This window comes from Mustela nigripes, chromosome 1 (genome assembly GCF_022355385.1).
Source record: "Mustela nigripes isolate SB6536 chromosome 1, MUSNIG.SB6536, whole genome shotgun sequence".
NCBI lineage: Eukaryota > Metazoa > Chordata > Mammalia > Carnivora > Mustelidae > Mustela > Mustela nigripes.
In genome coordinates this window covers 95,335,531-95,405,079 of record NC_081557.1, presented here as the reverse complement: position 1 = coordinate 95,405,079, position 69,549 = coordinate 95,335,531, and the positions used below count along the sequence as shown (strand labels likewise).

General features: G+C 53.2%; 2 protein-coding genes across 3 annotated transcripts in view; one reads left to right on the top strand and one right to left on the bottom strand.

Moving 5' to 3' along the window:
- The window catches only part of ANKK1 (ankyrin repeat and kinase domain containing 1), a 14,708-nt gene extending 5,598 nt beyond the window's left edge, over positions 1–9,110 (top strand). The window contains 19 exon segments of the mRNA XM_059405535.1: positions 400–551; positions 787–901; positions 1,220–1,259; positions 1,262–1,321; positions 2,011–2,091; positions 2,716–2,751; positions 3,714–3,741; positions 3,743–3,802; positions 3,804–4,008; positions 4,010–4,235; positions 4,238–4,351; positions 4,354–4,472; positions 4,474–4,546; positions 4,549–4,626; positions 4,629–4,669; positions 4,671–4,734; positions 4,737–4,785; positions 4,787–4,946; positions 9,012–9,110. Coding sequence (XP_059261518.1) covers positions 400–551; positions 787–901; positions 1,220–1,259; positions 1,262–1,321; positions 2,011–2,091; positions 2,716–2,751; positions 3,714–3,741; positions 3,743–3,802; positions 3,804–4,008; positions 4,010–4,235; positions 4,238–4,351; positions 4,354–4,472; positions 4,474–4,546; positions 4,549–4,626; positions 4,629–4,669; positions 4,671–4,734; positions 4,737–4,785; positions 4,787–4,946; positions 9,012–9,110 — 1,800 coding nt within the window.
- Positions 9,111–11,374: 2,264 nt separating this feature from the next.
- DRD2 (dopamine receptor D2) lies at positions 11,375–67,077 on the bottom strand. Of its 2 annotated transcripts, XM_059392786.1 has the most exons (8): positions 66,947–67,077; positions 20,652–20,958; positions 19,580–19,689; positions 18,408–18,544; positions 17,111–17,301; positions 16,148–16,234; positions 14,258–14,585; positions 11,375–12,587 (listed from the first exon to the last, which is right to left on the bottom strand). In XM_059392786.1, exons 2-8 carry the CDS (start codon positions 20,934–20,936, stop codon positions 12,394–12,396), a joined length of 1,332 nt encoding a protein of 443 aa, XP_059248769.1. In that variant the 5' UTR covers positions 20,937–20,958; positions 66,947–67,077; the 3' UTR covers positions 11,375–12,393. The 2 variants fall into 2 exon arrangements, with proteins under 2 accessions (XP_059248769.1, XP_059248772.1); XM_059392789.1 differs by lacking the exon at positions 16,148–16,234.
- Positions 67,078–69,549: the final 2,472 nt, after the last annotated feature.

Sequence of the window (69,549 nt, the reverse complement as noted above, 5' to 3'; positions counted from 1 at the left end):
CTCTGTCAAATAAATAAATAAAATCTTAAAAAAAAAAAAAAAAGATGGCAACTTTATCCACACCCCTCTGGCTAATGACAACACCTGTTAAGTACTTACTGTGTGCCTGGCTCTGTTCTAGACGCTTTTTGCTTATCCCCCATTTCATGCTTATACCAGCACTATGAGCTAAGTGTTCTTGTTATTTCCAGTTTATAGATGGGGAAGGTGAGGGTCTGAGGAGATCAGTAACATGTCTGAGATCATGCCGAGGTCACATGTGGCAGAGCTGGGAGAGGCCTTGGCCCTTAACCACACCACTGCCCTGGAAAAGGGAGGCTGCGGGACAGGGAGGGATCAAGGCAGGTTTTTGGAGGCAAGACTCTTGCTCCCTTACCCCTGCTGGTGGCTTCCTCCCAGATTTCGGACTTTGGCCTGTCCAAGTGGATGGAACAGTCCATCCAGATGCAGTACACGGAGGGGTCAGCGCTGCGGGGCACCATCAGCTACAGCCCCCCTGAGATGTCCCTGGAAGGTAACAAGGCCGTAGGACCTAAGTACGATGTGTGCAGGTGAGAGGCGGCTGGGCTCCATGCCACATTTCCGGGGTTGGGGGAGCTGGTTATCAGCACCCGGCCTGACACCCCCGGTCCCAAGGGCATGACGGGACAGGGAGGAGGAAGGACGAAGGGGCACTCTGGCTGGAGAGGCTTTTGCCCAGGAGGGTGTGGCCCATGGGGCCTCCTGGGTGGAGTGACCATGGGTATCTGAGAAGGTGACTCAGGGGGCGCTCTGTCCTGTCTGCAGCTTTGGGATCCTCATCTGGGAATCCTACGGCGCATCAGGCCAGACAAGAACCTGGGGAGCAGAGCCTCACTCAGAAGAAACCGTATTCAGGCAGGAGATGGTGTGGCAGCCTCGGGTGGGGTCCCGGAAGGCACTGAGAGAGGCTAAGGGCTTGCAGGGGCGGGATAAGAGGCGGCTTTGGGTTGGGAAGCGGCATATGCTTTAAGGATTCCCATGCCCCCTCCTTCTTCCCTCCTCTGCTGGAATCTCAGTCTGTAACCTAGCTGTTTATTCATGGTGCATTTATGTTGCCCCTGCTGTGTGCACCCCTGTGGGAAATCCCCAGAGCCACCCACCACCCTGCCCAGCCCGCTGCTCTGGCCCTGGCGCCCTGAAAGCACACAGCCTGGGCCTCCCCCTTCAGCATGGTGACCGTTGTCATCTCTCCCCACAGCCTGTCTCAGACGAGTGGCCAGGTGGGGCCCAGAAGACAATAAACTGAGGAGATGCTGGATGCTGTGGGATTGGGACCCCAAGAAGAGGCTCTGCTCCCCAGGTTCTTGTCTGGCCTGATGCGCCGTAGGAGCTTGGGAACTGGCTGCGGCTGGAGTGCATTCGAGCAAGGGCCGAGGTTCGAGGGGGCAGGAGAGGTGGTGGCTGAAACCTGGGCCACTCCTGAGGGCTCTGTGTGGCCCTGGGGCATGGTCCGCATCTTGGTGCTGGAGGAGGGCAGCGGGGGAGGGGGCAGCTGAAGGCTGCCGCCCATCTCTCTGGGTCACCGTGCACCCTCGTGGGAGGTCAAGGAGAAGACCCAAACCGGCAGGGTCTGGGCCCGGCTCTCCTGCTTCTGAGTCCTCCGGTTAGCCGGGCTCTGTCCGGGGCCACAGCACCCTCATTTGTGAAATGTTCCCAGACTGCGAGATCACGGGCATGGATGGACCTCTTTAGCGACTGTGGAGACACACACCTGTGTGACTGTGAGCCCTCAGAGATCACCCACCTAGTCCTGTCCCCTCATTCATGGGAAAGGACTGACCCTCAGAGGGCCAGGGACCTGCTAAATGTGGGCTTGCTGAGCCACAGCCGGGATCCAGCTGTCCCAGGGTGCATGTGTGGGTAGATGTGAATCCAGGAATGGATTTTGGGGTGGGGGGGAACACAGGGACCGTTAGAGTATCTAAAATGGGGAACAAACTGGTGGCCAGCCTTTTGCTTCCTTCTCTGTCTTTCTCCTTCATGGAGCAGACATCACAGTTGAGACAGACATACTGCTGCCCCTGTTCCAGGGTCCTATGGCAGACCCCGAGAGCAAGGCTGTCCAGGACGGTGCCCTGCCAGCTGTCTCCCCCAGCCTGGGGAGGTGCATGTGTGTGTATGTGGGTGGGGGGTGGTCATCTCCCATAAGGGTAAGACCTCCGGGGGGGGGGAGGCGGGGGGACCACAATCATGATGCATGGGCTTGTCCTTCTCAAGGTCCCCTGGCTGAGAGAGCAGATGGGGACTGAGAGCCAGCTCGGCCCACACTGCTGGCCGTGCCAGGCAGCCCACTTGGGGACAGCCGTTCCTAACTTGCACAGTGGTGGCTGTGGCTCAGAGTCCCTGAGAAGGACTCATCAGAGTCCTGCCTGCAGGCTTTCATGCCGGCATCGGTGTCCCCAGCGTCCTCGCTCCCTAACACCGGAACCAGCCGTGGGGTAGCAGGGACTCCTAGCCGAATCACGGGGCCAGCCACCCTGTACTCCACAGGGTCCAAGGGCAGTCAAGGCCCCAGACCACCTCTTCTTGCAGGCTCTCCGCTGCTCAGGACTTTCCTGCAGACCCAGCTGTCGGCAGGAATGGCACGGGAGGGGCTTCCCAGGACAGGTGCTGGAGAGAGGAGTGGAGGGCAGAGACCAGAACTGCCTCACTGGTCTAATCTGCCCCATGGTCTTCTGATTCCCTTTGCGCAAGTCAGTGTTGAGGTCAGCCAAGAGCTAACAGACAGGGGTGAGTCCACAGAGCCACGGCTGGAACTGGAGAATTCCCAGGGAGGAGAAAGTGGACTCAAGCTGCACCCTTTCCACCTCTCCCCTGCCCACCACCTTTGACCCAACCCTCTGCCTTGCTCATCCCAAGTCAGAAGTTGGTATGTCCCTTTCCAGACACTGGCTCCAGGTTCCAGAAATGCACATGCCTTCAGGGGTCAGGCTCTGCTTCCCTCCAGGCTTGTGTTTTCTAGAAGGCCTGACTCCTGTCCTGGCTTTCGGGTGGGGTGGGGTGGGGTGGGGGACGGTCGCAGGCATTGGCATGCAAGCCTGGCTGCATTGTTGAATGACCTGGGGGATGAAAGCTGCCTCATGCCTGGGCCACCTAGAGTCCACCTAGAGTGATTAAATCAGAATCTTGGGGGCGGGGTTGGGGGGTTGGGGTTGGGGCAGTAATTGGCCTGGGCAGGGATATTTGTTGTTGTTGTTTGTTTGTTTGTTTTGGAAATTGTTGCTTTTGGTCCAGATACACTTTTGGTAGAGCAGGAGGAAGCCTTAGCAGCCAAAGCTCAGATCATAGAGCCTGTTTTCAGCTGGCATTGACTTTGTGCCAAGCACGCCCCTGAAAGCTCTTGGCTACCCAGGCTGTTCTTGCAACGGTGGCACGATGTGAGCATTGTTGGTGGCCCCTTTATGGATCAGGATCTGGAGGCTCAGGGAGGGCAGGGAATTGGCTAAGGTCCGGCGGTGCGAAGCATGGGTTTGCTCCCGGGCCTTCTTCTGCCCCCTCTGCACGGGGTGGGCTGCCAGAGTCTGACCTCCAGGACATGGGAGGCTGTGAAGGGATCTGTGATAGCAGGAGAGGCTCCCCCCACTCCCAGAGTCTCTGTTCCTGGTTGGCACTTGCAGGAGGCAGGGGGCTGGACGAGATGACCTGCGGCCAGGCCAGAGGTCCTCCTTCCAACCCCATCTTCCCCAAAACAGACTCTGGAGACTACTTGAAGCGCGTCCTGGGACGAGGAGCAGCATGGCTGTGAGAACAGTCACTCCCCTCACTTCCCGGTGGTGAGGGGCACAGGTGAGGCTGCTGCTAGCTCATGAGGTCCACATGGACGGCCCGAGCACCTGCGGCTACACGCTCCTCCTCATCGCCACGCAGGACCAGCAGCCCAACCTCTGTGCCCTGCTCCTGCAGCACGGGGCGGACGCCAAGCTGGCAGAGGAGGACAGCTGGGTGCCGCTGCCCTTTGTAGCCCAGAGCAGTGGTGACAGCTCTGCCCTCCCACCCCCCGGACCACGGGGGCCCATGTGGGTGCCCAGGAGCACGAGGGTGGACCCTGCCCCACCTGGCCACACAGAACACCTCTGAGAATGTGGCACGGCTTCTGGCCTCCCGTCAAGCTGACCCCAACCTGCGTGAGGCCGAGGGCAGGACCCCTCTGCACGTGGCTGCCTACTTCGGCCACGCCAGCCTGGTCAAGCTGCCGAGGGGCCAGGGGGCCGAGCTGGAGCCCAGCAGAGAAACCTGAGGATGCCTCTGCTCCTGGCGGTGGAGCGAGGCGAAGTGAGGGCCATCCGGCACCTGCTGCAAAGTGGGGCAGCTCCTGATGCCCTTGACCGGAGCAGACAGCAGCCACCAGGGGTAAGTGCCTGGCCTGGGAGGTGCTGCTCAGGGACGGGACCGGCTTCGAGCTACTAGGGCGGCAGGGCTGGACCCCCCTGCACCTCGCGGCCTACAAGGGCCCCCTTGGAGGTTGTCCACCTACTGGTAGAGAGGCAGGCGAACGTGGGAGCTCCCAGAGGCATGAAGGGGACACCCTGCACCTAGCTGCCCACCACGGGGAGGAGCTGGTGGCGTGGGCGCTGCTGTGGTGTGACGCTGACCCCAGTGCGGCCAAGTGGGGAGCTGGACACCTCTCCACCTGGCCATCCAGAGGGGTCGTCTTCCTGAGCATCCTCAGCCTCCTGGAGCACCACGCAGATACCCCTGCCCGCAGCAAGGTGGGCTGATGCCAGCCCACCTGAAAGCCCTCAAGGGCACATGGCCATCCCCAAAGGGCTGCTCTCGCTGGTGCCTGGCTGGGCATCCGGGACAGGGCGAGCTGTGCACCCCCACAGCTGGCCCTCCGGAGCCAAAAGCAGAGCACAGTCACCCTCCTGGTGGGCAAGGAGCCCTCCTCACTGGCCCTTCTGGGTGATGGTGAGCCAGGAGCCCAGGCAGAAAGCCAGACAACGGGGGGGGGGGGCTTCCTGGGGGGGAGGGGGCCTGGGAAAGTGACTCTGGGCTGCTGGCAGGGCCCCTTCCCTGTCCTTGCCACCTGCCCCTTGGACCTTGAGTGGAAGCCGAAATGTGATCTCCCCCTGGAGGGAGGGGGAAACCGGTGGTGAGGTGGGAGCTGGGTGGGAGCCAGGGGCTCCCACTTCCTCCTCCTGTACTGGGACCCAAGCCCTCCTCCTCCCCAAGACTCCTGCCACCTGTCATTCACCCCTGAGCTCACAGGGAACCACAGAGAAGAGGGACATACACCCTCCCTCTTGGTCCCTGTGTGACTTGGTCCCCATCTCAAGCCAGGCCTGACCAGCCAGGCTTTTCAAAAGGGGCAGGAGCTCACTTTTGGGAGGAAATTTCTGCCACTGTTGAAAGCCCCAGCCAGCCCACTATTGCCACAGAGACCACACCTTCTGGTTGCCCTGGCTCCGGTGACTGGGTCTCCCATGTGGTTTCGGCAGGAGAAGGAAGGCTGTGCTCCAGCCGCCCACGAGTGCTCCGTGGGGTGCTCCATCCTCCCTTCCCCACCCCTTCACTGTGCCTCGGTACAGGGCTAAGTTTTCAACCCTGAGGTCTGGATCGGAGTCTTCCCTTTGGAGATGGGCTGACCTCTGGGGCCAGTAGTGTTACTGTGGGATGTGGTGTGTGTGCAAGTTCACGCAGCAGGAGGAGGCAGGGGCATCTGTGGGGAGTGAGGGGCTGAGGAGGGTGAGGGATGGCTTCCTGGGGCCCAGTGTGGAGCCCCAGGACAGGGATGTCCCTCCAGACAGCTGTTGCTCCGGGCGCTCTTCCCTGGGGCCACTCCCTGGTCCCCGGCTGCCAGCCTGGCCGTCCTCCCGGCTGTGGGGCAGGCTGGGGGCAAGGCTGGGCTGTACACACTGACCAGCTTCTGCTTCCGCCCTGGCTCTGCCGGGAATGGCTGACCTCGGGTCAGGGTGGAAGGTTCGAGTGGGGGCAGGATGGGTGCCCTAAAATCCCACCCCGCACCTCTCCACCTCTCTGCACTGCTGGAGCAGCCCCTCCGACTCTTTGATTGTCAGAGAAAAGGAACCTTCTGCCCCAGCTACTGTCCCGTTCCCCCCCCAGCCACGTGGTGGGCCCACCTCCACATGTGGTCCTGCTGGGCTGGACTAGGGCCTCCTGTCCGCATGGGGTGAGAGGTGGAGCCGAGAATCTCCCTGGGTTGAGCAGGCTGATGTCTCATAGCTTCTCCCTGCTTCCTTCCTTAGCACCACCATGACGGCAATCACTGGCCAGCAGCCCCAGGGAGCCCAGGTTTTCCTCTCCTGCCTGGATGAGCAGGGACTCCTGAGGACCTCTGCAGGTGACACTCAGCAGAATGTTCCATCCTCCTACTCCGCTGGCCGCCCAGTCCATTCTCCATGTTCTTCCTGGGCCTGGGCTTCCTTGCCAGAGCAAGACTCGTAGCTGAAAGTCCCCCTGGGAGTTCTGTCTTCCCTAGAACGTGTTAGAGCAGGAAGGGGGAAGGGGAGAGGGCTCCGTGCCATCCGTGATCCTTGCACGCTGGCTCCCAGTATAGGATTCTTCCGCACGAGCCAGAGGGCGGGTGTGGGGCTATGTGTACAAAGCCGAGTGGGCTCAGATCAATCCATGGGGACGGCCAGGAGTGAGGCACCAGGGGACAGTGGTGTCTGGGCTATCCTCTTGGAAATTTGAGGAAATTTGAGGAAGGACCTTGCAGAAAGGATCTAGGAAAGATAAACGATTCTTGTGTGCCTGTTGTCCTATAATGGGGCCAGAACTACCCATGGGAATCATTTCAGCCCACTAACCTGATGATCCCAGGGACCAGGCTGAGATTCCCAGACCGCTGCTTTCTCTACCCGCTTCTTCCAAGAGGTAGCGGAGGGCTTCAGGCCAGCTCTGGCCAACAGCCCTAGCATCGCCTACCGGCACCTTCTTCTCCCTTTTCAAACCAACCCGAGCCAGACACAGACACACAGCGTCTACCCTGAATCCCACTGCAACACTGCCCCCTTCTAGAGATTTCCAAGGCATGTTCAAAATTGGATTTCATTGAGGCCCTTGTAGTTCCCAAGGTGAGGGTCTCCAGTTCAATTTCAAACCCTGTTTAGGGGAGTTTGGGGAGATTGAAAATAGGAACTCCCTCGTTTCCTTCTGGGCATCTCTACTTGGAGACCCTACAGGCCCCTTAAACTCAAAAGGTCCCACCTGAACATTCCCTCCCCCTCCACAAGTCTGTCCATTATCCTCTCTCCCTCACTGTAGTTGAAAGATACCTGAACTGCTCACCCAGTTGTCATTCTAGACCAGTGTTGTCCTGGGAAGGTGGAAGCCTGCTCTGTCCGTGGCTGTTCCAGAGGATAGCCGCCGGCCCCATGTGTTACTGAGCACCTGACGTGGCCAGTGTGGCTTAATAAGCTTAAGTAGCCACATGCACTGGTAGACCACACGGTCTCTAAGCTCCCTGACCTGTCCTCATCTCATCAGCTCCCAGGCGCAGCAGGTCTGACAGGAAGGGCTTTCTGGAAGATGCATGCGTGGAAGGAGGACAAGGACACAGCAGGTGGCAGGCAGGGCCTGGACTAGATGAGGGGCCGGGGCCAGGGACCCCAGAGGCCAGGGAATGTGGACGAGCAAGTAGGCTGGGGGTGCAGGCAGCTGGAGAGCTGATGGCGCGGGGAGACCCTGATGTCCATCCTGGTTCCAGAGCTTGGACCTCGGACTCAATGGAAGGGGCAGTGGGGAACTGCTGTCACTTTGTGAGCAGAGTAAAATCCGAATGAACTGTGCGCTCCCAAGACCCTCCAGCTGGGCGCAGGGTGAGGAAGGGATGCTCTAGTGAGGGAAGACCCTACTCTCATGTGACCACACAGTGTCTGCGGCTGGGGCCACTCGGGAAAACCCGCATGCGCCTGCCCGAACTCTGTGCCAAGTCGCCTGCCCCACCCACCCCCAAGCGGTACCAGCCTCTCCCCTGGCACCAGCCCACCTCCCTCTCTCTGGCCTCTTGCACATGCCCAGGTCTCAGGAAGGAGTCGGGCCACAGCATGGGCTCAGAGCTGCCAGGCCTCCAAGCAGAAGGAAAAAGCCTCTCCAGCTGCCTTCTCCATCAGGCTTCTCCCCAGCAGCACTCAACCTGCTGCCTTTGCCAGGTCGCAGAGCTTGGATGGCACAGAGGGACCAGGTACCCTCTTGTCCCTGCGCCACCAGGCCCCCCAAAGCCAGGGTGGAAACCGTCCCTTCCAGAGATGCTCTGGTCTCCTGGTGCCACTGCCCCCACCCGGCTTCTCCAGAAGCAGAGTGAGGGGCATCTGGTTGGCAGGAGGGTACGCCCAGACTCTGATCTGCCACTAAAACCCCTCTAGAAATGACTCCCCTCTCTGCACACCCGTCCCCCAACTCATTTGCTCTGCAGCCCAAATGGCTGTCAGGCTATTCACAGGTACTCGAGGGACCCAAAAGTCTGGTCCCAGATGTTTTCTCTTTCTGTCTCCCCACCTTGGTAGACATGCGCTCAGCACGCTAGCCTCCTCCAGCCGTGCTCAGCGCTGGTCAGGAGACAGAATGCACAGTGCAAGATGGAGATTTGGAGCCCTGGGCTCAGGGGCCAGCCTGCCGTCCAGGCAGTCGGCCTCCCCGTGAGAGAAGCTTCTTCTGTAACAGGGGACCCTGTGGACGGATGCCAGGGGTACGCAGAGGGCAGTATCACGGGGGCAAGGCATAGGATGGGAGCTAATGGCCACAGATGCTTGTGTCCTGGGGCCTGGGAGGGCGATGAGGTAGGGGGACACAAGGCTGGGTCACGCAGTCTGTGGGACAGGGATGGGGTGGGAAGGGATCCCGGATAGGTGGACACGCTGCTCCCCAAGGCTGGCCAGTCCTCAGTGTCACTCCTTGCAGATGACTGACCGTCCCTGTTCTGAGACCCCTGGGGAAGTAGGACAGGCAGTCACTTCTTTCAGGGGCCTCCTGCCCCACCATTCAGGCTGTCCTCTGTGCCACCAGCCTCTTGCCCTCACCAATTCCAGACCAAGGCGTGCCACGTCATTGTCGTCACCTACGTGACCAGTGTCCCAACCCCCAGCCAGGGCTCTGCTATGGAGAATGTGCAGTTTGTGCAGCTGTAGTGAGATTGTTGGATTAGCGCCCTCCGGGCGGGGAGCTCTGCAAATACCATGGTCACGTCCCCCGTTCCTGTTTCACCACTAGCACCTTGCTCAGGGCCCGGAGCACAATGGTTGCCCCAGAAATTGCCACCGAGGACCCCAGCGGTGGGTGGAGGGAGGAAATGCAGTGTCTCCTGCATCACCCGCCTGCCCAGTGCCCAGGACGTCTCCCTGGCTGGTGGCCCGCGGGGACTCCTCCAGAAGGAGGCACTAGGAGAAGAGCAAGGGCCTGAAGCCTTGAAGACTTGCAGTCACTCAGCGACATGCACGAGGACATGTGCCAAGTGCCAGCTGTGCCTGACCCCGCGCTGGGGGACGGTGGGGAGGGAGATGGCTGTTAGACGCCACAGGCCATAAAGGCAGATCATTTACCAATTAAAAGTCATTCTTGGGAGAAAGATGGGCTTCAGGGCAGAAGCACGGGGAAGGCGGGGAGCAAAACAGGGCCCTCGTCAGGTGGCCTCGTGGGAGAGAGTGGAGCCTGGGCTGCCCCCTCCCCCCGCAGAGTTCCCGGGGGGGCCCCCCACCTATCCCTCTGCCCCTGAAGAGTTGAGGGGGGAGGGGGTGGAGCCGGCCCTCCCCCGGCCCCCTCTAGCTGTCACTCTGCTGTCTGGCAGAAAGCCTTGAGGCTTCGTGACAGCTGTGGGCAACCTTCCCCTGCCCCGCCTCCCGCCCCTGCCTGCCCTCTTCCCCTCTCCTCCCCTCAGCACCTTCCCAAAGTCAGCACCTTCCCAAACTGCTCCAGGCCTGCCTCCCCCCCAACCCCGTCTCTGCCTGTCTGCCTGCCATCAGCCCGCCCTCTTCTTTCCTTCCTCCATCCTTCCTCGCTCCCGGCCTCCCTCCTTCCTTCTTGCCTCCATCTTTCCTTCCTTCCCTCCCTCCTTCCTCTATTCTTCCATCTTCTCTCTCCTTAGTATGTCTTCCAACCCCGCAGCTGAGAAACCCGTGTGACCTCGTAAGATTTCCGATGATGAGATGAGCGTTTTAGCTTCCGTCCAAGGCGAGATATTCCGTAGGCTGAGTGTGTGGTGTGTGTCTGTGTGCAGAGCTGGGTGTGTGTTGGCTATGGGGTGTGCATCAGCAGCCGAGAAGTCCTTGGGGTTTCTCGCCCCCCAAGGGTCTGCTGCCTTCCGCAGGAGGCAGCCGCTGGGTTGTACGGATGCCTCCTGAGCTGGACCAGGGGCCTGCCTTGCCCAGCCTCCAGGATCTGGGTGCTCCCGGGGACAGGGGCCTCTCCCGGGGCTTAGCACTATGTGCAGGTTCAGGGAGAAGATCAAAGTCCATAATTAAGTGTTCAGGGCAAGTTAAGTGCTCCAAACTTTGGTGCTAAAAATATTGTATTTAGCATGCAAATTATGCCCTGACAGCTCCCCAGAGCCCGAGCCCGTGGGTGCCGGCACCTTGTTTGTCATCAGCGCTCTTATTCTCAAGGTACTGAGAATATTCCTCCTTCGCCGGGTTGACTTATATTTCATTTTTTAAAGCCAAATTTCTGTTTTCAGGGCAGTGCCAGTTTGTGGCTCTGGAAAGCGTGGAGATAGGACTGTGATGGAGGCCGAGGGAAGGGAGGACCCCGCCCCGGGCTATGTCGCCCCGGGCTCCCGTGCCCCCGCAGCCTGCTCCAGAGGAAGGGGGTCCTGCTGTGTGACCAAAGTCAGGGCAAGGGGCAAACACAGACACAGCCGGCACCGGGGAGTCTACCTTTCCTGTGGAGCCCTCACTGCGCTGCTGGGCCACAGAGGCTAAGGAAGAAAGGAGGACGGGAGGAGGCGGTGCGCAGGGACCACCTGTTTTCCCCACCACAGGGATCAGGGGAGCCCTGGGGACACTGCGGGATTCCCATGGGGAACGTTCTCCGCTCCTGTGTTGGTTGGCAGTTGAGGTTTGGGACCACCCGGGGGGTTGGGCTGGTTCCTGTCCGCTCAGGAGGCGAGGACAGGGCGAGGGGGGAACGCAGGCACTCACATCTTCTCCTTGGTCCGCCTTGGAGCAGCTCCTTTCTTCCTTTCCCCTAGTGTTCAGCCTGGTGGCCGTGGTCAGGGTCACCCTTTTCCGGAGGGGGCTGCAGAAGGCCTCCCCGACTCTGACCCCAGCCCAGACACGGGTTGGGTGTCTCTTCGGTACACCTGCCGTGGAGGACGAAGGCAGGCGGGGGGCCTCGCGTGTGACTCTTGTCAGAGTTTTATTCGTTTGGAGCATGTGTAGTGATGTTACAGAGTCTGGGCCCAGGGGCTCCCCAAGCTGCAGCCTCCCCTCCTCCCTCAGGGCAGGGCCAGCCCAGGCCAAGTGGCGCTCCGCAGTCCCCTTGCCACGGGCTTCTCTAAGGTAGAGATAGCGGAAGGGAAAGGCAACGGGAGAGAAAAGAGGGAAAGGAGAGGTGGTTTGTGGCAGAGTGTGGCAGGAGGCAGCCCCCTGGGGACTCCAGCACCCCAGCCCAGATGTGGTCCCAAGCCCACCTTCCCTGCCTGCTTGCAGGCCAGCCCCAAAGTTGCTACAAGAAGGGACAAACCGAGTCTGTCAGGAGGTGGCAAAGTGGGCTTGGGGGAGGTCCCCCTCCCCACACACGTTCCTGGGGGCCCTCCATGACCCGGGTTCCTGCCCTTAGCAGGTACAGAAACCATGTGGGTGCTGGAGCGGGCTGGGGCAGGGCGGGCCCCACGCTGGGGAAACGGACGCTCCTGTGGGGCAGGACAGGGAGCGAGCAAAGATTTTTGGCTTGGGCTCCTCTGGGGTTCACCCTGTGGTCTGGTATTTACATGGGGCTCCCAGGACTACAGTTGCCTGGGGCCTTGGCAGGAGCTCTGGCTTCCCGGGCATGGCCTGTGGAGTGGGATCATCCCTCCCCACGGCCCACCCCAGCATCGGCCTGTGAAGACCGAGCCAGACCCAACAGAAAGCATGGTCTCTGAGCCGTGCCTCTGGCCCTGGCAACCCAGGACCCCAGAGAAAGGTCAGAGAAGGCGGCTGCGTCTTTGGTGCCAAGGAGAGGGGGCCTCGAGGTGGGAGGGGGGCTCTGTGAGCTGCCCCCGAGCCAGGGGTCCAGCCCGCAGGCCGGCACAGTGCCTGGCTCCCAAGCACTACCCCAGCAGAGTGTGGGCGTGCGGGCACAGAGGGGCGTGGAGCCAAGCAAAGAGAAGGCCCAGTCCGCCCGGCCCCGCCCACCCTGCCCGCAGCTCCCCGGAAGTGCGAGCCGGCCGGTCAGGCAGAGAGGCGGGAAGCAGGCTGCCGTGCAGGTGGCCGCAGGTCAGCAGTGCAGGATCTTCATGAAGGCCTTGCGGAACTCGACGTTGAAGGTGGTGTAGATGATGGGGTTCACGGCGCTGTTGACATAGCCCAGCCATGTGAAGGCGCTGTAGAGGACAGGCGGGATGTTGCAGTCACAGTGGATGTTCAGGATGTGGGTGATGAAGAAGGGCAGCCAGCAGATGATGAACACGCCTAGGGGAGAGCGCGGTGGTCAGGCTGGCCTCCAGGCCCGGGGGAGGTTGGGCAGGGCAGGCCTGCGCTCCGTGGGCATCCAGATTGGGAGCTGCAGGCCCAGGGCCCAGGAGCACTGCAGGAGGAGTCCCAGTCTCAGATTCTAGGGCTGTCACAGACACCCGTTGCCAGTGAAGGTAACTTTACTTCCCTCAGTCTTACCTTCCTCATCTGTCAAATGGGTATAATAAGACCTGCCCCACAGGGAAGGAGAATGGCTTGAAAACAAATCCACCAGGTTGACATTCAGACCAAGCTAACATTCAGACCCAAATCAGTAGAAATGGAAAGATCTACTCTACTTTCTGGTCATCTCTGAGAACAAGCCTTCCTCAGCAGTTGGAAGTGGAGCATTTGGTCATTGCTGTGGGGGACGAACAGTTTGAGCCCGAGGGACAAAAGGGAGAGTTAGATCCCTATATTGCTCAGGTTCTGTGTCCCTGTGGAGTAGACACAGGGAGCTAAGGCTCCAGAGGCTCTGTAAGGTATGCAAGGCTGCCTCACTCACAAGTGACGAAGCCGAGACCTAACTCCAGTCCGTTGAGGTCCCCCAATGGCCAGTTTCTTGCTGTGCCTTCCCCCAGCCCTTGGGGGACACCTCTTGCTACTTCCTGCTTGGGGACACTCTGACCCAGATTGAGCTCCCACCTGTTGGCTTTGTCTGACTCTGGACGTGCTGCTCAGTGTGGCAGTACTGTGAGCACACCATGTCCCATAGGAACCCAGCACGGCAGCGAGACCCCTCCAACTCCGACCTTCCTCTGTCACCCCCAGCCAGGTGATCAAGAGTCAATCCCTTAATGAATGCACACATTCACAAAAGCTGGGGAGGTAACACCTGTCCCACTCGTGTCACAGGACTGTCAAGGTCCAAGGGGAAGGTGAATGTGGAAAGGTGTCCCGTGCTGCCCTGGGTGCCGCAGGGAAAAGGCTGAGTCACAGCAGCCCCTCCTACCCCCAACCACTACATCAGTCCAGCCTTGTTTTTGACTCTGATTTTCTAGGAGACCTTTATTCAAGAGCCTTGCCTGGCTGACAGCCACATCCTCATTCAGATGGGCCTCGCCCCTCACCCAGGTCCCCTTTCTCTGTTCACAGCTCTGGTCTTGGGTGAGCTGAAGTGAACTGAATTTCCCAATTCCTCAACAAGAACAACATTCCCAGAACCGTACTGCTAACCCCTAACCCGTGTGCCCTGCTTTGCACTTTACAAAATGTTTCCACCTTTGTCTACCTTGTGACCATCACCACAACCCTGAGAGGTTATCTCTTGCTGAGGGGACTCCAGAGAGAAAAAGGACGTGTCTAGGATCTGGAGATTCTGGGGGTCACTATGGTAGACTGGTCAAGCTCACAGACTCTGAAATCAGACTCCCTGAGTTCAAATCATAGGTCTTCCCTGGTCACATCATACACCTACTCCAAACCTCAGTTTTCCCGTCTATAAAATGAGTGTAATTTTAGAATCTACTTAACAGGGTATGTCATTGGGTGTGGCCTGCACCCGAGCAAGGGCCAGTCCCATGATCCGCCAGCCATGGTCAGGAAGGGGGGATGCCATGGAATGGAAGCCACCGTGATGGCTCCTTTCCTCAGTAATGGCTGGACAGAGCTGGGCTGGCCTGACTCACCAAGAACAATGGCGAGCATCTGGGTGGCTTTTTTCTCCTTCTGCTGGGACAGCTTCCTGCGGCTCATGGTCTTGAGAGAGGTCCGGGTTTTGCCATTGGGCATGGACTGGATCTCAAAGATCTTGGCAATCTTGGGGTGGTCTTTGGCATGCCCATTCTTCTCTGGTTTGACGGGACTGTTGGCAGTGCTGTGGAGGCCGTGGTGGGACGGGTCGGGGAGGGTCAGCTGGTGGTGGCTGGGCGGTATGGGACTGTACCGGGTCCTCTCAGGGGGGCTGGTGCTGGACAGCATCTCCATCTCCAGCTCCTGGGCTCGGCGGGCAGCCTCCTGCGCAGAGGTAGAGAGCTCCGGGTAACGGCAGGCCAGTTCTCAGGCGTTCGGCACCCAGACTCACCGGGACCCCCTCGCCCTTCCCTATACTCCTTTAGACTCCTGCCAACACCCCAGGGTCACTCTGCTGGAAAGGCAATGAACACAATCACTGGGAGGCAGGAAGGGTCTGGGTATAGGACCCAGGACCCACAGCAGTCCCTGCCTCTAGGGTCATGCCCAGCCCCTGTCCCACAGCAATCTTTAAGGAACCTTAATAACCCCACAACCATGTGTGGGAGCCTACTACCCCAGCAATTCTCTCTTACTGACTGAGCCCCATGCACTGAGTGCCATGTGCCAGGCACTGAGCTGGCTACCGGGACTCCGCTCCTGCTTGACACTCAGTGCCTGCCTCCGGGAGCCCGCGTTCTAAGTGCAGAGAGGGCCGCCTGTTCTCACTGCCAGGGTGGCCCGAGGCACCTGCACTGACACTCACACGTGGGTTCCACATGTTCCTTTTAGATGGACCTGGATACCAAAGGGCTCACCCCTGGGTCCCCCGCATCTTTCCTGCCGGGCTGACCTGGAGGCCCTGCTGGGGGTCCACTCATGGCTTTCCAGGCTCTTCCCTGCCTTGGGGTCTCAGTCTGAACTTCTGAAGTGTCGCCTGGCCCTGCACCTGGGTGGTTTATCTGTGCTGCTGTCCCAGGCCCGGTCCTGAGTCCCTGTTGGGCACCCATCCCATCCAGTGACTCCCTGGCGTCCCGTCCTTGCCATGCAGGTGAATGGTGGGGGCCCTGCCTCCCAAAGACACCTTCCCTGGACTTCGTGTGGGCCCTGTGCGGGTTCCACGGCCCAGCTGGGGAGGGGACACCTGCTGCTTGGACCCTGGTGCCACAGTCATCACTGGACAGAGCCCGGGGTCTGCTCTGCGTCTCTAGGCTCCACGCACAGGCTGCACTTCCCCACCAGCCCTGAGCCTGTTCTGCTCCGTCCGCTCCCCCTTCCACTCCCATGCTCAGCCTCCAGCCCCAGAACCTGCCCATAGGAATGCAGTACAGGCAGGTGGGAAGAATGGCAGAACGGCGGCGTGTGGATTCTGGGGTCTCATAGGCCTGGGCTCAAATATGCACGATCTCACTACCTAAAAGCTTTGCCTTGGGTGAGTTACCTTCCCTCTGCGAGCCTCTGTTTCCTCTTCTGTAAAATTAAAATCAGTAAGCCGAATAAGACCTAACTCTCAGGGTCGCTGTGAGGATTTGATGAGCTACTAGGAACACGGTGGGTGTTCAATGAATGGTAAGAGCCATGCTTCTTATTTTTATTATGTTATGGCTAAGTCCTCCCTCCCGACCGTCTTGGGCTGGGGGTGCCTATTTGTGCCTGCAAGAACCCAGCCGTCTCGCTGCATGCCTGCCTGGGAGGTGTGCGTGGGGAGTCTGGCCCCCGCGGAAGCAACGTTGGGGAGCCTGGGAGGTGCTCCTTTGACCAGCTGGTAAGATCTCCGAGAATCTTGGCAGGTGGGTTTCCCTCGGGGCGGAAAGACTTGGCTCTGGGTCCCTGACCTGAGCACTTACCACTCTCCGCCTGTTCACTGGGAAACTGCCATTGGACTTCATGATAACGGTGCAGAGTTTCATGTCCTCGGGGTGGGTGTAGTTGCCCTGTGGAGTGAGCCAGTACACTGGTCATGATAGGCAGGGGCTGGGGACAGACACCCAGTGTGGGCTAGTCAGGCTGGAAACAGGGGCTCCCAGAAAGGCAGAGTTGGAGGGTAGAGGCCTGAGAAGGTAAGACTGAAGGCTGGTACTACAAGGAAAGATGATGGGCAGGATGAGGGACAAACAGGCCCTGGTTTTGTGGGCACATGCTAGGCGTAGTCATAATCCTTCACAGTGAATCCTCAAAACCACGCTGAGAGGTTGGCATTATGATTCCCATTTAACAGATGAGAAAACTGAGGCTCAGAGAAGTTAAGCAACTTGCCCAAGGTCACTCAGCAAAAAGGTGGGAGTGCCAGGCCTTGAAACTGATACGTCTAACCCCAAACTCTGGCTCCTTTGATGCCCTCACACTGCCTTCCTCAGGGAGGGCCGAGCAGAGGGGAGAAATCAAGAGATGTAAGGGGTGGGAACGAATGAAAAAAAAGGGGGAGGGGAGGAGGGGGAAAAAGCTGGGAAGGAGGAGGGAGGCGTGCATGGAGGGGCGGACAGGGACCATGGAAGGTAAAGGAGAGGGAGGGAAGCACAGATCGCGGACAGGGAGAGAGGGGCCAGAGTGAGGAAAGGACAAGTGATGGGAAAAGAAGAAGAGCCAAGGAAGGTACATTCAGACCCAGATCTCCAAGCAAAGACTTCTCCCAGGCAGCTCCTGGAGGTCACCACCTGTGGACTCAGCCCTACCCAGGTGCTGGGAAACCCTCCAGCCTAGACCACAGTCTGTCGTGGTGTCCCTGTGTCCCCGGCCCCCAGCTGAGCATGGGCCAGCCCCGTGGGTGATGGTGGGGGGTGGGCCCTGGAGGGGAGGGGGTGTCTGAGGACCTTGAGCGGGGCCTTCAGGTTGGCCCTGAAAGCCCGGCTGCTCCGCTTCGTGTTGACCCGCTTGCGACGCCTGCGGAGGACGACGTAGATCTTGATGTAGACCAGCAGCGTGACGATGAAGGGCACATAGAAGGACACGACAGAGGAGTACACCACGAACGCGGGGTTGGCGATTATGCACTCGTTCTGGTCTGGGGGGAGGAGAGCGGAGGAGGGGGTGTCAGCAGCTCCGGGGGCCACAGCGCTGCCGCCAGAGACCTTTCTGTCCTCTGTGGGACAGAGCGCAGCAAGGGGACAGAGAGTACGCCGGGGCATCTGCAGGCGCCTGGAAATGCTGGATGGACACCAGCACGTGGTGTAGACCAAAGACTGAAAAACAACCTTGAGCAAAAAAGCTAAGCTGCTTCCAAGCTTTTCCATTAATGCTCCCTCCTTAGTTCATTATTCCTTTCGCCATCCGTGAACACCCACGTGGAGCAGGAGTGTTGGGAAAAAATAACAGAAGGAAATTCTTTTAAAAGAGTAATCCCTTCTTTGCGCCCTTCCCGTCTACTTGGGGGAGGTCTGCCACCTAGGACAGGGAAACTTGGTCCTGTGTGCTGAACCTGCCTGGGCTCCAGCGTGCTTCCAAGTTCCCTTCCTGTCCGTCCTCTGACTCAGGGCCTTTCCAGATTGAGCTGAGCATATCAAGCCCTAGTCCAGCTTCTTGGAATTCCCACAAGACTTGGATGGCAAGGCTTCCCTGTATCCTGCCCCCTGACGGTCTGCAGAGGTGCTCCACACCCCCGGGGCCTCCCCCATGAGAGAAAGCATTACATCGAGCCGGGCTGGCAGGCAGGCCCAGGACCTGCTTGGCATCAGAGGTAGGGACAGGCGCGCCACACTAGCTGCTGCTGGTTCCTACCTTCCCTGTCCCAGGTGCCTCAGGCTATACGGGGCTTGGCCAGCCCCAGGGCTGCAGCCTCCTTACACGGATACCATCGCTGAGGGTGGGGGAGCCCAGGGCTCACCCCCAGTGCATGCACACACACATACATGCATACACACATAGTTTGTGCAGCTGTCTGACTTGCTTCAACTTAATAAAGCTGAAAATGACCAGACCCCCCACCCCACCCAACCCCATCCTGCCCTGAGCTACTGCTTCTCCCTGGCCCATCCAGGTACAGTTCAGAGCCAGGCTTGGCCCGGGAGACCCAGCCTGGCCTCCGTCCTGTGTCTGCACCAGGGGTTCAGCTCCCTGGCAGTCCTGAGCTGGAGGCCAGCGGAGCCCCAGACAGACCGAGGCGAGCCTCACCTGTGTTGTTGAGTCCAAAGAGCAGCGGGCAGGAGATGGTAAAGGACAGGACCCAGACGATGGCAATCATGACGGTGACGCGGCGTTTGGAGCTGTAGCGAGTGTTGTAGAGCATGGGCATGGCCACGGCCGTGTACCTGCGAGGGTGTGGGCCAGGGGACCCTGAGTCTGGGCTGCAGGCCCGGGGACCCCTTGTTCCACAGCAGGTACACACCAGAGATGCCCTGCACCTTGGGGACTGAGAGTTGTCACCTCCATGAAGCCTACCCAGATGTAGATACCCTACATCACTCCTTTCTCCTGACCCTGCCCACACAGCCTTTGGAGCCTCATGGCTGACCAGCTACCGTTTACTCCTGGGCCCTCTTATCTATTACTCCAGTCTCCCAGCTTGGATTGTAGGGTGTGTGTCTGAGGGGCCAGGCTCTGGGTCTTTGCACCTCTGAAACCACACCTGGGCTGGGCTCCCAGAAGGTGGAAGTGTTTGCTGATGGATTGGGAGCCAGGCGCCTCAGAGCAAGAGTGAAGCCCCATTGGGTAGAAGAGAAGCACAGTAGTAATTGTTTATGGTCCCTCATACTCCTCTACCCAGCATCTCTCGAAGGGTAGCTCATCCCATGTTCCAAGAACCCCACGAGGGGAGTAGAGCCAGGGCCTCAGGGAGCCTGCGTGGCCTGTGTGTGCAAATCAGTGAAAGGTTCCAAGGCTATGGTTTGGCAAGCTGAGCATGGCCTGGGCCCCCTCAGGCCGGTGCTGGATGTGAAATTCACCCAGACGCTGCAGCCCCGCCCGGACAGGTGTCATCATCCTTGATTTCTGGACAAAGCAGGGCTGTGAGGACTTGCACACTCTGCCCAAGGTCATGTCCGTAGGAAGTGACAGAACTAGGGCTGCAGCCAGAACTAAGAGCTTTCTTGTCTTTAGCAGTTGCTGTTTGGGTATCCTTGGTAGCCTCACTGTCTGTTGGACGGCCTGTACTCCCCTAGCCAGACACACGGGCCCCTGCACATGTGTGCGCGTACACATGTGCACACACACACACAGCATGCACAAACATACAGGCCCGCAGGCAAAGCCGTGCAGCCTCACAGGCAGAGCCTGACCCTGCAGGAGAGCTGGGGAAGCCCAACATGTGACCGGCCTGGGTCCCCCTCCCCGCTGGCTGGGCTCACCTGTCGATGCTGATAGCACACAGGTTCAGGATGCTTGCCGTGCACATCATGACGTCCAGAGTGACAAAGATGTCACAGTGAATCCTGCTGAATTTCCACTCGCCCACCACCTGGGGACAAAGCACCAGAAGGGGTGGGCAGCAGACGAGGAGATAGGCTTCGGCCCCATAGCTCGCCTCTCCTGGGGCAGATCAGGCCGCAGGCTCAGAGGGCAGTTACGGGGGTCTTGTGAGGCTCCAGCTGGGTTCTGGGGGAGAAGTGGGGCAGCAAGGGGGAGCCTGAGGCCCTTGTCCCTAGTCCCCTCTCCTTCTAGATACATAAGGTCCCTTGGTGCCAAGAACCAGGCTAGAAGAAAGATGAGCAACTTTCTACCAAGTGCCACTACTTCAAGCCTTCATTTTGCAATACAGCCATGTGATGAGCTTGCAATCCCATTCCACTGATGGGGAAACTGAGCCTCAGAAATGGGCAGTGACTTGCCCAAGGCTGGTCGGCTCAGCTTCTGATCCTGCCTGGGCCCAGGTTCCTGGGGCCGGGGTGGGGGGTGGAAGGGGGCGCGGCAGTGCCTTCAGAGCAGCACCGTGCAGAGCACAGAATCAGGGCGCAAAGAGTGTCTGTTAAAGATGACAGTGAGGACCATGGCTCTGAACTGAGAGCCGGAAGCTTCCAGCCTGGAAGCATGAACATCCCCTTCCTTAAGGACCCTACTCAATGACTCAATGACTGTCATGGCCGGCATGATCAAATGAGCCAACCTGGGGCCCGACAGAGCTCCAGCTGGGACCCATCAGCTGAGTGATTTCTCGGACCGCCCAGCTCACCTCCCATGAACCGGTGTCCGTGGTGCAGTGACCTTGCAGGGCTGCTCTGAGGGCCACATGGGAGACGTGGCGCATGGAGGACGGGACACGAGGCACGGCCCTTAGTAAGCACTCTCAAATGGAGCATTGGATGGCTAAGGAACAAACAGCCCATTTTATCCGGAGAAAAACTGAGCCCAGAGTGGAGGAAGAGGCCAGGCCAGCGGAGAAGGCACCAGGCAACTTGTTGGTGGGAGCCAGGGAGGACCTACCTCCAGGTAGACGACCCAGGGCATGACGAGCGTGGCCACCAGGAGGTCGGCCACCGCAAGGCTGACGATCAGGTAGTTGGTGGTGGTCTGTAGCGCCTTCTCGCGGGACACGGCCATGCACACCAACACGTTGCCGAAGACGATGACGAAGATGAGCAGGGTGAGCAGCATGGCGTAGTAGTTATAGTGGGGCTTGCCCACCTTGCCTTCCGACCCGTTGAAGGGCCGGCTCCAGTTGCGGCTTTCCGGATCATCATCGTACCAGGACAGGTTCAGGGGATCCATCAGGGCAGCGGGTGGCCGGGCTCTGGCCAGGAAAGACGGACACAGGGAGTGAGCAGGAGGACCTCCCCAAGTGTGCCGCCTCCCCCGGGAAGGCTCCAGGGCTAAAGCCAACCCCGGGAAGTTAGCAGCCGTCTCCAGCTTTGAGATTGTCAGCTCTGAATCTACCAATTTTCTTACAACATTGGGGCCCGCTGCCACTACGCTGCTGGCAAGTCCTTGCCGATGGCAAAACAAATGAGCAAGTGTGATTTTTTTTTTTTTTTAAGTATAATAGAGTAAATGAGCTTGAAAAGAGCTGGTCGTTCATTCGTCTATTCCACAAACAGTAAGCACGTCCCAGGCACCCCACACTTGAGACAAGGTAGCGAGAAGGTCCAGCTTTCAGGGGCAGGAAGAGGAGTGTGCCTTCATTCATTCTTGATTCTATAAATACGTAGTGAGCACTGTTCTATGGAGTGCTGGAAACAGGGCAGGTACAAAATACACATGGTTCTCCGGCACACGTTCTAAAAGAAACAACAGCTAGTGAATCAAGCAATTTAATCTCTAAGCAGTGGGCACTAGGAAATGGAATGCAGGAGAGACACCTAACCTAGTTTAAGGATAGAAAGAAGACTTCCCAAGGAAGTGACATTTGACAGACACCCAAAGGTGTGTAGGAATTGAGCAGGGGAAGAGCTGGAAGCCCAGGGAAGGGTCTCAACACAAGAAGCATCATAAGCAAATGACAGAGCGAGAGAGCAGGTGCCCAGTGGAAAGCTAGGAGGAGATTCATTTGGGTCAGCTGAAACCCAGAGGGATTCGGCATGAGTGGAACTGAGGAGGCTGCCACAGCAAGGCCCTGGAAGGCTTTACAAGGGCTGCTAGATTTGACTCAGAGGGCAGCGGGAACCACATGATCAGATATGGCTCCCAGACAGAAGGTTCCTGACCACTCTATAGAGGATGGAAGGGTGTGCCAAGCAGGTGGCAGGACAGCAGCTGGGAGACTAAAGGAACCCGAGGAAGAGATGATGAGTTTCTACAAGAGAGCCCTGAGAAATTCCTGAAGGAGGTGTCATGTGATACAGTAAAAAGAGGAATTAGCCAGACAACAGAGACTGGGAGACATTGCAGCTAGGGGGAATACAACACAGTCCCAGACAACAACTCTATTTGGCTAAAAATGTAAGGCATGGTGGTGGGGTGGGGAATGAAACCGGAGGGCAATTCATGGCTCAGAGTGGGTCTCATAAGCTTGGGAGCCCACTGAGAGGTTGGGCACCGAGGAAAGATCACTGGGCTGGTGTTTTAGAAAAGTGGCCGCTGCAGTGTAGAGGACCCCTTGGAGGAGGCGAGGCTGTGGCTGTAATTCAGGTAAGAGAGGGTGGTCGTCTGAATGACGGTGGCAGCAATGAGAATGGAGAGGTGTTTAGCATCGGTATCTAACTTGTAAGTCAGTATCCCGGAAATTGCTCATTGTGTAGATGTGGGATGGGAGAGGGGCCGGAGCACACGAGGAGAGAAGGTGTAGAGGAAAACTGCATTTCTGCCTTGGGCTCTGGAAGAAGAAAGAGCAGGAGGCAAGAGAGCCGGAGCAGCAGACCTGAGCTGCATCGGGCACCGGTGAGCCTGACAGCCTGTGTTTGGGTTGTGATTGGAACATAACACACATAAAATACAGCTCACTTTCCTGCTAACGAAAGTGTCCCTAGTTTACATGATGGGAGGCAGCTTATCAGGAATTCAAGGCATTCCACACAAAGCACTATGCTTTCCAGGGGCTTTGCTACCCCCAAGGGATTGGAAATCCACTACTTTATGCCATTTGGGATGAACATGGTTCCAGGTCCAAATCAGGGAGGGAAGTACACCAGCTACAAGAGGTCAGAGAGGGGACTCTGAAGAAGGGTCTGCCCACCTTCTTCTACCTTCCGCCCTCATCCTCGTCTGACACACCTGCTCTGCAACTTCTCAGCGCGAGCGTGGAAGGTGTCCTACCCAGCACCACCAGTCTGGAGTCTCTGGGGAGGTCACAACGCCTAACTCCACATGGGATGGCATGAAATGACCCCCGTTCAACTCATCTTCCGGCTCTAGGGTGGAGAAACCCAGTGTCGCAGCGGTGCTGCCCTCTGCAGACCCATGGCCCGTCTTCCCACTTGGAGCACACAGCACATACCCATCAGGCAACAGGGGCTCCTCCTGCTCCCTCCTGTTCTCACTCAGCACCTCTCAAGCCCGCTAGCCGTAGAGCAATGTGCCAGGCACTGAAGGGGGCCTGGAGACACAGAGGCTCCTGAACATTCTTTCTGCCTCCGCGGGGCCAGTGGCCTCTGATGGAGACTCTGTGGCTTCCTTTCTAGCCCACCCCACGCCCTCTCAACACCCAACCAGACTCGTGCTTCTGCTCAAAATCCAGAACCAGCCTACGATATCGCTTCATACACCTACAGAGGGTTTGATAGTCGGCTCCAATACATATATATCACGCAATATATGTATTACCTCATTTACCCTCAAAACAACCTCTATGGCTTATAATTTATCCCCACACTACAAATGAGAAAAGTCTTTGGAAAACATTCCTTCCTTTCCCCTGCTAGCCTAGCCCCAACCCATCCTTCAATGCAAGGCTTGCACAGGAGCCTCCTTCCCTGGAGTCCATCTCAAGCGCTCTCAGCTGGACCATCTCCCTCTCTCCTTGGGGGGTCCCAGAGCATCATCCCTGAGTTCCATTCTGGAACATACCCCCTCTGTGTATCTGGTTTTTTCCCCCCACAATGGATTGTAAGCATCTTAAGTGTTATACCACGTCTTGCTCATGCCTCGTCGTCTTCATGGAATAAACAAATTAAAGAGCATATGCTCTTGTTTTCTGGGATCTGCAGGTAATAAGTTGTTTGCTGAACTCACTGGGAGGCTCTGTGAGTCCAACTGGGAAGAAAAGCCCTCCGCCTTGGAATGTGGGTACACAGCTAGGCCACCCGATGAGCAAGAGACAGAAGAGAAAGGCAGCCCCAAAGTACCACAGGTGTTGCATGTTGGATCCCCAGAAAGAAGACTCTGGGGAGGAAGTTAGCGCGTAGGGAATTTACTGGGGAACTTTCGTAGGATGGAGGCTTGCAGAGAAGGGCAGGGAGCGGGACTGGGCCGAGGAGAGGCTGAGTTGCTTTGCAGTCCCATCAAAGGCCGCCTCAGGTGAGCTCCTCAGAGAACCTACAGAGGTGTCCCTTCTCATAATGACCACAGGGTGTGGGCTGTCCCAGGGAAAGGATGTGACTTTGAGAGAGGCATCTTTCTTTAAGTGGGTGCCCCAAGAGGGTAGACCCGTCCTGAAATGTCAGCTGTCAGCAGGCCCAGTAGTTGGGGCGGGGAGCGGGGGGGAGACATGTTGGTCCTGCAGGGGTCTGGGGCTCACTCTGCCACCCGTGGGCAGAGATCAGAGAGGAAACGCACAGGTCCATGGCTGGGGTGCTCATGGAGGGCTTCCTGGAGGGGCAAGAGCTTCAACGAGAATTTATAATCATGGGTCCAGTGAGATAGCGAATTGAGCATTGCCAGTCAGGGCAGGGGTGGGGGTGAAGCTCTCATTCCTCTGCTTGTCAGCCTTTCTGCAGGACAAGAGTGAAGAACGAGTCCCTTCACCCAAGGCTGGAAAGGCCTCATGCATTTAATTTTCTAATTCAGTATCTATTCTAGATAGTTTTTTTTTTTCTGATACAAATGTAATCAATTAACATTACAGAAAGAATGGGGAAACCAAGTTAGTCCTAAATGCCTGTAGACTCTATTAATATCTTGGTGCAGGATTTTCCTCCAACCCCCAGAGCCAGCCCCTGTCCCTAGCGTGTCCGCAGCACCTTTCCACCTGGGGCCAACATGGCTCACAAGCAGGGGCCCTCTGGCTAGCTCTCAAGTCACACCAAGCAGAGCAGGAATTCAGCAAATTCAGCCCCACAGAGGAGGTACTCTGGCATGAGAGGTATCAATGTAAGATAGGACTGAGGACTGAGAAACCTGGGTCCCAATCCTAACTCCACCTTTATTCGCTCTGGGGATCTTGGCCAGACTACTTGGCTTCACTGAGCCTCAGTTTTCCCACTTGCAAAATGGGGATAAAAATTACTGTCATGAGGAGAGAGTAAGATGATGCTTGTGTGGCTGCCCAGGTAAGCTCTCAAGGACTGTGAACTTTACAAATCAAACCAAGCAAAAGAACTAAAAGAAACAAGCACTCGGACCACAAGCCTGAAGCTCCTGGAGGTGAAGTGACTAGACTGTCCAAATGCAGTCCCCTGGGGTCAGGGGTTGCCCTGGGGACCCGCTGTTATACCATGCTGCCTCCTCCGGCTTGGCCTTGGAAAGCGGGGGTCTAGATAAGGGGAGAAGGGGCCCAAGACACGGCAAACCACCCCTGGGAGGAAGGAAAGAATAAAGGCAAGGTCTATGCCTGAGCCAGGCAATACCAACTGCCATGTTTCCTAGGCTCCAAGATAGAGCTGAATGTGAGATGGACCATTGTTTAATGCACCACTAGGAAAGAAAAAACGCTATCAACCTGCAATACAGCTCTAAGATGGGCTCCACTGTACAATGCATTCTGATTTCAGAGACATTAAAATGTGTGTATGTGGAGGTGGGGGAGGTGTGCACCCTAGAATGCTTAAAATATAGCAGTCTTCTGGCAATTTCTTTGCCGGCTTTTATTCGGGACACCTTAGTACCCACTCGGCACATCCCTGCTCCAGCCATATCCCTTCCTCTTTGCTTCCAGCCCAGGGCTCCAGGAGGTGTCCCAGAAGGGTCTGTCCCACAAAGCTATGGTCTTTCTCACTCCAGGGGCTCCAGGAGGGCCCCTCAGATGCCTGTTCTTGCTTGGGCCCTCCAGCCTCTCCATCCCTGTCAGAGCTTCTGTTGGGGGTCGAGGGAGGGGGCTCCAGGTTATTTGGCTGGTCCAAGCCTCAGAGAAGCCACGTGAGGTCAGGGCCTGCTCACAGCCTCTGGAGCTGACAATGGCCACACTGGAGAGCAGTTGGCACCCTGCGTGTACCAGGATGGTCCACATTTCTTATTCTTTTTCAAAAAGGAGACGGCTACATGTATGACCCAAGGCAAATTACCCTCAAAGGAAATTTCAGATAAATAAATTTCATATTATTTTTAAAACTTTCTGTCATCAGAACAAGAATCCCGATTTGGGGTTATGAAAATAGGGTCACCTTGCTCACCAACCTCCAGACGCCACCTCCATTCTCCTCCAGGCGGCTAGGCTAGTGGCTCACGTGTCAAACTCCTAACCAGTCCCGATCAATGAGCATTTAGTGAGGGCCAGATACATACATGGTCACTGCCATGCTCAGCAACTTAGTCCTGCTCCTAGAACAGGGATGGATGAGCTAACCTTGTTGCTAAAGATTGAAATGTGTGCCTCTCAATGTGTGCCTTGGGAAAGTCATCCCCCCAAGGGGATGGTATGGGGAGCTGAGGTCTGGATGACTTGAGGACAGCGTCAAGAGAAGGCAGCCATCTGCAAGCCTGGAAAGCAGCACTCACCAGAACCCAAGCATGCAGGCCCCTTGACCTCAGACTCCCAGCCTCCAGGACTGTGAGGAAGTTAATTTCTGTAGTTGAAGCCCCCCATCTAGGGTACTTTGTTAAAGCAGCCCGAGCTGACAGAGACCCCAGTGGGAAGAGCTGCTGTTTCTCTCCCAAAATATCACCCTCCTCTTCCATGTGCGGCGAAGCAGGGCCTCTGCTGCTCCACCAGCAGATGTTGGCAGAGGAAGTCCTCAGGTGCGCTGTGGCCTCCTAGATGACTTCTCAGCTGCCCTGGTGCAGGGGAAAGAGCTTTGGGAGCTCCGTGGTGCACCCCACCCCCCACAAGCCTCGGGCCATCTTAGTGCCAGAGACCCCCCTGACCCTCATCTGTCTCCAGTACTCAGCTCAGAAGGGCAACCATCACCTGAAAGACCTTCCAGAATCATCCACTTGTTGGTCTCTTCCCCTTCCATCCAGCTCTCCTTAACGTCCAGCCTTGTTCCCACCCGTTCTGCTGGTTGCTGCCCTCAGAGCCCACAGCAAAGCTTCCCAACATGGCGTCTGGAGTGAATCGAGGTGTATGGGTTAGTTCAGTGCAAGTGGACAGTGGAGGGGGCTTTTCTAGCTTCCTGGCCTTCTGCCACTTACCCTTTGGGCTTTCCCGTGTGTGACCATTTCCTGTTTGTGCTCTCATTTGAAAATGAGCCGGCTGTCCAGGTGAGGAAGACAGGGGGCCCAGACGGAGAGCTGGGGCAGAGCTGGCCCACGGAGGCTGCCCCTGCAGTGCACCTCTCACACCACCTGCCAGAGCTGGGGCAGGGAGGGGAGGAGGGGAAGGCGGAGGCTGGCTGAAGGAGGCAGGAAGCTCTCCAGCACACCCCAGCAGCCTGCAGTCCCCACAGCCTGCAAACACAAACAGCCTTTCACAAGTACTTGGAAGGAAAAAAAAAAAAAACAAACAACTTCAAAATTCCAGTTTGAGGCTGATACCCCAAACCTGGTGGGTACAGTGGCCCTTGATCCCCAGACTGGTGGGATGGGGCCAGAGGGGTCAATCCCTTAGGAAAGCCTGGGACCCAGGAGCAAAGCTGTTGGGAGGGGTGGGGTTATGTTCCCTCTCTAGTTTGATTCCATCCACCAGCAAAACTTGGGGACACAGGGCCCAGAGGTGGGGCGGGAGGAACCCTTGGCACAGTAGAAACTCCAGCAGCCTGGTTCCCGTGGTGCTCCTGGTGCTGCCTCCCCAGAAAGCTTGGCATTTGAAGGAATCAAATTGTCTAATTAAAATTTAACAATCTCTTCTCAGGTTCCATTGCTGCTGAGACACTGCTGTCTTAAACACATCATTTTCCCTTTTTTTCTGAAACTTGAAGCATTTCAATGAAGAAGGGGTGGGGAGGGGAGTACTTTGCATTTGCATCTCAAAAGCAGCTTGTGGAGTGCTGGCACGGGCGGGGACTGGGGAGGGAGTGCGCAAGGGGCTCCTCCTCAAGGCCCAGGAATTCCTGCTGCCCCTGCTCCTCCACAGAGGGGTCCAAATTTGGGGGTGGGCACCTCCCGTGCCTCCTGCAGCTCCAGCAAGAGTGGGATCCGAAGGAGGGGGCGGGAAGGAGCCTCCAATCCTTCCTACAACAAAGGGAAACCCGAAGTCTTTAACTAATGCCCTGGAAGGAGAGATGGATGCTATCATCTCCAGGCTGACCCTTTCCTCACCCCTGACTCTTCCTTGGCCTCCCAGGCCCAAACAGGAAGGGTGAGCCAGGTGGTGAGGCCCTGAGTCTGGCCCAGGTGCCAGTGGTCATTCTTAGGGGAAGAAACACTTGCTTTTGCCCAGGGGTGGGAAAGGGCCCAGGTAAGGTCCTGGACCTACAAATTCCTAGGGCTCAGGCATGGAGGGGGGTATCTGTTACCTCCTGGACTCCCTCCATTGTTCTTGCTTTTCTCCACCCAGAGCCTCTGGGCAGCTGCGGGGGATCAGGTTTGGACTATTTAAAGAGACCTAGGCTAGTGGGGAAGGAGGGGGTGTGGTCCTAAGAACCAGGGGTGGCAGGCACCTGCTCCAAGCTTCCTCACTGCTCCCTGGAGCTAAACCTGGCCAGGCTGCCCCTTGCCTCCTGCCTCACAGCAGAGAGGAGCTGCCCTCGGGCACTCACTCAACTTCCTGTTCCCAGAGCCACAAAGCCACCAGCCTAAGTACCACTTGCTGCTCTCCCCTCCTGGGTTCCCAAGTCTCTACCCCTAACCAGACCCAATCCTTCCACGGAGGCTCACGTTCCCATTGTCCCAGCTGACCTCGTCCTCCTGGGACCCTCCAGGACAAGCCCTTCTCCAGGGAAGCCTTCCCGAGGCTCCAGCCCTGAGCCATCGTCTGGCGGGCTACGTTCACAGCACCTGTGCTCCTTAGTGGCCCTCATCAGAGCGTAATTAAGTCACTTGTCTAATTATTTGTTTAGTGTCGGTTCTTCTTGCCAACCTGGGAGCTACACCAGTGTAAGGATAACACTTATGTTGTCTTTTATTTTCCTGGCCTTCTCAATTTCCAGCATGGTGGTGGCCATGGTGAGTAAATGTCAAGGAGGCACTCATGGATGCCAGAACCTCACTCAGGTCGAGAGGAGCCAGGCCCAGGGTCTTCTTCTGCCCTGGTTGTTATTCCTCCCCCAGATCCTTCTGGAGGGGTACCAGTAGCCTCCCCCAAGATCTCTCTCTGGCCCTCTGGGCCTGGGTCACAGAGTTGGATACCCAACTGTTTGGGGTCCATAGAGGGAATTTTCCAGTGGGGCGCACAGAGTTGCAAGCCACTGAAAGAGAGAACGCACATATGTGAAGGGGATTGAATATAGGCATGTGGGGAGGTGGGGAGACGTCAGTTCTGTGGGAAAAGGTGCAGAGAGCCTGTGGGGATGGCTTCTGGGCTCCCAGAAGGCCTGGCGGGGGGCAGCAGTTCACAGTGTCTAGATGAGGACCCCACGGAGGGAGTGACATCCCAGCAGGCCAAGGCGGCTGGAGCTGTTTCTCACACAGCACCAAGCAGCGGCCTGAATGTCACGGAGACAGGGTGGGTCCCAAGAGATGAGAGCAGAGCATGATTGGGGCCTTCCCAGCCCTCATGCTGCCATGTTTCCCCCTCTTTCCAACATGGCCAGGTGCCCAGGCCCTGCCCAGGGGTCCCTGGGAGTATGAAGTGTCCCAAGAGGCCAGGACCAAGGAGGGCTGCAGGGCTAGCTCAGGGCTGGCCCCCTCTCCCTCTTCTAAGGTAGAGTGAGGCAGGGTCTGGAGACCCAGATAATGCAAGAAAGGAGTCTGCCTGACAGCCCCATCCCTGTGCATTTTGAAGGCTCCGTAAAAATGTCTCTTCACGAACTGTCAAAGTGTCACAAATTAATTAACTGTTAGCTGGGAGTGACTCAGTGTGGGGAGGGGGCGGGGAGCCAAGGCTCCAGTACCACTCAGCTAAGCGGGCTGGTGGTGCTATTCTCCCCGTGTGTGTGCTGCCTGCTGATTAAAAATCCTCGCAGCTCAACCCCGCGCAAGGGACAGGGCAGATAGCTGGGGCAGCTCACGTGCAGAGCAGAAAATTGGCAGGTGGGAAGCAGGGTGGAGGGCGTGGGGCCCGGGGCCCCCTCCCCAAGGAAGGAAACACAGTGGGGAGAAGGAGGCCTCTACAAATTGCTCAGATCTAAATTCAGAAAGGAGCCCACAGGCTGGCACTGGGTTTTCCCCCCTTCCTTTCTCTTTTTTCCCCTTTGCAACTTCCCCTTCCCCCTCAGGATGACAAGAATTGGGAAGTTGAGCTGGGTTTGCCCTGAGCACTGGGTCACGGAGCCCAGGAGGCAGGTACACTTAGCCAGACTCACCAGCAGGAGCCCGGAGAGGAGGGAGGGCGAGTCTCAGACCAGCCTCCTTGACCTTTACTTTAATTTCAGGAAAGAATTGAGAAAACATGCTCTTGAAAGCCAAGAGGGAGACAAATCCTGAACCTTATTGCTCTGGAAGGAGGAAAAACAGTCCTTGCTATTTGGCAGAAAATGGCTTCGCTTTATGAAAAGACACCCCTGTTCGTGAAAACAAGCGGCGGGTGAGTCCGAATAAGAGCCAGCACCCACCATCCCGCCACTGGGAGCCCTGGGGTCCCATGCCTGCCCCCCACCAACCCTTCACTGCCGCAGGCTGGCACTGGGGACTGTGGGGACACTACTTTTGCAGGAAGGAGAATGGAGCTCTTTCCCCAATGCAGGGTGAGGGAAAGGAGGCAGCAAGGTCTAACTTTATGACTCCTGCCCAAAGACCAACTGAAGGTAAAACCTCACGGCCAGGACGCAGTCAATAAGATCCAGATTGTGGAAAAATATAATAAGAGAAACTTGAATGCCGAATCGGCCAATGTAATGTGGGGAACTTACTTGAATCCCAATTCAGAGAAATCAGCTTTTTAAAGATCCCTGATGTTTCACCAGACCACTGACAATCTGAAGGGTGGATTCCGATGCCAGGAAGGAATCCCTGGGAAGGGTTCTAGAGTGTGGCAGTGGTGTTCTGGCTCATTTTTGTAGGGCCCAGATCGGGTTGCGATACACAGCCAAGTATTTACAGACGAAATTCTTTGATGTCTGGGGTCTCTTTGAAACGAACACAATGAGTTTATGGATGACTCAAAATGGGCCACACGCTGGTCGTGGTAGAAGCTGGGTGATGTCCTAGCCTTGGGTCCTCCCTTTCCCAGAGGATGGTGGCTCAGCTAGCAAGATCTAAGGTGATAAGGGACAAAGGGAATACCTGCCAAGCTCCTACTCCGAGCTTGTCACTGTGTGAAGCGCTGTGCACAGACCGTTTCCCTTCGTCCGCACCACAACCCTGTGAGACACAACATGGTTTCTGGTCCTCAGACGAAGAAAGAGGAAGAGAGAGGGGAGAAACTGGCCCGAGTTCAGCCAAGCAGGTTAGAGATACAGATCCCTCTGCCCGCAGAACCTACAGACATGGTTCCTTCAAGGGCATGGCCAGGCTCTCACCCCAACAAGCTGTTGGGTCTCAGACTGTGTCTGCAGGGCCCCAGAGGAACGGCTCACAACCTTACAAAGAGGGACATGGCGGTCCGGGCCACATGGAACTTTACTCAGAGTTCCAAGTGCCCTCAGACTACCAATGTTTTCCAGAAAACACCACCTCGGGAGTCTCTAGGGCATTGGGCTTCTCGGCCCCAGTAAGCTCCTAAAAGGACAGGACAGGCTGGATTTCAGGTAAGAGCAGCAGAGAGTGTGGCCAAGAACAGAGGTCATCCCAGGGGCTGTCTCTGGGCTCACCGCTTCAGGCCAGTCCAGGGCAGGCTGGGGTCATGGACAGAGCCCAATTTCCTCTCCCACACAATGGAAGAAGGCAGGAAGGCAGCCACAGCAATGTGCAGAGTCCTCATGGCCTGCTCTGTGCCCACCAGCACCGCGCTCCCTTTCCCCATCCCATCCCTGACCCCCACATATGAGGCTTTCCCAAGCAGCAGTGACCAGAATCCAAAGAGGAATAGCTTCTTTCCAACCCAGGAATTGAAAAGAGTCAATGCAGCCTGTTAGTTTTTTTTTTTTTTTTTTTAATCAGACAGACAGATCTGGCTTTTAATCTCACCCCCAACACTTGCTAGAGGTGCAGTCTTGACAACGCAATCACTCTGGGCCTCAATCTTCTCACCTGTAAAACGGACAAAACTCCCTCCTCACTGGAGTGGCTGGGAAATTAGCTCAGAAAATGCAAACGAAGGGACCAGTAGGTGGCAAATGCCCAATAAATGGCAGTTAATATGCTGATGACAGATGCTAGGGCCACCAGAGAGGTGGGGTTGAGCCGTGGGACAGGGTCCAGGCAATACACCAGGGCTGTGATGAGGGGTGCTAGGGGCAGGAGACCCCAATTCCTCTGTGGCCTCTCTCTGAACAATACAGAGAAACTCCAGCCATATAACACATGAAGTTCCCACCAACCAGCCTCGAGATGTTGTGGGTGCCTGGCAGGTGACTTTGGGTAAAGTCTTCTCAGCCTGTGCTATGTGGATTTACAGCAAACTTGACCCTTCCCTCTGACTCTTTGAGAAAGAGAAACCCTACTTGGCCTGTAGCCTTCCTAGTCAACTCTGAGTCTGCCCCAGCCACAAGACGCCTCTGTTCCTAAAGGTGGGGGTGGGCCAGGCACGCAGAGAGACCTGGCAGACTCTCTGAGGTTCCCGAGCAGCCATCAACCCTGGATCATCTTGTCTTAAATGTGCAGACGTCCGACCTGCAGAAGGATAATCTAGTTCCCTCGGCTGAGCCACTTCTCCAATCCTCAATTTAATAATTAACAATAATTTAATAACGAGAGCAGACATCCCCAATTTCAGCGAGAGGTAGGAGAACTGCATAAAATGGTGTGTTTCAAAGTGTCTTGCAAACTCTAAAGTCTTATGAAAATGTTAGTGTATTATGATCACCTCCACGGAGACCTTTCTCTGGTTATCTGGAAACTGATCATACCTACATTCTCATTAAAAAGCCTTGGTGCTTGCTACCATCTGATTGCTGTTTGCATATGTTCCTTGGTACCTGCTTTGCTCAGTGTCTGCCCCATCTCTCTGAGTGTCCATGAGGCCTGATGGGCAAAAGGTGTCTTAATCCTGTGTACATCCTCAGCAACTTCTGGGAAGCCTACCAGCTTAGCTGGAGTTAATGAGCATCTGCGGCGCGGGTGGGCATTGACACAGCCATGCTGCTATGAACAGCTCTAAACAGGGGGAGACTACTTTCCCCCTGGGGTTACTGTGAAGGTTAAATGAGGTATATCAAGCCCTTAGCATCGTCTCTGGCCCAGAGATGATGCCATTATCTCTATTCTCTTGATAACTGACCTGGAAAAATGTAGAGAATTGAATTCCACTCCTGGAAGAAACCTTCAATCTAATCTTTCACTTTACAGAATAAAAAACTAAGATGCAGAAAAGTGAAAGGAACCATCCAAGTTCCCAGAGCCAGTTGCTTTCACTACCAAGATGGCGGTCAAGGTTTCTAGGCAGCACCCCACACTTTACACAGCTCTCTACGCTCTCCCCCTGGCTGGCGGACCTGACCCAATGAGGGCAGGTTTAGCTTCCCCTGTGGTCATTATCATGTCCTCAGCAGCCACATCTTCAAAGATAGGAAGTCAGCTCAAGAAGGACAATTCTGGGGGCTCCGTGGGTATCTCTCCTGAGTCCTCCCACCCCACCCCGACATCATCCAACTTGTGTACACACATCTCTCCCACCCCATCCTGCTCAGAGATGGACATGTGCCATCAGTCCTTCCAAGGGCTGCCTTCCAAGCCTGATACTTGCATTCCTTTGGATATCGGTGAGGCTGTGCACAGAGCAGGGTACAAAGTCGTGGATGGCCGCCACATGCAGGGAGTAGCCCTGTACCTGCTAGGTCTCTTCATGGGCTGCTGCTTCCCAAAACCATGTTTCTAGGAGGCGTCCGTCCCCTTCTTCTCCAGGAACCTGGGGAAAGGACTGAGCATCTGGGTTTGTGGCTCTGCAGCCTGGTGGCGGCAGTGATGGAAACAAGAGCAGAGGCCAATTACCCACACCCAGGACAGTCCCACTCCATGCCAAGCTGGCAGGATTGCTGCTCAGCCAAAGGCAGGTGGATGGGCCCGGGGACCTGCTCACCTCAGGCCATCTCTGGATACCTCTGACCCAGAGAACCCCTGTGGGTGTGGGGGAGTGGGGAGAGGAGGAAAGGTGAGCCCCACTGGAGAAGGTGGCTGTTGGGAGCATCACTAAGGAAATGCCTCTGGCTGGAGCTCTCAACCTGGCTTCCAATCCAGAGAACTTCTGAGGCAGAACATAAACACTTCAGTCTTTTCCTGGGACTCCTGGGACACAGATGAGCTAAGTTTTCAGAGCCCGTCATGGCAAACAACATAATGTCGCTAATCAAACTTCCTGTGCGCCCACCCAATTTGATAAATCAGCCTTTTGATGCACTAAGTGAAGATGAATTAGGAGTAATGAGGCTGTGACAGCTCCCTGAGGCACAGGCTGACGGGGAGCTGTGATGACTGAGGCAGGAGGGTGGGGGGAGCTCCTCGCAAGGATCAGCTCAGCTCGAGCTGCCAGGTTTGTGCAAATAACCCACTGATGCTGGGGCACCTCGGCTTCCCACTCCCCCCACAAATCCCGTGCTACATACATACACACACACACACACACACAGTCACCATCTGAGAAGTGTAAGCTGGTATGTTGGCTACCTTCCTACAAAGAACGACACACCGTAACCCTCAAACCAGTAGCAACTTGGGGTAGGTCAGAACTTGGAACCGATGGCATTTTGTTGCACAGGAGAAGTGGAGGCTGACAAGGGCAGCAGGCGGTGAAAACCTCGTGGGCAAGGCTGCCTGCCACTAAAGCCCCCGCCAGCCCAGCCGCAGAGACGCGGTACTGCTCAGCTAATCCCTTCCTATCAGAAGTGGTGAACTGGCAGCCTGTGAACCACGTGGAACTTGCAGATTCGTTTCGTTGGGCTCATAAAGAGAACACTGTTGAAAAATTGCAGTTTATTACTAATATTTCTAATTTGGAGATCTTAAATTAAAATAGATCTCTAGCTTCTCTTATAAAAGGAATCACGAGATTTTGGAAATAGCAGGTTTGCATTCTTACGAGGCAACAGCAGGCTGGGTCAAGTAGAGACAGCCCCCTTAAAACAGGGCACGCACGCATTGAGTGAAGAAGGCCGAGGCCCTCCCCAATTAGAGGAGGGCCCAGCTTAAGGGGAAGGGGCTGTGTCTATACTCCAAGAATGGAAGGAAAGAAGTAAAAGGAGCTAACCTCCACCCTGGGCTTCCCATCCTCTACGTTCTCCCCAGGTGCCCGAGCACACAAGGGGCAAAGCCCCACACCTCTGGCAGAAGTCCCTGTCCCCTGTCGCCTATGTCCAGCCTCAGCCAGCTGGGGCTGGCTCAAGTTCTCAAATGTTCTCAAGTTTGCCACCATCCCCACTAATCCTTAGAGCCCGCGCTCAGTGGGTTTCACTGTTTATATTTCCTGCCAGGCCCCAGAACATATTTGAGTCCCATAACAGGCCCCAGAACATATTTGAGTCCCATAACAGAATCCAGGGTAGCAGAGCTGCTGATATACTGCTGAACTACAAAGGCTGAGTCTGAACGATGCTCTAGTACCCTCTTACTGAATTCAATGCTCACCGTCAAGGCTGGTGGTGGCAGGAAGATGGGCACTCAAAGCTTGGAAAGGCTTCTGGAAACACAGGTAAGTTATGAGCAAAGCAAAATTTTCTCTAACCCTCCCAAGCCATGCCTGGAGACTTTAGCCCTCTCTCCTGAGGCTGCGGTCCTACTGTTTCTGAAGCACAGCCTCTCTTAGGAGCCTTTCTGCCAGCTGATGTTCAAAGTGACACAGTAAAAACAAATATCTCTCCCCAAAGGTTGCCTTCGCTCTAGCCTTTCTATGATTGATCCTCTAATTATATTTGTGGTCCAGGAAGTACTAATCTCTTCAACAACCAGAGTGTTTGCCACAGGTTGAAACAAAACATCCCATCTTCCTGGCATGAGAGATAAAGCGGGGTCTGGAATTTTCTGCATGCACCAGTCTGAGAGGCAGAGCCGCTGGGGACCTGGGAGAGGTGGCCTGCTGGTCTTGGCTGCCTTCCTTACTCTGGAAGACCAGCTCCCTACCTTCCTTCCTAATCTATTATTCTAACAAACACTCCAAGGTTGACTTGATGGAGGGGAGGCCCAAGGATCCTGCCCCTCCAGAATGGATGGTGGTGACACTGAAGAGGTGGACCCTGCTGCCTCAGGTTCCTTCAGCTTCCATTTCAGAGAATAGCATCTTGAGTCCTTCAAGAGGATAATGCTCAGTGGTCTCTGCCTCTTCCAAATTCCCTTCTCATTCATCATCTCCAAGGCCACCTCCTCCAAGAAATCTTCCAGGATCTTCTTCTAAGTTGTTTATTCCTCTTCAGTCTCAGGGCACACAGATTGCTCTTCCTGGTGCTTCTGGTACATCTGTCTCTTCCCCACTCTGTGCTCTTTTATGGCAAAGTCTGCGTCGTCTTTCTCTTTTGCTGCTCCAGCAACTGGTACTCGCCAGGTGTTGTGTGGGAGCTTAGGAAATGACAACTAGGTGGAAATCAAAGATCATGCACCTGAAAAGCTCTCCAATGTCCTCCACTCTGCTGGCACATAGAATGAACCATCACCCTCCAATGCTCTTATCAGGAAGGGCCTTCGCTGATGTCCATAGCACACAGCATGCTTGATCCATGAAGCTGGGCTTGGCCTCCTCTCCCAGCACACCTGGAGAGCCACGTACCCACCGGGCAGTTAAACCAGCTGCCAGGTCTGCTCATGCTAGCTGCTCTTCTAACTGCCATTCATCTCATCCACCATTTCAGGAACAATGAAATATGAATGCAAAATCAGTGGGGCACCTGGGGGCCTCAGTCAACTGAGCAGCTGTCTTCAGCTTGGGTCATGATCCTGACATCCTAGGACGTCAGGATCATGACCCATGTCCTGCTCCCTGCCCAGCAGGGAGTCTACTCCCTCTCCTGCTCCTCCTGCTTGTGCTCACTTTCTCCCCCCACCAAATAAATAACTAGAATCTTAAAAAGAAATAGAAATCAAAATAGTGATTGCATAATGATGGTGGAATGCATTGGGGAATTTTTTTTTTTTTTAAAGATTTTATTTGACAGAGAGAGAGATCACAGTAGGCAGAGAGACAGGCAAAGAGAGAGGGGGAAGCAGGCTCCCTGCTGAGCAGAGAACCCGATGCGGGGCTCGATCCCAGGACCCTGAGATCATGACCTGAGCCGAAGGCAGAGGCTTAACCCACTGAGCCACCCAGGCACCCCCGGGAAATTTTTTTATAAAGGAAAATGACTAGAAAAAAAAATCCCGCCTAGTTCTATGTAAATGAGATCTCTAAAAGTTCTGAAAATCTGAAAACTTGGGAAACAAGTTTCCATCTCTGCTCTATTTTATAAAGTAGAAGTGAAAACACCAGAGGTCGTTATAGCAAATAAGTGGGGCCAGACTCCCATCAGACGGCTCTACTCAAAGAAAAGACCGAAGATACACACAAAAGTTTGGTAAATGGATGAACACGAATGTTTTAAGGAAATTAAATGTCTGAAGTATCATTTTAAATGAGTTACTTTCACTGGTCACTCAACCGTGCTGGACAAGAAAGCCTCTGCTGTATGGTCTGACCAGTGTGTTAGCTTTGTGTGTCTCTTTTTAGCCTCCCTACATGGCCCCTGAGAAAATGATACTTGGACTTGGACATCCATAACCCGCATGGCTACCCTTTGCACTCCAAGGGCCACCTGCAAACGGGGGCCGATGGAGACTGCTGCGTCATTCAGCATGCTTGCTGAGCCCCTTGCAGATATGGTGCCAATTGGGAACGGGGGTACAGCATTAAACAGGGGACACCCCCTCGTTCTCGGGCAGTCTACCAGCTAGATGGAGTGACTGGCCCCACAGCTAAGGCTCAGACGTGAGCACGAGCTGGATAGTGTGAGACAGAAAGAGGACGCTTCTTCAGAGGGGAGGTGACAAGACTAATGTGACCCACGGGACATATGAGCTGCCAGCCACTTTTGTACCTGAATGAGATCTTTCATCCCACTAAGCAGAATTTTGTGCAGAAGCAAAGGCTCTGGACATCTAGGGAAACGTAACAAAGTGGAAATATTTGAAAGCAAGGCTGTACAACCCAGTGCTGCCCACTCCACGACTAATGCTGAAAACAGGTGCCACACATTCAACAAATACCTGGCCAGTAGTCTTCCAAAGTCTCCATGTCGTGAAAAACAAGCAGACACTGAAGAAGCATCCCAGATCGGAGGGGACTAAAGACACAGGACAACTAAACGCAACACAGGATCCTAGATCCCGAACCTAAAAAAGGGCATTTGTAGAAGAACTGGCAAAATGCAACTCAATCCTCTTCTTTCGTTAATAATACAGAAGCAATGCTACTTTCCAAGTTTTGAGAGTTATACTCTGGTTAGGTAAAAAGTTAGCATCAGGGTCAGCTAGTGAAGGGCAGACAGGACTCTCTGAACAACTTCAGCACATCTTCTGTAAGTCTAAGAGTATCTCCAACAGGCACCAGGTGTGGTCAGGTAGGAGGCACCTCCCGTCCACAGGTGTCTAAGTGAAGGGGCTGGGCTACAGCTCCCGTCTTCGGGTGAAGATGCTGGAACTCCTCCTCTCAGGCAAAGAGGAGGTTCCCCTGGCTCCTCTGTCCTCCAGAGATGGAGCACAGGCTGAGCATCAGGTATGTGTCAAACTCCTGAAACAAGGGCAGGAGGTGCAGAAGGAAGGGCTGAGTCGGATCTGCCCCATGATTTAGTGTTTAGTGTTGGTCATTTTAGTCACCCACTGTGTCCTGAGCACAGTGACACTCCTTATGTAGGGGTCCTCCTTTATTCTGATGGCATCCCCATTTCTCTGAGGGCTAGAGAGGGACCCAGCTCATAGTAGCAGAAGCAGGACTCCAGCCAAACGCTGCCAGTCCCCAGAGCCAGTGCTGCAATAACAAAAATAGTAATAGTTGTAGTAGCTACTGCTCACTGATGAGTCACTGCATACTGGACACTGCCGTACACTTCACACGGCTCCTTGCCAATTTTGAACACAGCTGTAAAAGGGGAGCATTGCTAAGGGAGCCCTCATTGCAGACAGAGGTGAGGCTGAGTGCAGTTCCTATCTTAGTGGGGTTGCAGATACGCGGACCACAAAGCTTGAGTATGTCCACTCGCAGAGCCACTCCTTCCTACAGGGCTGCGAGACCCCCACACGCATGACAGCCTTAGACTTTCTTCCTGCATCACTGCCAAGCCTCACGGCAGTACAGTAACCCCATTGTGCAATGCAGGTTGACACAAGGAGTTGTGAAAACAGGAAGAGCCCGTCGTGTATATCATGCTAATGTGTGCAGATGTCGTGCTGCCTGTTCTTGAATAAAGGGCCACACGTTCCCACCTGTAGTTCTGCTGCAAATCTCCAAGAACACAGCTAGTCAACGGCAGATCTGGGCCGCTCTGGCTTTCCCCAGCCCTCCTCCTTCTGCCACCTCCAAAGGTAGGCACCACTGGTAATGTCCCATCAGTCTGGAAGGAGCCCTACCGAGATGTGGAATTGTGCAGGGACCATTTAGGAACCTGGTGTTTGCAGCAATGACAGTGACTCTGCCCCCCGAGGCCAGACATTTCCTCTTGTTTCCAAAGTGGAAGTTCATAGGAAACCAAGCACATGTCCCCGTCTGCCTGCCCTGCCTGCTCTATGCAGACGGGCTGGTGTCACAGAAGCCCTAACCGGCCACCTCTGCTCACCACTGTAGCTATTACTTGAGCGGGGCTGGGGCTGGCCCAGGAAGCCAGCCGAGGCTCAAATGCTGAGTGAACACAGGAGCCCTCAGAGCACATGCAAACGGATCCTGCAGCATTTCCCAGTCCTGCTCCAACCAAGAGATATAAAGAGAGCAGCAGCCACAAACCCTGGGCCTGGGCTGAGGCATGAGCTGAGAGGGGGTGAGACCCACTGCCTCGCTCAGCAGCATTCTGCTCCCCACTGTCCCCTACTGTCCCACCACTGCCACACTGGCAGCTACCCAGGCTCTGGGATGCTGTTTTTTAAAACCATAAAATCCCCTCCACTCCTGTGCCTTTCTAGGGCCTGTGCCCTCAGGTTGCCTATGGTGTTCATGATTCCTGGCCCATCCCTATTGCACAGAATGCCTGCTGTGGGGGGAGGTACATGGCTGGGAGAACAAGAGAAAGCAAACTTCAGCATGTGACCATGCTTCTGTTTCATCATCTGAGAAAAAAGGCTGAGAAACAACAGCATGCCTCGTCCCAGCACTCAGAGGGCACGGGGCCGGGCAGCCAGCAAGGGCATGTGGGCTCCATGGGCAACAGGGACGCAGGCAGAGCTCTGGGGTTGAGCATGACCCCACGACAAGATGCAGAGACACAGAGGCGTGCAGGGAAAGAGCTCTGGCCCAGCTCTGCCCCACATTCATGGCTGGGTGACCTCCCAACAGGTTACTTCCACCTCGGGACCTTGGTTTCCTTTTTCTAATGAATACGCCACAGGTTTTGCAACACCCCGCCACCAGCTGCCCGCCCTGAGGGGCCAAGGGTGGAAATCGGGTGCTCTGCTCCTGCCACTCAAGGAATCCTCCCCAGTCAGGCTGGGGACAACTGTCTGCTGCAGCTACGACATGTTAAAGCAGATATTCACGGTTGTGAAGAGGGTAGGACCCCACTAAAGGATCCCAAGGGGTCTCAGGAGATTGGGCCTAGCAATGGAGTACATGCTCAGAGGACCTCCGGGATGGGAAGCCACCGTCACTCTGTGAGATGGAGCCGGGAGACAAAGTTGGTGGGTGAGTCACCAGGGATAACGAGCTTTGAGACAGGAAGACTCAGACACTTTCTGACACCGTTTCCAAGCCCTGATGAGACTAGCCACGCACTTAACCCCCAAGGGAAGCCCAGAGCCATGGGGAAGGAGGTCTAGCTTCCATCTGGGGCAGCCCAGCCTTGGAGGCAGCTGGCTTCCAGTTCCCACCCCAACCCCGAAGAGCTGAGGCTGGAAACTGTGCCCCACGCTCCGGGGGATCTCCCTGGCTATTTTTGGAAGCACAGGGACTCCTGGCACCCCGCTCAGAGCTGCTCCCCACTCTAATAAGCCCAGGAGTCCCTGCCACAACATTTTCTCCTCAGAAGGAGCTGCTGTCTCTGTAAATGAGTGGGATGCTCTCTTGGCAGCAGCAGCAATCACGCCCCGAGTCCCAGCCCCAGCCAAGGGAGAAGGAACCAGGGGCAGGCAGAACCAGGGTGGGCTGGCGTTGCTGACTGTCTCCACCTAAGGGCAAGGGCAATGCCGCTGCCCTGTGCCTTCCTCCAGCCCAGTCATGCTTCCTGGAGAGGCCTGGGCTCTCTTCCTTCTGGTTCTCCTGCCATGAGGAATGTTGACCAGAGGCTGGTAGCTCTCCCTGGCCCCTGCAGAGGAGCTGTGCTGAGCTCGGCCTGGGCCATGACACAGCCCCGCAGGCCTGGAACCCAGGCTTCTCTCCTCCTACCGTCCTCTCTGCCCCTTCCTGACCAGTCTGCATTTGCCTTCCAAGCCTGCCTCCCAAAGCCACAGCCCCAGGCTCCTCTCATGGTCTTGTCCAGAACTCCCTTCAACAACTTCCCTGAAGTATATAGTCTAAGCCTTTTGCCCCTTCCCTTTGACCTTCCTAAATGACCCCTGCTGCTCTTTTGTGGAGAGCCTATACTCCAGCTAGAGCTGATCTGTCCTGTGGCTTTCCCCCCACCTTTTCCCTCTGCCTCATCCTCTCTATTTCCTCATCTTTGAATGTCACCTTTTCCCCACCTGCCCTCTTTCTCAGCTGTCCAAATCCTACCAACCCTTCACGGGGCAAATCCTACCTCCTAGAAGAAGGCTTCCCTTACTGCAGGAGCTCGTGGGATCTCTTCCCTCTGCACTACCAGAGTTCAACAAGTTGATGTCTGTAGCTGGTGTTCATTATAGAGCTGAGGAGCCTCGGAGATCCCCAGGAAAGGTGGACAGGTGAGAAAGGAAGTGTTCCACCTTCACTGGGTGTGGGCACCTGGGCTATGCAAATGAGCTGTGAACTGAAGGTTGCAGGTATCCCTCCAAGAGACCCAGAGCACAGTGTGCTCAAGGCGGGTATGGAAAAGCATCGTGTTTCTCCCACTGAGCGCCCACCAGTAGTAAGTGCTCAGCAAAACTGGCCGAATGAATACATGTTGTGCTGGCAAGTGACACTGTGACATGGAACTGACGGTGTCAGCAGGGGTCCCTCCCAGAAGGCTAGGTTGAGATCGGAAGCTGGAGCAGGAGCTGAAGAAAAAGCAGAATGAGCCGTAATGTCTGGCAAGTGAATGTACTCAGACAAGCCAGACGGGTCTTCCAAAAACCGAAGCCAGAGGGGCTGTGAGAGAAGTGAAAAGCCGCCCCACAGTCGGAGCTCAGTGGCTCGGTCTGTGTTAGCGAGCAGAGGTGCATTCCTGTGCAAGGGGAGCAGCCGTGCCCCGAGCTTATGCTCAGACTGGCACAGGTCCATTGGTTGTACTTTACACACTCCATGGTTAAAGAAAGGTTCATATTTTCAGGTGTACTTCTATCCCCCAGCCTCTAGCACCACCCCGGCCCCTGGGGCACCCTTAATAAATACAGTGCTTGTGGGTGATGGGCTGGGTGGGGCTGGAAAACTGGGGGAGAACATATCCCACTGAAAGGAGGCCCCTTGGTCTATTGTGGCCATAAGAGAATGTCCCAGAACTTCCAGTGTATCAAAACAAGACTAAAATCTGAACTTTTATTTGTACTCCCCTTATTTTAAAATGTGGGCAACGAATGTATCACCATCACTGTTTGAGCCAAAGCAGCTGGATGGTTCAGACCCAGCTTGCGTCCTACCCACACATCATCTAAGATGCCAAAGCTAAACAAACAGTCACCATTTAAAGACATGTTGGGGTTTTCAAACATCTCAAAACAGCCCTCTGACCAAGGGGACAGGAGTTATTACCACCTCTTTAAGTGCTGAAAAACCAGGCCCAGAGAGGCTTACTAATTTTCCCAAGGTCAATCAGCTACTTAACAGCTGAGGTGAGATCAGAGCTCACATCTCAACACATTCTCACAGGCTCTTTCCCTATACCCCACCTCCAGGCCCTAATGGACAGTAGAATCAAAGCGGCCATCATAACAGTCAGATACACAGGGACCCTGACATCAGCTAGCTTGTCACAGTGTCCCTAGAAGTGAAACAGACAAGCATCAACTAGATTGCTCCCCAAGCTGCACAAATGGACGAGTTTTCTCGGGAGGCCTTAGAAGTCGAACTTCAATCACCAGAACAGGGATTCATAACCCTATTGTCAGTTCCAAGACGTGAGCCAATTTATAGACCCAGACACCTTGAAGGACGTGGAGGCTGGGTCCCCTTGAGGAAGAACCTTGCAACACTGCCAAAATATCATACTGTTCGTCTTTCTCTCAGCCTTCCCCCAAAGGATCAACAGCCTTTCACCAGGATGATTCTGCATGGGAGAATGGGAAATAATCAGACTTTTCAGGGATTAGCAGACACTGGCCCTGAACTGAATTGATTCCATCACCCTAGCCCCACCGGGGCTGGTAGGGGCCGTGGACGTCACATGGTCAATGTGGTTTTGAGCTCACAATGGGTCCAATGGGTCCCTGAACCCCTCCTGTGAGTTCCAGAATGCACAGTTGGACCAGGCGTCCTCAGCAACTGGCAACCCCCCCCCCCACACACACACACACAGCAAAGGACCAGCTGGATCCCTTTGAGCTGCTCAGAGAATATATCCAAACCTGAAAATAACGCATGGGGGTACCTAAGGCCCATCTGACTCTCTAGGGGACAGTCTTTTATTTACTGTTTACTACCCGTAAGGAACCCAGCCCTGTGAGAGACGCTACAGAGAGAAAATTGGTAATACACAATGACTTCCACCCAGTAGGGAAGAGAATCCCAAACTTTATGACTTCATTGCCCTGTAAGACATTCATAAGCTTCGTCTCGATTGGCAATCTTATTCTAGCTGCTTTCTTCCTTCCACTGATATCTATCTATTTCTCGTATCCTCTTTTGAACCTGACTTTGTCATCTCTCTGGTTTTAAAGATTTATTTAAGTCATAAATCTTTGACATGTAATGGTTTGAGAAAGATGTTTTTAACCTTTTGAAAATTATTACTTTAACAGTGCTCAAAAAGTAACCCCCCACAGGGAAATTCAGCCATGGCGGGGGGATGGGTCAAGAGGCCGAGTGAACTCTGTTGGCTCATGGCTTCTCCCCACATTCAGCTCCCGGCCAGACCACGCACGTGGCTCCTGCTCAGCCCACCCAGAGGACAGTCTACACACTTCCTCCTCTAATGGTGACTCATGGCTCAGTCTGAGCTGCTGTGGCTGCACCACGGCCCTCACTGTGCCAGACGGCTGATTCCAGACCCTATGTGGGAGATGGGCACTTTCCAAGTAATGCAAAGCTTGACATCCTCTCCAGAAGTCAGAGAGGAAGACCAGGGGAATCGCCCATGCCATCCGGGCAGCCTAGGGGCCAGCAGATCCTTTAGGTAAATAACTTCAAAAACAAACGGGAGAAATGGCAGCAGCTGCCAAGCCCCTCTCCTGGGCTCTCCATGAGATGAAATGAGCTTGTCCAACGGGGAGCAGGGGGCAGGGCCACTGGTGTGAAAGTTATGTGTGTGTGTGTCTTGGAGGATAGGGTGGGAGGTATGGCATGGGGCTAAGCCAGGTCAACCTTGGCTCCCCAGGGTTCAACTCAAGCTGCACTTCTTCTGGAAGGCTCCCCTGACCATGTGGCATCCCGGTAGCTGCCCTTCTCTGAAAGAGCCCTTGTTGTGCACGGTACCTCAGGCCACACTTGATCATGCTGCTTACTCTATCAGGCATCAGGAGGCCTGGGTCTTCATTCTGGCGCTGCCTCCTGTTAGCTGTGTGACCTTGGGCATCACTTAACTTCTCATTCTCTAAAGCCAGTTTTCTCACCTATGAACTGCTTTCTCTACTTCATGGGACAGTAAGGATCAGATCCTAGGTTCGTATCCTGCCTCTGCACGTATGATATCAATAAGGAGAGACATTGGGAAATCTACTTAATTGCTCTTGCTTCTTCTACTCCTATTTGAAAGAGGATGATGCTAATAACAGCACCTACCCCACTGGATTGTTGCAAAGATTAAGTGAGATACTGTGCTGAGTGATTATTTTGATGCCTGGCATAACAGAAGCACTCAATAAAGGCCAATTGAACTGAAAATGCCTTAGGCTGCAGGATGCTTATCAAATGAGGAGTTTTATCATTATGATCGACTATTATATTATTTTCTGAATATTTCAGATGTGTTACTTTTACCTCCTCGGGTAAGTGTCAAACTCATGGCATCAGTTCACAAATACTCACTGAATACCTTCCACGGGATGAAATGTAGACACTGAAATAGGGAGGACGTAGTCATTACCTTCCCAGAGATCAGAGCTCAGTGAGAGAGACAGGCACAGAGGTGATTAAAATGTCACATGATAGAGCTAACAGCACAGGAGAAGGTTGCCTAACCAAGCTGGAGCCTCCAAAGGCAAGCCTCTAGGACACATGCTTTAAAAAATCCCCTCCCTGTTCTTCCAGGCCCTTATCCTCTGTTTCCAACTCAGGGTTTTATGTAGACTAGAAGCTCAATATATATTTGGTGAATAAACATGGAGAATTGACTAACCTCTCTCTATCACCTAGGTCACCCAGAGTCCCTCTGGTGGGGCGAGGAGAGGAAGGCAAGCAATATTATCACAGCAGAAGCTGACACAGCCCCAACACCGGGCAGGGCATCTACACAGGGGCCAGTGACATGCTCAGTCTGGTTGTATAGACCTCTCTTCCCGACGCTGCCTTCAACGTTGGATTAGCAACTAGAGAACAGCCTCCGTTGCAGGATTTATACAAAGAAATTGGCAAATGCTACCCAACAGGGTATCATTTTTTCCTTGGTGACCTGGTTGTTAGAATATTTACCAGCATACAACCGTATGGATCTCTCACAGAAATCTACCTTACTGATGAAGAAATGAGGGTTCAGAAAGGTGAAGCAATTAGTTGCAAGTCACACCTAGAAGCTAGACTTAGGATTTGAATGTGTCTCACTCCAAAGCTCTGGACTTTCCCTCTGTTACTTATGGCTGCCTCCTTTCTGTCAGACCCTAGCAGGCTTGATCAGGAGCAGATTAGCACATCCTCTGTATCTTGTCCCGGCTAGAGGGGACAGCAGAAGAGCTTCACTGTCTACTCAATCTCCTCGGAAATAATCAGGACTCCCTAGATCCAGGCTGTGTTCCGTAGGAACCGCACAATATCTGCCCTGTTTATTAGCTGCTGGGGGCCCCCTTGTTCAGCTCCACCAGGAATGAATGAACCTATGGAAAGACGCTCAAAGTCACTAGTCATTAAAAATGCAAATCATGGGTGCCTGGGTGGCTCAGTCAGTTAAGCATCTGCCTTCAGTTCAGTTCATGATCCCAGGGTCCTGGAATTGAGGCCCGAACTGGGCTCCCTGCTCAGCTGGGAGTCTGCTTCTCCCTCTCTCTCTGCTCCTCCCCCTTCTTGTGTGTGCGCTCTCACTCTCTGTTGAATAAATAAATGAAATCTTAAAAAAAAAAAAAGAAATGCAAATCAATAAGATATCACCTCCCACCATGAGGAGAGCCTTTTAAAAATAGAAAGTAACAAGTGTTTTTTTTTTTTTAATTTTTTTTTTTTTAAAGATTTTATTTATTTATCAGAGAGAGAGAGGGGGAGAGAGTGAGCACAGGCAGACAGAATGGCAGGTAGAGGTAGAGGGAGAAGCAGGCTCCCTGCTGAGCAAGGAGCCCGATGTGGGACTCGATCCCAGGACACCGGGATCATGACCTGAGCCGAAGGCAGCCGCTTAACCAACTGAGCCACCCAGGCGTCCCAGAAAGTAACAAGTGTTGACAAGGACTTGGAGAAATGGAAACCTGTGTGCTGCTGCTGGGAATGTTAAAGGATGGAACCACTGTGGAAAAATATGGAGGTTCCTAAACAAATCAAGACTAGAACCACCATATGATTCCGCAGTACAACTTCTGGGTTTATAACCAAAAGAATGAAAAGCAGATCTTGGAGGTATTTGCACACTCGTGTTCATAGCAACTCAGGTATCCATCAAATGTGTGAATAATTTTTTCAAATGTGACCTATACATACAATGGGATATAATTCAGCCTTAAAAAGGCAGGAAATTCTGATGAATCTTGAGGACATTATGTGAAATGAAATCAGTCAATCCCCAAAAGAAAAGCACTGTATAATTCACTTATGTGAGGTGTATCAAGTGGTCAGACTCACAGAAACAGGAAGTGGGATGGTGGCTGCCAGGGCTAGGGGTTGGGGGGCGGGTGCGGAAGCAGAGTATGAGAGTTTAATCAGCATAGAGTTTCAGTGTTGCAAAAGGAGAAAGTTCACAACAATGTGAATATACTTCATACTACTGAACTGTACACTTAGAAAATGGTCAAGGTGAGGGTGTGCCTAGTTGGCTAGTTGGCTCAGTTGGTTGAGTGACAAACTCTTGACCTCAGCTCAGGTCTTGATCTCAGGGTGGTGAGTTCAAGCTCCACCCTGGGCTCCATGCTGGAGTTAACAAAAAATTGTTAACTACAATGAGATACTACCTCACACCAGTCAGAATGACTAAAATTAATAAGTCAGGAAACAACTGATGTTGGCGAGGATGCGGAGAAACACGTACATTGTTGGTGGGAATGCAAGCTAGTGCAGCCACTCTGGAAAACTGCATGGAGGTTCCTCAAAATGTTGAAAATAGAGCTACCCTATAGAGCTACCAAAAAACTGAAATCTTGCCATTTGCAACAATGTAGCTGGAACTAGAAGACATTATGCAAAACAAAATAAGTCAGAGAAAGACAATTATCATATGATCTCACTGATATGTGGAATTTAAGAAACCAAAGAGAGGATCATTGGGGAAGAGAGGAAAAAATAAAACAAGATGAAATCTGAGAGAGAGACAAACTGTAAAAGACTCTTAATCCTAGGAAATAAACTGAGGGTTGCTGAAGGGGAGGGAGGTGGGATGGAGTAACTGGGTAATGGGCATTAAGGAGGGCATGTGATGCAATGAGCACTGATATATAAGACAGATGAATCACTGACCTCTGAAACCAATAATACATTATATGTTAATCAATTGAATTTATTTTTTTTAAAGATTTTATTTATTTATTTGACAAAGAGAGATCACAAGTAGGCAGAGAGGCAGGCAGAGAGAGAGAGGAGGAAGCAGTCTCCCTGCCGAGCAGAGAGCCCGATGTGGGACTCCATCCCAGGACCCTGAGATCATGACCTGAGCGGAAGGCAGAGGCTTAACCTAACACTGAGCCACCCAGGAGCCCCTAATCAATTGAATTTAAATTTATGAAAAGGGAAAAAATGGTTAAGATAGCACATTTTATTATGTGTTTCTTACCATGATAAAAAAAAAAAAAAGGAAAGGAAATTAAGGTTGGCTTCCCAAAGAGTTTACCTCCTTCTCTCCATGAAAAGAAGAGACAGAACCTGGGGCTCACTGTGGGCCTTCACGGGCATCCCCTGAGCCCCTGAGCCCCTGAGAGGCAACTGCCTCTGTGCAAGCTGCTGGGCCAGGAGGTTGACCTCCTGTGATCTAACCAGCTCTGGAGGTGACCATCGTCCAAGATCCTCCCATGAAGAAACTGAGACTGTCAGTAATTTGTACCAGTCTCCAGAACTAAGTAGGATGGAGGTAACTAGTTTTATAAGAATTCTAAAAATGAGTGCACTCATTTGATCTAACAAATACACATCTGTGCCTACTATGTGCAAAGCACACCCTGTGGGGTGATCTAAAGCTAGCTGTCTCCTTCCCCGGTCCCCCCAACCCCCGAAGCTTGTATGTGAGTAGGAGCAGCAGACAGTACTCTGAAGCTGTGGGAAAGGTCAAAGGAAGCTTCTTTTGCATCCTGGCTGGGCCACTTGCTTGGACCCATTCCTCCACCTCTGGGAGGCTCGGCTGCACCGTCCCCTCCGGAATGGAGATGGACTCTTCCCTGGTGGGTCTGGATTGTGGAAGGACCTGAGCCTACCACAGTGGGTGGCTTTATTTGATGAGCATTCACTGGATCATAAAAAGCCACCAGGCAACAGAAAGAAGGAGCATTCTCCCTTAAAAAAAAAAAAACAAAAAAAAAACACAAAAAACCCGTTCTCCTGTATAACGCTTCTCGGTGGATGGGGTGTTTCTGTATGTTTCCGGGGAGGAAATGTGAGGATTAAGCTATAGGATTGAAAGAATTTTCACTGCCACCATTAGAACCAGCTCTCAGTAGGCTCTGGCTTCCCTGACTCCAAAAGGCTCCTGCCCCTCCTCCAGGCTCAATAACCAGGTCCCCAAGGCCCCTCTGGAATCCCTACCATGCCCTCCATCCCCACCACCCCCTAGCACAAGGACCACAGCCACAGGGGGACATCCCTGGGACAAAAGCTCCATTTGCATCTTAATGACAAGGGACCTGAGGGAGAGGGATGCTTGGGGTATTGACTATGAATGAAATCACTTGCCCTGTAAAGCTAGCATTTTTCTGCTTTCTGCAGCTTCTGCCAGCACTGCCTCTGAGCTCAGTCTGCACCATGAAAGCCCAGTCTCAAAAGCACCTAATCTGGAAATTATGTGCTGGCCCGATGGCCACTCCCCAGGCTGATGATTTGAGACTGCTCCTGGTCACTACGAAGCGAGCAGTTCCATGCAGCTGACGGGCTGTGTCCCCTGGCTCTGCCTCATAAGAGCCAGGGCCAATTTCTGGCTCAGTCGTGGAGGCTGAACCCAATAGCAGCTTTGTGTTCTGGGGCTGCTCACTGGGCTGGGGCGTGCGGGCCAGAACTAGCCCCGGAGGAGGAAGGCCACTAAGGCCCTGAGCACCCCCAGCCTAGAAGTGGCAGCAGGAGCTGACAGTGAGGAACTGGAGACTGCCTGAAAGAGATTAAAAGGGCAAAACAAGGCTTCCTTAGCCTCCCTGTGGGACTCCCAGCTGGTGATATAGCCCAGACCTGCAATTAGAAAAACAACTGCCTGAGCCATAGCTCAGCTGGTTAAACTGAGTGTCGCCTGAGTATTTAGCAATTCTCATGCACAAACACACATATCCTTGTAAAACACACATGTCACTTTTTTTTTTTTTAATTATAAAATGATTTTCCGGCCCTCAGATTTTGATACACGTTTCTCTCACTAATTCCCCCATTCCCTGTCTCGCTCTCCTTCTTCCCGAGTCTGTGATCTCTGGCCACGAGGGTGACACTAAGGGCCAGGTGCAGGCCTACAAATATCACCTGGAAAAAAACGAGAAAAGGTTTGTGTTTCCTGCTTCTTGATGTTTGCTGACAGGGAAACACGACCCATTATGGTTTTTGCTGGAGAAAACACAGGGATCCCCCTTGTGTTAGCACACACACTTGCTGCTTCCTCCAAATGTGTCAGCCAAAATGCACTCACTAACTTATTTGGAAGGACATGTATCCATGGTGATCCTCAAAAAAAAAAAGAAAAAAAAAAAAGCCTGGTCCATCAAAACCTATGCTGTGTGTGTATGGCCGCAAACAAGCCCTGATTATTCGTGTGTGCATTCGTATCCCTGTGCATATCCCTATGCATATGCATTAGCACTTACTGAAGCTCAGGGTCTCCTGTGTGCTTAAACACTAAGGACAGGAAGATGCTCTAGCTGATCTCACAAGCTGGGGATCAGGGGATGCGGAGGAAGTCCTGATAACACACAGTGGTTTGCACTGTTAAAAGCAAGACAAGAGGATCCAATGGTATCACTGAAGTTAAGGCCCATGTCATGGAATCTAGACTCAGGGGTGTCTGGGTGGCATGGACAGTAGAGCATCTGCCTTTGGCTCAGGTCATGATCTCAGGGTTCTGGGATCAAGCCTCACATCGGGCTCCCTGCTCAGCAGGTAGCCTGCTTCTCCCTCCCTCTGGCTTGTTCTCTCTCTCTCTCTCTCAAAAATAATAAATAGAATTTTAAAAAAAGAAAGGGAAGAAGGAGGAAACCTAGACTCAGTTACAGTTTTGGCTTCTCCCCAAGAAATGGAATCTTAAACGGCTCAATCAGAGATCACCTCGTTTCCCCAGTGAGGTATCTGCCTGAAGGACCTGTGTCATTCCCTGTGGGAGAGTAACCTTGCCACCACGGATCATTGGTCTTTTTTACTGGTTTTACTGGTCTTTGCCAGTAAAACTTCCTTGTCCCACTCCTTTTTGCCTATAAACATCTTTCATTTCATACAACTCCTTGGAGCCCCTTTCCATCTGCTTGATGGGATGCTGCCCCATGCATGAATCATTGAATAAAGTCAGTAAGATCTTTGAAGTGTACTCTGTTGAGGGGCACCTGGGCAGCTCAATCACTTAACCGACTGACTCTTGATTTTCCCTCAGGTCATGATCTCAGGGTGGTGAGATCGAGGCCTGCATCAGGCTCCACATTCAGCGTGGAGTCTGCTTGAGATTCTGTCTGTCTGTCTCTGCTCCTCTCCCTACTTGTGTGCACATTCTCTCCCATTCAATAAATATATAAAATCTTTAAAAAATTAAAAAGCAAATAAAATGTACTCGGTTGTATTTTGTCTCACTAAACTCTGTGATGAAAGTGAAGGCCAGGAAACTCCTGGTGGTTCAGTCGGTTAAGCGTCTGCCTTCGGCCCAGGTCATAATCCTGGAGTCCCTGGCTTGAGTCCATGTCAGGCTCCCTGTTTGGCAAGGAGCCTGCTTCTCCCTCTGCCTGCTGTTCTCCCTACTTGTGCTCACTCTCTCCCTCTCTCTCTCATTCTGATAAATAAATAAATAAAATATTTTTTAAAAAAAAGAAAAAAGAAAGTGAAGGCCATGACCCTGGCCTGTGGGAGAGCTTCACGATGCTGAGCAGCCGTGAGGGGATAGCTGTACCTTCTTCCCTAACCCCCACCACAACCTGTCACAGTGAGGGGATTCACTTTTCTTTCAGGGCTTACATAATTGCTGAGCATCTAGAGTGAACCTGATCATTACTGCTGACCAACATCCAGATTGGAAAGCCCAGAAGGGCAGGCTTTGGGGGTCTGGTCCCACTGGGATATGTTACAGCAGTTTCAAGTATTGTCACACTCTCTTCTCAGGAAGCCAGGAAGGTGAATTCATCACAAGAAGGTAAATCTGCAAGGCTTCAGGGTCCATATTTGCAGACATGTAATATTTATGAGGGGCCTGGAAAACTCCCTACCATCGTCATCATTTCCATGTCTGTAAGGACTGGCCAGCTGGACACACCTAATACTGGGGTTTCCTGGGAGGCTCTGGCTGGTAGTGCAGAGCGGGTCTCCACTAGCCTCTGTCTGGGAGATCCCAGCTCTCCTCTGCAGGGAGCTCCCACAGCTCTCTCCCTCCACCCCCACAAAGCTGAACTCAGGGGCTCCACCCCCACCACATCAGGGAGCTTTTGGGGACACACTCTGTGCATGATCAAACTCTGGCCAGATGCAAGGGTTGATGACTTTATTCCTACTGGCTGGCAGAGATCAGGGACTCCCATGGCAAACAGACATTACTTTGTGGGAGGTACACTCAGAGAGTAAAAAGACTTGGATTTTGGTCCTGCTCTGCCCTCAAGAAACCTTGAAGAATGCTCTTGGCCTTCTGGATCCTCATTACTCTCACTTATGAAATGAGAACATCAACACACAGGAGGCCTTAGTAAATGCCTGCAGGATGAATGTGAGTGAACAACCACAAATCCTTGAGTTCCTTATGGTCTATACACGGCACTTAGCATGTGCCCCCAGCAACCACCTTCTTGGTCCTGAGCCCACAGCTATAGGGCCTCCCCTCTCTGGAACTCTGAAGGGACCCCCTTCCTCCCTTTTCTTCTCCAAACTCCCTTTACCTCCCCCTCTTACTACCCACTGTGCCAGGAGGCCAATGAATCCCAGTTAATCCCCAAGTTCCCACTGTACTAATTGCTTTCTTTCTTGTCCTTACTTGCCTTCCAACATGGGAGATGACGCTTCATTTGGGCAGCTGTCCCAACAACAGGTAACTAGAAGGGAAATGGGGTGCCTGGGTGCCTCAGTTGGTTAAGCATCTATCTGCCTTTTGCTCAGGTCATGTCCCAGTGTCCTGGATCAAGCTCCATATTGGGCTCCCAGCTTGGGGGAGATTCTGCTTCTCCCTCTCCCCCTGCTTGTGTTCTCTCTCTTGTGCTCACTCTCTCTCAAATAAATGAAATGTTTAAAAAAAAAAAAAAAGGAAGAGGCAAAGAATGCCTCCAGGACCAGGAACCAGCAAGTCAGGGAGCTCCCTACAATGGGATGAATGGTGTCCCCCCAAATTCATGTCTACCCAGCGCCACAGATTCTGGCCTTATTTGGAAACAGGGCCTTAGCAAAGGTAACTAGTTAAGGATCTCGACGGGATTCTAACAGATTGGCTGCGGGGGTGGACCTAAATCCAATAGCTGGTATCCTTATGAGAAGAGGCAAGGACAGAGAGCGACATGGAGAGACACAGATGATGTGAAGACGGAGGTGGAGATTAAAACCAGGGGACACCATGAGCTGTGAGAAGCTAGAAGAGGCCAGGGATCTTAGAGCCTTCAGAGGGAACATGGCCCTGCGGGCACCTTGATTGCAGACTTCCAGCCTCCAAAACTAGGAGAGAATACCTTCCTGTTGTTTGAGATGACCTGTGTGTGGTACTTTGTTACTGAGGAAATGAATACATTCCCCAGGTTCCCTGTGCCCTACAATGTTCAAGGCAAATGGCTGGCGAACTTTGCAGAGGTCTGCCCACCTTCCGCCTCCCTCTAGAGACCCTCTCCCTGTGTGGGGCCCAGGGAGCCCACACAGGCTTGCAGCCATCCTACACCGTGAGCTTTTCTTAGTGCATTTGGGAACCAAACAAAAGTCCTTAAAAAGAAAGGTCGTGGACATTGATTTCTCCAAGCTGCCTGCCTCATTTTTTCTCCAGGCCCTTCAGGATGCGATGTTTAAGTTTTCCAGCCAATCTCAGCCTGCCATGCAAGAGAACAGTATTCATTCGTTCACTCCTGCGTACGTCCACACATGCAACCATGATCTACTGACCGCTTCTCCCCAGAAGCATGTGCTCAGCACAGAGCATGGGAAGCACCCCTGCCCCTGCCCCTCCTGACTGTTCAATGACAAAGAGGCCATCAGTCCACCCTATTCTGTTATTATTAATGACAATAACGTCATGTTCTAACAGCTTTTGCATGTCATTTGATACACTGAGCCCCCACCTGCTTACAATCTGCTTCTCAGTAAGCAAGGAAGATGTTGACAGTTCGCAGCTCTGTCCCTCAAAGCTGTGAGTCCCTCAAAATATAGACGTACCAGCTCGGTTTGCTTCACTCATCTGTTTTTCTCAAGCTTTGGAGTAGAGCTAAGTACAAAGGATCACCAGCTCAGCCTTTTGAGACCCAGAAATGGGAAGAAAGGACAATGGGTAAAACTGAGGGAATTTTCGATGAGGCGACCAGAGGCCCAGCCATTGGGCACAGCGCGGGACACTGGCTGGGTGTGGTGGGACATCAGCAGGGTCCCTGGCAGGCCCTTGGTTTGTGGTCTGCAGAGAAATAGCCACGACACTCTGGGAGCACAGATTTCTCACCCATGAATCAAGAGTTAGTCTGGGTCCCTAAGATTCTTGACGTGCTGGGGGTCTCTTCAGTCTATGTTAATTGCTGGAGAGACTTTCTTTTCTCTCTTTCTTTTCTTTTCTTTCTTTTTTATTTTTTTTTTTTAAGATTTTATTTATTTATTTAAGAGAGAAAGAAAGCACAAGAGGGGGAAATATCAGAAGGAGAAGCAGACCCCCCACCGAGCAGGGAGCCTGATACAGAAATTGGTCCTGGGACTCCAGGATCATGACCTGAGATGAAGGCAGATGCTTAACCAACTGAGCCACCCAGGTGTCCCACTGGAGAAATTTTCTAGCCCGACTCGGAATTTTAAGGATTAGCAGAAGACAGTGTGTCCTCTTCTGTTATTACTGTGTAGTCAGGGGCAAAGGATTCCCCTGATCACGGTCCCACCATGTGCAGTGCAATGGGCTGGTATCCAAGCCTGGAGAGGTAAAAACGTAATTCCCCTTCCTCAAGGAATTTGTCATTGACTGGGGAAAGAGAGTCAACAAGCAATTATAAACATTACAATATGGTGTGATAGATCTTACACTTCATGTTATGGAAATATAGAAGAGAGGTCCCTAGCCCAGGCTGGTGGGATCGTGGGGGGGGGGGGCTCCCTGGAAGAGGTGATGTCTGTGCTCAGTTTTAAAGGCTGACGACTAGAAGTTAGCTTCTAAGGCCAAGGGCTGGAGCATTTAGGCAGAGAAAGCATCCTCCAAGGCTGGATATGGTACAGTGAGCACAGAGGACCGACAAATGTCAATAGATCCATTTGCTTTTCTCTTCCTTGTAACTGCCCCCTCTTCCACCTCTCATCCAGAGTTTACACCCACTCATCACCCTCTGTTCTCTTTCTCCTTCATTCTCTGCAGATGAGGAGAGGAATGTCATCTAGTGAGTTTGGAGCTAGTGAGGGAGCAGAAGAGAACACCACCAGTGTGGGGAGACTGGAAAGGTGTGTCCCGTGTCAGCCTCCTCTGCTAACACCGCAACTACAGCCTCCCTGTTTTCTTTAGCCTTTCTCTGCCCTCCCGTGAAATCCCTGTTCCTTCACGGTGCATGCCACCCATCTATAACCTCACCATCTGTCCCTGTCAGGGCCATTTCCCAGCTTCTCGACGACTCTGGCACCTAGTTCCCTAGCCTGCACTCCAGCCCCAGTCCTGCCATGGACTTGGGCGGAATCCATGTCTGGAACTTGGCCTCTCAGCTCCTTGATGCCCTCATCTCCAAGGACACCCTCCCTTTCGGTCACCTGTTCTCATGGTTGCACCCTGGACCTTGTCATCACCCAGGACTGCTCTGCTCCTCTCATAATCAGAAGTGGAGTTATCCCTGCTCTGTGACCACAGCTGCCTCCGTGTTCCAGCTCATGCTCTCGGTCCCTCCAAGTATACTAGGTCTCTCATCAGTACTACCGGGTCACTGCTTCCAGTCCCTTGTGCCCCATCCTCCAATATCCACTGCCCTCTCTACTAGACTCAGGTTTGTGGCCCAATATTCAGATACTTTATACCAATATTCTTTGTTGCCTTGCTTCATGATCCTTAAATCATCTTTGGCTTCTCCCTCCCTTCGTCTCCACAGCTCATCACTCACCAAATTTTATTGAATTTTAATTAACTTTGCAAATCACTCCCATCTTTCTATCTCCACTGCCCCACCTCATTCCAGGCCTCCAGTATCACTATCTTGACAACCAAAAATCCTGCTAGTCACCCTTCTTTCAATCTTGCTTCTGTCATACCAGCTCTCCCAGAGGGCAGCCTCTATGATTTCTTTTTAATGCAAATGAAATCAGTTGAGATCTTCTCTGGATTAAAACCCAACTTTCATAACGGCTTCTTGCCCTCAGGATGAAGTCTTCACAAGGCTCTGGAGTTTACAGTCTGGCCCTGCTCCCTTGGACCTCAGCCTGTACCGTCCCCAACTCAAACTCCAGGCTTCAGCCCTTAGTTTTTTGGGTTCCTTGACTACTGCATGCTCTGAACTGAAGTTGATGACAACAGGGTATGGCCCAAAGGGACGTGGGGCTCTACCATTCTGTCTTGCTGTAGGACATTGGGTTCTTCCAAAAATAACATTCTTGGTGTCAGGTCCCACCTTGTCTGTTTTCCTCTTCTTGCAGTGATGTCTTTCTTCCCTCCAGAGGAGAGATGGAATTTAGAGCATAGACTGGGAAGGATCCTGTGGACATATCAATGCCCCTACTAACTACAATGAGAATTATGAAATGACTATTTATTGAGAGCTTACCATGTGTCAGGTACCAGGCTAAGCACTTTCTATGCACAATTTATTTACTTTCCACCAGCCCTATGAAGAAAGTGTCATGGTCACCCCTATTTCATGGGAGAAAAACCTGAATCTCAAAGGGTTCTAGTAGCCTGACTGAGGTCACATTTCTGGTTACTGGCAGAACACAGCTCTGAAACTCTGTCGGTCTGGCTTCCAAGTTCATCATCTGAATCACTTTGTTATACTGAGTAGCTAGATGGGCAGAGGGTGGGTATCTCATTTTTTAAGAAGTGATTTTGGGAAAGGTTGGCTCCAATTGTTACTGCTTTCAAAGGGTGTCAGGTAAATTATGCTTATCTGTACCTTTTAAGCTAAGGATCATTCCTGTTCCCAAAACCCTAAATCCCAGCTTCAGAGCAAACCATCCAGAGCTCCAAGGAGAAACCCCAATGACTATTCCATCCTGCTTGTCCTCAAGTCCCCATACAGACCCAGACCAACACATCTCTAAGTGTTTCCTTGACAGCTCACCCAGCACCTTCTTCCCCATGTGTGTGTCTGATCGAAGCAGGTTTCCATATGCAATAACATCCGAATTCCACGCCCTGCAACAACTGTGAACAATTTTCAGCCACAGTATAATGTAACTTGTGGCTGCAGGTAATCAGAGAATGCTAGGTGAGGATGAAAGAAAGAAGGTAAGAAGCATCCTGCTGACCACCAACCCTGCCAGACACTCTTGCTGGGCTTCAAGTCAGTGTGGCTGAGGGGAAATAAGCCATCGCCCACCCACTCACTCATACTCGCCCATGCCACAATTTAAGTAAGTGGCTACCAAGTGCTCAGCATTCCTTTCTGCTCTAAAGGTTCTGGAGACACATGAAACAGGCTCTGCTTCAGGGAGCTATCAGTTCCATAGGGAAGACAAGAAATGCACAATCGAAAGATTAGCACTGAGCATTCAGACAGCAATATACGAAGGGAGCACTAGAGTTTCCCCGAGGCCATAACTCTAGTCCTTCCTAGCTCCGTGAGCCTGAGTAGTTTCATGAGGCCTCTCTGAGCCTCAGTGGCCTCATCTGCAAGATAGAGGTTGTAACAGCTACCTCCATGGCTTGCCATAACAATCAGTCCGGGTAGGGCCAGAGAAAGTGATTTACAAATGCAAGAGATTGCTAAGGCCTCAGGAGCTTTGAAAATTAAAAAGGCAGAGTATTACTACTGCTCCACAGGGAGCAACTCAAATTACTAAAAGTGTTTTAAAATGCAAGAAGACCTCATGATCCCCCTGCCTTGGATGCTCTCCCTCTGCTAGCTGCAAAATCCACTCCCCTACATCCTTTAAATCTCTTCTCAGGTGTCACTTTCTCAGTGACATCCACCCTGACCACCATATTTAACAAGGCAAACTTCCCACTCCTCCCAGCCCAAAGTCTGCCTTATCCCAAAGCCCTAATCAATTTTCTCTCTTCTCAACTACTTACTGCCTTCTTGCACACTCAGTCACGTACGTTTTATATTTATTGCACACCATCTGTCTCCTCAACGCAAGTTCCAGGAGGGCGGGGATCTTTGTGTTTTGTTTTTTTTTTCTTCATTAGTGGGTTTGCGACCAAAATGAGTGCCTAGTATCTAGCTCGGTAATTTGGGTTCCGTGAAAGGACAGAAAGTGAGGTACATGCAGAATGGCAGCCACGGCTGAAGACATTCAGGGAGGAGTGAGTGCGGGAAGACAGAATACAGAGTACAGATGTCGGCAGCCTGTCGGGTAGGACGAGGGCTGAGAGGTGCGTGACCATCATGTGTGAAACACAAGCACTTTGAAATCTCGGAACAAAATCAGAGGTGCGCCTTGAAGCTCACTAGAGGCAGCTTGAGTCCAGTCAGAGGAATCCAGCTTCTGCTCAGACAGTGAAGTGACTCCCATGTCACTGGGGCAGGAATGGGTGAATGATTTCATGGAGAGTAATCTCAGAGTGTGTATTCATTTTCTACTATTAAGTAATAAATTATCCCCAAACTCAGACTTAGCACAACAAAATCGCATTATCTGAATGAATTTCTGTGGGTCAGGAACTCAGGCAGCTCAGTTGAGTGGTTCTGGCCCAGGTCTCTCACAAGGCTAAAACTAAGTCCTTGAAGTGGTCAGTTATTTGAAGGCTTGCTGGGGAGGAAAGATCTGCTTCCAAGACGGCCCATTCACATGGCTCTTGGCAGGAGGCTTCAGCTCCTTGCCATGCAGACCTTTCCATAGGGCTGCCTGAGTGTCCTGACATGGCAGATGGCATTCCCCAGAATGAGCAACCCAAGAAAGAATAAGGTGGAAGTCATGCACCTTTTCTGACCGATCCTCAGAAGTCCCGATCTGTCATTTAGGCATTGTCCAGCTGGTACACAGGTCTTCCCTATTTCATGTAGAAGGAGCTAACATAAAAGCATGAATACCAGGAGGTAGGGAGTATTGGGGGTCATCTTGGAAGTTGGCTGCCACAGATTGTAACTAAGGAAGGATTCAGAATGTGTGGATGGCAGCACCAATCTAGGGAAAGCAGTCGTCACCTCTTACCACCTTCCTCTAGCTCACCAGAGAAGACTGTCCAAAAGGCAGACTTTGTGCCATTGGTCATCGAGAGAAATCTAAGCCTTCAGTTATACACACTCTCCAAAGAAAGGTGTGTATGGAAATATCTTTGCTCCTTTGTGGGGGGCTGACATCCTCTGCTTGGAACCTTAGCTGTTAGACTCTGCTTGTCAACACAATTCTCTTGTTGATCTGCCATAAATGAACATAAGAACAAATCAGAATCCAAGAAAGGAGTGACTACTCAACCTGAGGAAGAAGACCAGGGAGGGGAACACCTGCCACGCCCTTGGAAATCTTCTATCTTCCCTAAACAGTAAAGCTTCATAATTGTCCAGAAAGAGATGCATCAATTAGGAAAGAGTCTTCACCAGTGAAGGATTCAAAGAAAAGGAGAAGAGCCAAAGAAAGGGAACAGCTTTCAGGATTGGAGAGTCCTAGGGCCAGAAACTATAATGTTACATCCCTATCTTAAGCAAGACCATCCTTCACCCAAAACACGGATGGCACCTGCCTCTGTCATTAATGACCCCAAAAGATGAAGAGCACATGTTTGTTCTGAGGATCTTAACGTGAGGTTCTTTGGGCTTTTCAACCACGGTAGAAGAAAGGAAAGTTTCCTTGTCCTTATGCACTGCTACTTTCTCCTTATTTGGGATTTTCAATAAAAAGTGGCCTATGCCAGAAGGCATCATGTCATGTTACAATGCCAATCAGTAAGGCTCCACCTGAACAAAATGATGGGTGCCAGAAGGGTGAGGGTGGAGGATGGTCAGAATGGGTGAAGGGGAGTGGGAGATATGGGCTTCCAGTAATGGGATGAGTAAGTCATGGAGATAAAGGGTACTGCAGAGGGATTATGGTCAACAGTATTGTAATAGTGTTGTATGATGACAAGAAGGCCGCTACGCTTGTGGTGAGCCCAGCATAACGTATGGACCAGTGACTAAAGCTCCTTCCTCTTGCCGAAAATGTGTAAGAGCTTCTGGGTGGGAAGCGCCCAAGACAGCAGTGCAGATAAGTGGAGAGCATAAGAAAGAAAGTAAGCTTGAATTTTGTGAAAGTTTTAAAAATGTGCTTAATTTCAGAGATGTAAAATCAGGTGTTGAGTGAATTCAAAAGGAAAGCAGCTATAAATGCTCCCCCTCGAGTTCCTTAATAATAATAATAACAATTACTACAGTTAAGATTTAGGGAATGCTTACTTTTGCCAGGGACTCTAAAACATCTTGTATCTATTGCCACAAGTAACCATCACAACCCAGTATCTCGGTATTCATGTCTCCACTTAGAGATGAGAACCCCAGGCGATAGAGGTCAGCCAATTGGCCTAAGTTAACATAGCTAGTAGGTACACAGTCTGGATTCAAATCCTGCAGGCTTGCTCCTAAGCGCTCAGGCTTAACTATGTTGTATTTTAAGGGCTTAAGAAAGGGACTAAATGCTGTTAAGTGGCATTCATAAAATTCATGGTGAGGTTTACCAACGGGCTAGAAGTTATCCAGCCTATTGGGAGGTGAGCCCCATTATCAGTAGAGCCTAAGTGCTGTTGAATCCAACAGCACTTGGAATCTTGAAATTCCAAGATAGTGGGCAGCAGATAAAAGTTCTTTTGTTTTGTACCCAAAGAACCTGATACACAGGTCAAAGGCCTGGCCCAGGGATACCCAGGCCTCTACTGCCTCTGTCCAGCAGAAAAGCACCAAGCAGCTAGTTCTTAGGAGAGGCCTGACTTACTCCCGCATCTCTGCAAGATCCCGGGCAGGAGATCCTCTCTGCTTGCCCTGAAATCCAGCCCCTTTGTCCTGGAGATATGACAAGTTTCCATCCTGTGGCAGTGAGAAAGCAACACCAAAAGACCACAAGGTGGGCAGAAGTCTGAGTTACATCCTCTGCAACAGTTCGGTTTACCTCAAAGAGATGAACCTTCCCCAAGGAAGCCAGCCCTTCTGTGAATCCACACCTTCTCCTGCCCTCCCTCAAACTAGCGAGACTCAGGTGACTCTGCCTCCTTCTGCTCCCGCCCCCTTTTCCTCTGTTCTCATTGCTTGCTAAGGTTCATTCCCAGTGCACTGTACCCAAAGGAGTGAGATCCAGGCACAGAACAAATTCTTAGGTGGTCCTTGACATTAAGAATCCCAAGAATTTATTGCACCCATTCTTCTCCCTCTGCTATCTCCTCCTTTCCTGGGCTCATGTGGAAAGCTTGCTGTTATTTCAGTTTACCCAAGAAAGTGCCTTGTTAGTCCTATTCTCCACCCTTTCTTATTCTTCTGTTAGGTAGGTCAGAGAGGGCAATTGCTTTAGCATGGGACAGTCTGGCTTTAAGTCTCCCCCTGCATATTGGCCCTGTGACCTTGTGCAAGCCACTTACCTCTCCATACCCACCTCCACACAGAGGCAGCTCTGGGGAAAGAGGGATAACAACAGTGCCTACTTTGTAGCATTGTTGCCAGACCAAGAGTTGATATAAAAAACACACAGCAAGCTCTTGGAACAGCACCCTGCACACAGCAAGTGCACAGTAAACATTAGCTGCTAGGATGATTAGGGCAGCGGTAGAAGGATTGGTAAGCCCGGCCAATTGTCCTTCTAAGGAAGCTTGAGACGAAGCCACTTTCCCAGACCAAGGGTTCCTGGGGAACTGCTAGTGATGTTGCTCCCTGGGGTAATAGGAAGGAGAGAAGGCAATTATACAGCGTGTAACGAAAATAATTTCATTTCTAATGCCTTTCTCCTGCTGAGCCACTTAGAATCCAAACAATGACAACAAGGCAGGGGTGGAAATGAGCAGGGCAGGCACGTTCTGAAGGAGCCCAGTGATGTGTGGACAGGCCCCAGGACTCACTTTGGCTCACAGACATCTGCAGGGGAGAGTCTTTGGGGCTATGGCTGCTGCTCTGTGCTAAGCCACAGCTCCCCGGAATGCCCGGCTACCCAGGCTGGCTATGGGCCTATTCATGTGCCCTGGGGGAATGAGTCTGCTTGACTTCACCTCTCATCCTCTGTCTGGGAGCAGGTTGACATCACTTAGAGTGCTCCAGGGAGAGCCAGAGGTCCTCCCCCCTTCCCCTACCCATCACTGTAGACAGCAAAGAATCCCCATCTCCTCTTGGAAATTGTGAACATCAGATAAAAGAAAATTGCCCAAACTGCTTCAAACTGATGTCTTATACATACGTATTTAACATCCGCCTTTTCCAGGAACCCCCAAAGAGATGGCTTCTCATTAGCTCCCATCCCCATATACTGCCCCTCACACTCTCGGGCCCCTGAGTCTGGGGCACTGCAGCAACACAGCCTCTTCCACCTAGGGGAGAGGGGAGTCCCCAGGCCCCAGTGCATCATCTCTTGCTCCTCCCTGAATGCTAGAGCCAGTGGGAGCCTCTTCTCTGCAGAGAAGCGTTCCCATATCTCCTAGGGAGAGAAGAGGCTGTGCCTCCCCAGGGGACATCCCAGCTGCCAAATGTGTTGATTGTATGATAAACCCATTTATCAGGTGGAAGTGAAAGGGACAAGAAGAGGGGAAATGTATAGCAAGTTTCTCCCCTTTCTCTGGACCCAGACTAGAACAAACCCTGTGGCTGAATCTTGTAGTTTTACTCCTCCTCCCACACGGACTGACACTATAATCAAGCTATTTTCCACACCTATGCATTTAAATAATATGATTCTATTGTTTAAAAAAAATAAGAAAGCAATCTTCAATTACAATGGTGATAGGGACAGTTGAGAGGCAGGGATGTGTTAATGTTGGTTTCTAACACAATTACGGTAATTTAAAAGGCTGGAGAGAGTATCAGCCTACCACCCCAAACCGGGAAATAAGCAACTTGCACGGCCTGGGTGGCTCCATGTAGTGTCCTGGAGAGCTGCAGAGCTTAGGCAGAACCCCAAAGCCAAGTCGTCTCAGGGTCATAAGAGCCCTATGGGGGCAAGGAAAGGGAAACACAGTGCTGGTTCAGCTGAGAGCCCATATACAGCTAAAGGTTACCTACCGAGGAGCCTGGTTCAGCTCACACCAAGCTGTGCCCTTCCAGCTGCCTGCGGCTTCCAAGCATTTGCTAGATGCAGGATGCTCTCCTGCTAAGCAGAGCTCCCAGCAGGATGGAGAAGCTTTGGCTGCCAAACCCAGTCCTGGTGGCTTGGGACTGGAAAGCTTACACCACTCCTTTTTCGGAGTACTTTGGTAACAAAAGAGAGATCACCGTATTCTAGACTAAGAGAAAAGCTACCCTGTTTAGGGGTGAGGAGAATCCAGAATGACCTCTGAGGAGCCCAAATAATCTAAGGATTTAACATCCCAGTTACAATGTCCAGGGGGATATGGGACTGACTAGGTAGCCATGCTAAGTTCTTTTCAAGACCTCAAATCTTAGGTTACTGTGACCTGTGATATGCAGCCTAACTCTGGGAGATTCATTTTGGGGTTCTGACTTTATAAAACCTCAACATCGGTTCGCCTGTCGTTTCTGAGGGGCCAAAACACCTTCACTGCTGGAGAGTCATACGTATTCAGCTACAAGGGAGGGAGACATGGGGGGTTGGCAGATCAGAAAACATGAGTCACTAGAAGGGGCAGCGTTGGCTCAAGGAAGTCTCATTATTCTTCCCCTCTCCCCCCACTGCCAAACCTCTCACAAACTCTGCTATTTTCACAGCCATGCTTCTTCCTCAACACCAAAATACAACTTTCACTTGCAGGGAAGATAAAGACAGCTCTTTCCAGGCCAAATCCACATGTCTTTCCCCTTATACATATACATCCCTTATACATACATTTCCCCTTATACAATAGAGACCTCAGACCAGTCTAGCTTCAGCACGTCAATCCCAGGTGAATATGAGACTACATTTTTTATGAGACCCTGAGTTCCCTTTCTTTCCTCTGGTTGAAGGAGGAACACAGGGTTTCTCTCAAGTTCAAATTCTCCTATATCATTGCATGTTCTAGATAGAGATAATCCAACCTTGTGAGTAAAGTTGGAAAACTGACTAGCCCACGAGCATCATCCCTGGCCTTATTCACCCCTACAAGCTTGCTAGCTTAAAGAGCCAAATCAATACAGCCAATATGTCACAGCGAGCAGAGCACAAGTAGCTACCAGCCTTGGGGAACATGACGTGCTACTAAGCTGAACTAATCACTCCTTGGCATTTCAGGAGCAGTTGGGTTAGCAGACCACAGTACATATATAATGAAAGACAGTAATTCCCCCAGAAGGGGTGGGCAAGAGGAACACAATGGGTTGGCCCCCAGGGGAGGGCGGTTACTATTTACACAGGTCAACATAATGCCATATTGGTGATTCCTAGAGCCTAAAAATCTGATTTAGAAATAAGAAAATACCAGGAGGATCTTGGAGGAGAGGAGATCAGGCTACACACTTTATTTCAGCAAAGGGACTGAATCCGGGGGTGGTCCCTCCATCAACAGCCCCACGCCTGAAGAACTTAACATGATAAGCAGCAGGAGGCAAGAGTCAGTTATAAAGGCCTGAATCATGCTCCCTGTAGTCAAAGTATGAACTTTCATGAGCAATGATTTCTTAACCAGCGTATACATGAATCAACCAGAAATATTGTTAAAATATACATTCCGGGTCTCAGCTTGAGGTTCTCATTCAGCAGTCCTTTAGAGAAGAACAAAAAAATATCCATTTTTATCCAGCTTCCCAGGTGATTCAAAGATAGGGAGTTCATTAAAACGAAACAACCATTAGAGAAATCCTGCTCTGGACCCATATAACAAATCAGAATCTTCCATTTCCCAGTACCTTTTATCCCCAAGCTGTGCAGAGAAGGTAGCAGGAACTGAGAATGTTTTTCAAGAGAGACCAAGGCTGGGGTTACCATTGCCCTGCCTCAGCTCTAGGTCTAACCCTCTCAAACGTCTTCCCTGTCAGATACCCAATTTCAGAGATACCTACCACCACCCATGTCCCTATCAGATATGCCAGGAATCCTGAACATCAAGCAAAGAAGTCAAATGCAGGGACCCAGCAAATCAGCCCACTAAGTTCTCTTGCAAATGGTCACATTCACCAAGGCCTCTTTCTGCCCACCCTCCTCAAACAGCAGCAACAGGGGAAACATGAGAAGAATGAATTCCTTTTCAAGTGGTCCTAATGCTGCGGGATGAATCAGGGACAGGCTGAATATTTGCATCCCAAGGGGAAGAATCACTGATCACCTACTTCCTGGGAAGGAGCCAGGATTAACCTGAAAGGTTTACATCCTGGTCAAAAATCCAGAAATGACCCGATCTGCCAAAGGAACTGGAGAGGGATCCTCAAAGTGCCTTGTACCTCCCCAACCTCAGGAGCCCCCAGCACAAAAAAGTAGTGGGGTGCCAGGTGGGGCAGCATCACTCGCTCAGATAGCTTCCCTGTGACTGAGAGAAGGGCCTGTCCCTACGGAGCTGTGAGCTGCGGCGCTGTGACTTGTGTCCATGGCGAAGCCTGTTGTGTAGACGCACACGCACTGTCTTACCTCTGTTCTTCAAGAGGAACCACTCACAGGGCGCCTGTGCAGACAGGGATGGGGACGCGCTCCCTCTGGCTCTTAGAGCTGCCTCTTGTCTCCGCACATGACCCTCTCGAAGCTCTTGGTCCATTCCACAATTAAGCAGTCACCCTCCGCTACTGCCCCAAACGTCACCCCCATTCCAAGGCCGAGATGGGTCCGAAACCCCAGCCTCCCCACTCTACAGGATCTCGGAGAGACGGCGAAGTAGAACGTATATTCAGTACCAAGGACAGCGGCACACCGGGAGTATGAGAGTACAGGCAGAATCGGCCTCTTCCCTTGGGTCTGTCCTCAGAAACGAAAAAAGTCAAAGGTCCCGCAAATGTAGACTTGCCAAGAACAACCCTTCTCCCTCCGAGGCAATCAGAAACTCTGGCCGCGCGCCCTGGGGTCCCGGGTGGAAAGTGCCCTCCCGAGACCATCGGGAACGGGCCGCCCTGTGAAGCCTCAGCTCGGCAGGGCTGGCTCTAGGCGCTCTGCCTAGAAGCTGTCCCGGCACCGCCCGCCCATGCCTGGAGCGAGGATTCCCGCCCGGGCCGCGCAAGGGACGCCAAGAGGGAGGCAGAGGGCATGGCAGTGCTGTGTTCCTGTCGCCCCCTCTCCGTGGTCCAACGGAGAGGTTCTCTGTGGAGAACCGGGTAGGTCCCCGGCAGACGGCAACAGAGTGGCCGGACAAACTTCTGCTCCCAGTTGCGCCACCCTCCGAGCTCCCTCCTCCTCTCCCTGCGACTGCCTCGGTCCTGGCCGCCTGTCGCTCTGTCCTGCACGCGCTTACCTTCAAGCCATAGGGCGCCCGGGGGCAGAGACGGCGCCGGCTGCTCGAGGCTTCCAGCTCCCGCCTCATCCACGCGCGGCCGCCCCTCTGGCAGCCGTCCGGGCCGCCGCTCTCCTCGGCGGGTCGCTGACTCCCGGCCCCGCCGCGCGGTTCAGAGCCCCGGCGGGCAGGCGCTTGGCCGGCTCCTGCCCGCGGAGAGCAGTGGACCGGCCGCGGCGGGGCGGGGCGGGGCCGGGCACGGGGCGGCCGTGCGGCGCAGGGACGAGGAGCGGAGGCGGCGCGGTACGCGCGGAAGGCGGCGGGTTACCGCACTGAGGCTGGACAGCTTCGCCCGGCCGGAGCACCTAGCGAGGGAGGAGGGGCGGGGCCGCCTGGCCACGGGGCACCCCTGGGCCCCGCCCCTGGACCCCGCCCCTGGGCCCCGCCCCTGGGCCAGGCCCCGCCCCACCCCACTGCACGCGGGTGTGTGGGCTCTGTACGCCGGGCCTGCGGGGAGCAGCGGGCAGGCAGGGGATGGAGTCAGCCCTGGCTTTGAAGCAGATGGGAGCCTAGGCGGAAACTGATTGGTCACTGCCCATTGCGCTCGCCCCTTATCCCCAAAGTGAGACCCTGTAAATTTAGGGCTGCCGGTGACCAAGCATCCTCATCGTGGCTTGTCATTTCCCTCTGAGAAGTCAGAGGATAATGGTTGGGGGAGGTACCGCCCATCCAGGGAGTAGTGTAAGGAGGAGCAGTCAGTGTTGGTTTACAGACTTCCGGTCTTGGAACCCCTGGCGTCAGTTCTGTTTGTTGCTTGACTCTTTCAGGGGAAAGCCTGCTTGGAGTTGACCTGAAGTGAAAATTCAAAAAAGGGCCTCTAGGGTTCCAGCTCACCCCTGACTCCAAAGGGAGGTGGAGTCTTCAGCAATCAGTTTTTGACTGTCCTTCCTTTGCCAAGCGCTGTGTCAGAGCCCCGGGTCACAGAGAGGAATAAAACCAGGTCCCTGCTCTCATGCAGAGGAGACCTCCAGGAAACATACCACAGCACCACAGCACCTGCGGTGCTAGGTGCTAGGGGGCACAAGCAAGGAGACCTCATGGGAACTGGAGCTGATAAAGCAATACCCTTTCCCACGGGGGTCGGAGGGAGAAGGCGGCACTGCTTTCCAGGCAGAGGGAACAGCATGGGGAAAGAACTGGGCATAGCAGGATGTCAGTCCATCCCTGCTGGAGTCAAGCCACTCTGAGCCACAAAGATTAGGTTTGATCACAGAAGGGACTGTGCACTCCTCTAACTCCCCACCCTCATCACTCTAGAAGGGGAAACTGAGTCGCAGAGAACTGGAGTGCCTTTCCAGATTCCACAGAGATCCAGAGCTGGGCCAGTCTCCCATGTACAACGTGCCCATCAGCACTTTCCCCAAATACAGCCATCTCTGGAGGCAACTGGGGAAAGGCAGGAGCTATAAGTGGACGCCTGGCACCTCTTCCCCTGCTCCTTGCCTTTGCACTCTCCTGTGGATCTGGCCTGGCTCCCATCCATGCAGGGTTGATAGGGAGAAATTCTAGCAATCAGGATTACCAGTATTTTGCTCTATTTGCATTTAAAACAATGAAACATTGCAGATATTCTTGAAATTTCGGTGTTTCCCCTTGGCTACCCCTAGGCCATTTGTTTCCAGGTTTAATCCACCTAAAGAAGGACATGGTCCCTTCTAGCTCAGCACCTTTCTATTCAGGGAAGCTATCCAGCAGACAGCCACCCTTCTCCTGACTAGTCAAAGGACCCAGACTGATGTCCTGCCTCTGTCCCATAGCAGTTTTGTGACCTTGGCTAACAAGTAGCTTACCATCCCTGAGTCTCACTTTCTCCATCTTTACATTGGGGCTAAGAAGGCAATTCTCTCTGGGCAGCATTGAGGATAATAGATGAGGAAGTGTTAGACAAACTGTAATCTGGGCACCCCCTGGCTGTTCATGGGTGGGGTGTGGATGGGGGGTAGAATAGCCTTGCTCCCTTGGGAGGCAGAAGGAGAGAACATGACCTCCATGGGGTGTGCCAACCCAAGGGCACCCTAGCTCCCTACTCCTGCTTTTACCCCAGTCTTGCATGGCTGAGTGGATTTCATGCTGGCTGTGAGTGAGACGGATGGATCTTTCAGTTTTCAATTAGCAAACGCCTCGCTCTTTAAACAAGCGGCACAGCAAACAGATGCACTGAGTGATTGATGACAGGGAGCATCTGCGGCCAAGCGGCAGGCAGCTTCCTGTAGGCTCCCGCTTTCCAGGCTGCCAAGGCCCTCTGGAGGTCATTTGCCACCTCCCCTGCCTCCAGGCAGAACTGTACCCAGTCCAAGTAGGCCAGGCAGGGGCAGGGTGCCCCTTTTCCTTCCAGCCTTCCTGGAAAAGGGGACACATGAGTCTTTTTGACATTCTCATCTGTATGTCCCTGAACCTCGGTCAAGAAATTCTTCCTGATGCGCTCCGTAAATCTTTATACGTTTTTATTGTTGAAGGTGCTCAGCCAGTGGTTACTAATGGGCGTTAGGGGTAGAAGATGGGTTCAGGCAGGCAGTGGTTTTGCTGGCCCATGGTAATGAGAAAACAAAGGCCAGAGTCAACAG

What these genes read in the sequence shown, in the direction of transcription:
- DRD2 (XM_059392786.1), bottom strand. Translation starts at nt 20,936, where the DNA reads ATGGATCCCCTGAACCTGTCCTGGTACGATGATGATCCGGAAAGCCGC. An exon ending in TGTGCTATCAGCATCGACAG is followed by an intron (nt 18,545 to 19,579) that starts GTGAGCCCAGCC and finishes ACACCCTCGCAG; the next exon opens with GTACACGGCCGTGGCCATGC. An exon ending in CAGTGAACAGGCGGAGAGTG is followed by an intron (nt 14,586 to 16,147) that starts GTAAGTGCTCAG and finishes ACCTCTGCGCAG; the next exon opens with GAGGCTGCCCGCCGAGCCCA.